The following is a 56,678-nucleotide window of genomic DNA, read 5'->3' on the forward strand; positions in this document are numbered from 1 at the left end:
GTCCCCACAGGACACAGCAGTGCTGTAAGCCTACACCTGACTTTAATGTGATAGGCTCTGCAACACGCCCTTCTCACTCATATTCAGTGTGGCAATAAGGCAGGAGTACGAATAGGATTTTTACATAAGAAAGATAAATGAAGTTCATTATTGAGTGTGGATGTATTGATGCTGGGATTTTACAGTTAACAAAAATGTATATCTAACATTCCTACAGTGAATCTGTTATAACTGGAAACTGAAAGACAGGAAGGACTAAATGGAAGAAAGAGGAAAGCACACAAGAAAAGAGGGTTAACAAAATGAAATAAGGGGATAGAAAAGGACAAAAGGGAGGAAGTGTTAGGACACAAGGAAGGAAAGGAAGAAGGAAGGGCTTGAATGAGTAAAATGAGGAGGAGAAGGGAACAGAAGAACTAAGGCAAAGAGGAAAGGCAGTAAAGGAAGAAAAGAAAGAAGGTAGAGCTCAAGTAAGATGAAATAAAACATATGAAGGGAAGGATGGATACAAAAAAGGTGTAGGACAACAAAAGAAACATAAGATGAAAAGAAGAATATACTGAAGAAAGGAAAAGGAGTTGGGGCACAAGGCAGGTAGGCAAGGCACCAGGAAGGAAGGATATAAGGAAGGGAAAAGGGAAGAATGTTTTTAAGGAAGAAAGGGAGGATGGAGAGATGCAAAGAGTGAAAACAAATTATTTTCTCATGCACCATTTCCCTTTTCCATATAGAGGCTCTTCTCTCTGCCCGCTCTCTGTCTGATTACTGTCAAATAAAAGCCAATAGAACCCAAAAAATTCCTTAAAGACAAAACAACAGAAAAAAAACAGAAATTAAATTCTATCTTTGGAGCCACCTCCTCTACACCATTTGAATTTTCTCATCAGAACATCATTCAGGTTCACAGAAAGTCTTAAGCATATTAATGGACGGAAATGAGGCCATTAATAGTGGAGAAACTACACTTCCCTTGCATTAATGTATTGACTTTTAGAACTAAAACTAATTATGCTTAAGCCAACACTGAATGCACATTCATAGCATCAGGGCGTAGGCTTTGGGGTTGTATTCAGAGTAAAAACTTGTTGTTGCTGCAGTTCAGTGGGTATCGAGCTGACGTTTTCACGGCACAATGATTGAGTAAAAATACCACAGCTTCATGGACTCATCATATTTACAAATTCAACTAGTCCTAATCCAATTCATTTATTTTAAAACAGAGAAATAACACATATAACTTGTTCTGCTAAATTAGCATGATGCTACCACCTGCATGTTTTTGTCTGTTTCAATAGCATCACTACCAGGGTATGGGGGGTCTTTGCAGCCAAAAATATTGAGAGACACTTTTATTTTGTGTATGTATAGACATAGTGACCACTGTGTTGTGAGAAGTTTAGTAAACCAGGAGCCTTAAGTTTTTAAAACCTTGTATTCCTCGATACAGGAAACCAAATGGTTGGGCATTATTTGCAATGACTGAAAACATTTTATTCACAGACACATTAAGACTGTCTGTAAATAAAAGGTTAGGAATACAAGTAACAGCTGTACTTTCACATAAACTTAAGATCATAATGGCAAAAAAAAAAAAAAGAAGTCTTTGATTTATTGCCCTTCATTCGGTTAACTTATCATATTTCTCAATTTATAGTTTTGACGTGTTTATTTTTGTTGTCAAAATACTGCACTAATAGTGGAAAATAGAAATGGACTGGAAGTGATTCATGCTGTGAAATGACACGCTAATCTTCATTTGTAAATCCGTCCAAACAGAAAACGTTATGACACGACACACTACGGAAGACAGAACAATGACAAATCCGAGTCATGGAGTCACAGCAGGTAGTACACTAACAACAGATAATAACAAGCACCTGCTCAATCCCTATTAAGAGGGGTGTGGCTACATCAGGGGCGCCGGATTCATTTTTAAGGTTAGGGGACAAATGGGGTGTTTCCTCACCTCTGTTTTGAATGTAGGGCGTGCACACTTGTTCAATTGATATGATGGCACCTGTCAATCAATTCATTGGGTTTGTCGCAATTTTGTCCCAAAGTAAACAGTAAACATCCCTTGCCTGGAGGGCAATGTTTTTTGGGTCTGCCATGCGCTGCGGTCTGGCTAAATTTGAAAACTGTTTGCTATTTAATGCGCTGCGGTCATAGAAAATTGGTGGGAAATAACAGTAATACAATGGATGTCAAATATCCTCCAGCGATGCCAATTTAGAGCAGCAGGACAACCTAATGGTGCCGGCGCATCTTCACGTTACGGTGCAGCAGCGCAATCTGGATGCTGTGGGCCTAAAACCAAAAGGCAGCGCAAATATTTGCTGCAAGTTCCACAAATTGTGTGGGAAAGAGATGTCTGAGTGGGACAGACAACCAGCCAGACTGCTGACAATATTTTTGCATTGAAAGCAAAATGAAAAACACCATGGATTAACTTTAATGTGATTGTTAATTAGCAGACAAAAATTATTTCAACAGCCAGCAGAGACCTGAAAACCATCAGTAGCCATTCATATGGATGGCTACTGATGGCTGATTGGCTTTTGGAAGAGAAAGGGGGGCCAAAGGGGTCCTCTTTTATTTTCTTTCAGGTAATTAAAACAGAACTTCTTTCCTGTAAACGAAAATTCACTCACACAAGCAATTAATTACACTTTGATTAATCTTTTGCTGCAATATATATTAAAAGAAAATAGTTACACCGGTCTAAGGAACAATTTCATTTCATTTCTCAGACGGTGATAAGTTTATCAATAAGCCAAATTTAAAGGTTGTTATTTTTTGGGGTTTTTTTTAAGTCAAGTCTCCAGAATAACAAACCTGCGTTTATCCATTAATCCACCTGTCACACATCGAGGGAAGAAGCACTGACGGAAACCAGCTGACAAAATGTCAGCAACAGGTGTTTGTCAGGAGCTCACAATGTCGCTCAACAGCAAAGACAAATGAACAACTAAAGAGGCTTGAGAAAAGCAGCTCGAGTTAAAGTCAAGCAAGAATAAAGAATAGCAACCGGTTGGGTGAGTTGGTTGGCAGATAATCCCATTCCCGTGACCGACCGGTGGGGAACCCGAGTTTGTTTATAAATTAGAGTTTAAATCAACGAGGGTTGTGTGGGGAGACCCACCGGGGGGCTCCCGGGAGCGCCGCGTCACAACTCAGACGGAATGTCTGCAAGTTAAAATTGTTTATGGGAGTTAAGAGTCGCCTCGGCATTAGAGCTCACCTTGGGACTCCGGAGGAGAGGTGTCGCTGCCGTCCTGCTCCGCCATTTCTCCTGACGTCAGCTGAGAGGGATCAGCAGCAGCAGGAACCAGAGGGACCTGATCCCTCCACAGGGCTGCGGCGACTGGGGCCCCTCCCACGGACAGGTATGGGCTCATCGTCCCAAATCTACCCACCGAGAAAAAAAATGTGTTTCTTAGAAATAATAAAGACACATAAAAACCATGACAATTTTGCTTTCAGCAGAAAAAATATATATATTTTGAAATGATTTAAGTTATTGCGCTTATACGCTTTCTGACACGTGGATTGGTCAGACACGATTTACTGTAAATGAAGGAAAATCTTTGCAGACATTTTTATAAGAGAAAGGTGAAATAGTTCTGGATTAAACGCACAATGTATAAGGGCGCCATCTGGTGACCAGTAGAAGGGATTTCAGAAAACAATTCGAATTGAACATGGGGGGGGGGGGGAAACCATGTTAAATTTCATTTTGTTTCAGTTGTGGTTCATACAGATGATACCCAACAAACTACATTCACGGATTCAGAGGCCGGAAAAGCAGCCATGTTGGCAACACACCTTACCAGTGCTTCTTGTTACGGGCTGGAGGAAGAGCTTGAGCCCATGTCACATGAGCTCCCAACAAAATATAATACACAACATGCTGTTTGTGGTCGTAACTTTACAGAATTAGGAAACGTTTCCTGCGATGGTAAACCTCAATAATCCATGTTTCAATTGAAGTTCGCGATTGTACCAGCAGAGGGAGCCCTGCTCTCAATTTAGAAACATTTCATTCATTAAAACAGCATTCAGTGTCTTTTGTTGCTTCGGTATCTTTGTCCTTTTGGTTCGTTCATGAATTCATAAATTTGATCCTTAGAGTATAGAAGGGAGATGATACAAATGAAAAAAAAAATTCTTGAGGTCATTACAATCCAAAACATGTCAAAGACATAACAAAGGGACATTGCAGTTAGACACAATGAGGCCCAAATATCACAAGCACGTGTCTGCTAATTAAGTCTGCAACAGTGGCAAAATGTTTTACTGCTCCTGGATGAATGCACGCTAATCTCTCTTAACATCCCTGCTTTTTAACCAGACTGTGCTGGTGAAGCCCTTCTCTTTACTCTCAGCAAAGCAGGATTTGATTGGTGCACAGAAATCTGGAGCCATGGCAACCAGCTGTTTGGCGATTTCTCAGATGGAGGAGGTGGAAGGAGGAGATTGGCCTGTAGGTATATACTCTGGTACTGGCAGACAGATAAACATGTTGTCTGACGGAGTGGGAGAAGCAGAGAGCAAGCGACTGGGAATGAAAAAGGACTGTACTCATTCAGCTCCCCTGTGTTTTTATTTCAAGGGGTTTGATCTGAGACTGTCAACCCCCCCCCCCCCCCCCCCCCCAACCCCCCATTCCCCTCCAAGCTGTTGTTTCACACAAATCCCCTCCAGACGAAGACGGCCCATTTCTTTCAGCTCCTCAGGTTTTGGGTACGGTCTATTTTTTTTCCCTATTTCATATTTGTTTAAATTGCATGCCTCAGAATCCCAGAACAGGATTAACTCGGTAGACTGGTTAAGAAAAAGATGAGACCAAGTTTCCACAAATCTGGCTGTGATCAAATGTTTTGATGGAAGGCTGATTGATCTGTCATTAACTGGAAAAAAAAATAGTAAAAGACCCCAAACAGATAAATCTTGATATTTATTGCCCACAGAATGCTTGCTTTTCTTTTATTCCTTGTACTAAAAGGGAAAATCCTTAAAAAGCATGTATGCATATATTTCTTTGACTTAAATTAGAGCTGGACTGCTTGCCAGACATTTCCCACCCGAGGATTCAGATCTCCGGATTATTTCTAGGGTTCTTCATCGAAGGCCGCACTCGCCTGAGGGTGGGGGGTGGTCTGTCAGGGAATAAGCCGATTGAAGAACTGATTGATTTCTAGAGCGAGTCTCTTCATAGGGTCACTTGGATTAGCTTCTATTTTGTTCACTGGGAAATCAACAAGCTTTTAGGCCTTTGAACATCAGGATAGAGATCAAATATGTTTCAAATACAAGTGAATTGGTTGCAGGTAATCAACCAAGAATCAAGAACAAAAAAATCTATTTTTTACACAACATGGGTAAAAGTATATAAAATTAAGTACAGACTACAACACTAATAAAATAAGTCTTTTTTTTTGGTTATCAAGACTTATATATGTAACAGTATTCTGTGAATTATCTATGCAATTGGTAACATATTTTTCTACATGTGCCCCAAAGATGTCTTCTGTTTTGATATGTGTGGTAAAAATATCCTCTTTATTTAAATAATTTGCTAGAAACAGATGGCATTGAAGAGAATGATCTGAGCAGACAAAGATCCCCCGACAGGATTCTGCCCTTGTTGTCTAAACAGTCTTACCCTTCCTGTGCACAAAGTCACATTCACAAACACACACACATTAAGCAGTCTCTACAAAGTGCATGGGGGTAAAACCAATCTCATTCCTTTGTGTTTCCCAACAAAGCGGCAATTGCAATGAAGCAAACGTCTCAAAAACAAGTAGCTCATGCTCAAAACGGGTCAGAAAGCATATGGCTCTGTGCTTGTAATGGTGTCCTTAATTGTAAAGCCCTGATTTAATCCTTTTCATGGGTGCACAGGTATTCTAGTCAATGTTTATAGTGTGAGATTACCAATGAATTGTTTTGATAAAAACCAAAGATTATGAACCATTACATAAACATCTAAATAGTATACATACTGACTGAGTCACCACGGCCCGTTGCAAGAATACGTCACCAAATGTCTGGGTTGCCAGTCACTCAAAACTGTTACCATTTTCGGACAACTTTCATGATGTGCCATGTGTTGTTGAAACATCCTGTTCAAGGGTTTCTGCAAGTGTGGCTGATTCTCCTGTTCATCAGTTTGTACCCCCAGTTCCTACCCATTCATTTCATCCCAGCCTTTTTTACATTGTGTCTATTTACAAACCATTTCATAGCTGTTTCCTTTGGTTATGTATTACAATATTCACTGTGCTAGCGATACAAAAATCTCATGTAATATTTTACATACACCTTATTTCCATTGACAGATGGTTCATGTCCGTGTTGGGTTTGATCGACTCTCGTGAAAGATTATGATCCCCATTTCAAACAAAGCAAACTCCTGCTTGTTGATACTGTCTTGCAATTCCTTACAATACACTTAAGTGGATTATAAGAAGCTCTTGTGAGTCACTAGGCAGGTAGGAACTGAAGCATGATTTTAAAATGTCTTATAGCCAAAGTTCCTTTTTCAGACCTGGAAAAAAATGAGGTAGTATTCAAATGGAAGGGTGCAAAATAACATGGGGGAAATTTGGACACACTTTGACTTTTAGTTCTTTAAAAGTCTTTATTCTTTCTCTTTTTTTCCTAACTGTACAAATATCTACAAAGTAAGGAGTTTTTCCATTGTAAGTGAATATGTCACATACTGTAACTATTCTTGTCCTTAGGAAGAGAACCAGGGTAAAGTAGAAATTGTTTCACTGTCAGTTTAAACCTAAACAGGTACAGTTTGTAGTTCTTGTATGTAAATGAAAACATTAACTATCAACAAAAAAATTCTCAAAGTTAGGAATCAGAATGAGTCATGCTTCTCTTGCTGTTTGCCACGGAATAAATGGGTTGACATACTCAAGAAAAAAAGACAACCTCTGAAGTAAATATTCTGGAGGAAAGATTTGCAAAGACCTGGACATTTCAGGCTTGGAGTGATTTAAATCTCAGTGGAAACATGCAAAAAGTCTGCATGCAAATCTGAACACATCTTGATTTCAGGGCCTGGAGTCTATTAAAATATTTTGCAGGCCTATTATCACTTGTCCATCTCATTAAAGAAAAACCTTTGGTCAGACAAAAAGCTTAGAATCGAATCAAATTTGATGTGAACATATACAAGGCGGGTTTGGATTCATTGTTTCATTAATTTACCATGAAAATGTGCTGTCCTGTGCATTTTTATGGCTATAACTTTACTGCACAGTGAAACTTCAGTGATTTTTCAGAACGACTTGCAGTACTCCCTTGTTTCTGTGTGGATCGTAAAGTATTCCATCCATTTTCTCCATAAAATCCTGACTCTACTGTAACCTGCTTTTGACTAAAGTGGCTTTAAATCGGTTCTAAACCCAGCAGCTGTACTGGTAAAGGTAGAGCAGAAAATAATTTAGCAGACTGTGTGATGTCGAACGTGCCTACATCTTTTCGTGCTTGGAGTTGGAACATTTATGTGTAGAGTAAAAAATAGAATGGGTTCATTGTAGTGAAATTAAATTGATCTCTCTTGAGATTTCAACCAACCTCCTCAACCCCCACCAACACACACACACACACAGATATACACAGGGTACACAGGGTCTGTAGAAATAGAACACGTGTATGTAGTATTCATAATGTAGAGGAAACATTGTTTTAAGTGGTTTGCTGGAGTAAAAGTCACGGTCGAGTAGAAATAGAGTAGTAGTAAGTATCCAGATCTCGTAATGCAGCTGGAAATATAACTGTAGTCCACTTTGTAAACCACAATTTCCTATTTCCTGCTACTTATTGTTGATCTATCCTTTAAAATGGACTTAAAACAAAGTTTGTGGTTGTGTATGTAACAAAATACATAAAGGTTCAGGGTTATTGGTTAATTTTCAAGGCACTATCACAGTGTATCACAGTGTGTAGCTTAAATGCATAGAATGTCTCAGAGGCAATAAAGTGAATTGCCTGTCATGTGAATGATGAAGCAGGCCCACAGCAGCTTGAAGCATCGCCTCATTTATGTGATGTTGTGTGAGTTTCACAGTGGTGGACATGGGTGGTTTGTCCTTCAACTGGGGACCGTTTGGAGATGTTGTCCGTGCCACTTTCCATCTCTCGCTGTTTGTCAACTCTCTCTGCCCTGCCCCTGTCAAAAAGCATCTTTTCAATCTTCATCCCCCCACTTCTCTGTTTCTGTCTCTGTACAGTGCTGTTGTGATGGATCACCTTACCGACGAGAGAGAAGACGGGCAAAACAGCAAAGTAATTTGTAACAGAAAAAGAGACTGTAAACTGGAAGAGGAGAAAAGAAGATATGCAAAAAATAATATTGAGTTCATTTGGGCTATTTTGCTTGAGGATGTTTCTGTTTCGTTCCCGAGAAATGCTCAGCTCTGACAGTAAAGTCTGCCAGCAGCTATCAATAAGGGCACATTTGTCTTTTCACATTATGTCACGGACTCAGACAGGCTCCAATCTTCTGCCAAACAGCTATCATCTTTTCACATCGGCTTTACCCCACTCGAGCACCATGACCGAGCGTGCTGGTCCAAAGCTCGCTGGTGTGCAGCCAGCTTACTGAAGCGAGCCCTCCGAGTGGTGAGGGAGGCTCCTGTCTTTAGCTATTCTCCTCACATTCACCTTGCAGTCCCAATTATTCAAGGCGGCACGCATGCATGAGCGCAGCCTGCCAGGCCCAGCTGTGAAAAGTGGGTCATGGAATTTAAAGGCACAAGCAGCCCAGTTTCAGCGCTTGATTGTGACGGCACCAGTCTGGCACCGATCTGTGACGGCATCAGTCTCACCACCCCGGTAACATTCAGCAGCGTGTTTGTGTGTAGGTGAAAGACCCTGTCTGTTTCGCAGAAAGTTTTCTTCTTAAAGAATAAAATTGGTAAAGATGCAAAACCACCACTTTCACATTCTCTTGGTGGGAAAATAAGTGGCCAAATTTTAACATTCTATAAACTGTACTTCTGTTTTGGTCTCTCTTGAACATAAGGCTTCAATGAACATTTCTACCCAGCAACAGGGTACAGTAGGCCAGTAGGCTAGCCCATATGGGGGGTAGATGCCTCACTGAGGAAAGCTAATCATGCACACACTGAGCAATAACGTCATACCCTGATGAGCTCTTTGCGGAACCAGACAGCGTATGGGGGTGTCCTACTAATCTACTGCCAACTATAAAGATGTAATATGCTCCTCGACACACTCATGTGGAAGAATATCCCACATGAGCTGCAAAGCTGCAAATGGACACATAATGAATATTTGTGAGTACAGTAGTCTGACATTTATACCTTTTAATATAAATAAATACTAACATGCCAGAATCGCATTCCTCTGTAAGAAAATTGCACACACAGGAATTTGTTTTTCAAACAATACACAAGTATTCTGCTTTTTTTAAATTTATTTTTATTATCAGCAAAAAACAAACCACACACCACATTACATTTTATAAACAGGAATACTCATTGTGGATGTACGAAATAAAAGTTCAGCTTAAAACCTGAATAGGTTATTCCTAGCATCAGTGATAAAAGCAACAGCATTAATCATTGTAAATGTATAAAAAGGAAAGTGTTTTAATTTATCAAATAATAATAATAAAAAAACACAACTTTGGGCAAAAAATATTTCACCTCAACATGCTACTTTAAAAATTCATGCAAATGTAAAGCTTTCTAAAACAGTCACTTTCAAAACACTCTCCACATGAAATCCAATAACTTAGAAAATATCAGCCTCTTGTCCCTGAACTGATCCTTGAGAGAAAATAGTTTAAATAACCTCAACAAAAACCCAAAATGCATCCCAATTTCCATTAATGGCTTCATCTGGCAAACATACGATCTTTGTTACATGTTATAGCCTTAACTGGGCCAGTACCCACTGAGAAAAAAAAAAAAAAAGAAAAGATAAAATCCAGTTTCAAACAGACATGTTTCTTTCAAACACATTTCTCTGGCATCATTCATCAGTGAAAACGCTTTTTTTTTATATATACACAACTAAATTCTGGGAAGAACATCAAAATCAGCACCATTTAAATTTTTCCTGGATTCTTTCCAACGTGACACTCACGTTGACTCCACAGTAATTGATCTACAAAGTCATACATCTTAGGCAAGTCAAAAAAAGATGCTTTTTTTTGCTTAAATATAAGGTTATATTATACTCTCTATGAATCTCTGATTTTAGCATGCATTTGGGTGTCTCTCTTATGCTTTAATCCAACATTGTTCTGCTTTTTTCTTTAGAAGTTGATGGATCCAGTGGCAGGTGTAAGCCTGCCCTGATCTAACTGGTACAACTACTTTGCAAATTACTGAGCCCAAAGCCATAAAGCATGATTGTATCAGAGTCTACAGGTTTGTTGGTGTTGTTGGTGTAATAAAAGGCCACCATCATTAATTGATACCTTCACCCATTCTTTTAAACCCGGTAATATGCAGTTGCAACATTCTCTGCAAAATGCAAAGGTTTAAACGCCTTAAAGTTTGTATTGACTTAGTTATAACCTAAAAAACAGTCTGGTTTAAAATTCAGTGTGAGATTTATGATTCGTGACATATGTTTTGGATGTGATACGTTTGGCACACCCTCAATTACAGAACATGGCTTATTGGAGTGTTGCCTTTCAAATGGATCTAAAAAGTTACAACGCCTTTGTTTGAATGGGAGATTTTTTGGGATGCTTAAACTTTTCCACTTTTAATATGACCTTTAAGCATCTCAATAAAAATTTACAACTTTTGTATTGTGGGAAAATTGTGGTGTTAATCAAAGTGGCTCTGATTAACACTAAATACAATTCCACAACTGTAGTGGGTTTTTCCATGTCAGAGAGAAAGCCATGGTTTGCGTAGAGCTTTTAAATCATCAGAAGGATCTCAATGTCAAAAAGAGTCAATCACAAGAACACAAAATACAATTTCACAATTTTGAATTGCAGTCTGCAAACTTTGCCAGGTCTTGATGCATGAGGGTGGTGTGATAATAAAATCCAAAGGAGTTGCGACAAAGCATTACCTTGTGGATGTGCAACCACATTATTGTTTTTTGGGGAGGCGGGGGGGTTTAAACCCAAAAATTGTAGTCACTTTTAACATTTCGATAGTGTGAACTCTTTACAACCAATCTACTGCTTCAGAGTTTGACCTCACGACATTTACTCTTCAGTTGTCGGTAGCTGAGGCTTGCTGCTGACAAAAATTGGAACTCATCCTGAATGTCCTTAAAGGCAACATTGTCCATTATCAGAAAATTCATGTTAGCAGAGGTAAATGAAGCCAATGAGAATAACCTTCAATGTTGGAGCATAAATGGTCACATCAGCCCGCAGACGGAGCACGAAGAACACGATCGATGAAAGGCTGCCAATCATACAGGTTTTTGTAGTCTCGAACAGAGAACTGCAACACCCATCATGCCTTGCTGAGATGAAAAGTACAACATTAAATAACTAGCAAAAATATTGGTAGTGTTTCGTTAAATATATCGCCACTCCATTAAGAGGTTTTATATAAAACAAAAGAGTGAATAGATTCGTAATGTATAATTATAATGCGCTTAAAAATCAAAAGAACAGCTCTCCTTCACATGTGATAGCACTGACATGATGTGGACAAAAAACTGACGAGAAAAAACAGCTGAAAACAACTTTTGACTCAAGAACAATAAATAACCACTTTTTTTGACGTAACAACAGACACTCCAGTAAAAGAAGAAAAAACTTATTAATGAAGAATTGTGTTTTTATGGAGCTTCAGCTGATTGTGCATCTATAGTAAATATATTTTTTTACCACCTCCCTTGATTAATTTTGTCCTTGTTTTGTTTTGAAGGTTGTTGTTTTTTTTATTCTTTGGAAGGTTGGTCTTAAAAATGTGTGAACTGAACATGTAGATTTAGGTGGTGATATTTTTGTTATAAATATACTCACAGTCCAGGAACATTCCTGGTCTTGACATTTTATCCTTCGCTCAAAACACACACTGTTTTTTTCGTTCTTTTTTTTTTTTGCGTAAGTAACTGTCAACAGTTATGTTATCATGACTTGTAATCCTCTGTGCTTTAAAATGAATGACGGGTGCCAGATTATGGATATTGTGGTGAATGTTGGCAGATTACGGGGTGTTTCCTAGAGGTTTGATAAACAATTCTGTATTACGACACTTTATGTTGGGTGAGTAAAGTAGGTGAAGCTGTAGTGACATAGTTTATGGTTGGTAGATACTGGACAAGTAAGCCATTATAGGCCCTTCTTGGTTGGAGCGCTGAGTTTCCTCATCCCCCTTATCCTGCACAGCAACTCACTGACAAAGTTCTGAAGAAGAAAAGTAAAACAAAGTTAGACTGTTCAGAAATACACATTAAATTCAGTGAAGGAGTCATTTAAATGCCTTCTTGAAAATTTATTTTTTGGAGTCTTCAACCTTTGTTCAGTGCTGGTTGGACTTCGCAAAGCTATTCCTCATTTCAATGAGTAGATAACGGCCAAATTTCCCAAAATAAGTAGCTTAAAGTCATTTTCAGATGCACAAGAATCAACACTTTAATGGACTACAAAGGTAGACAAGCTAAATGAGCTAAAATCATTTCAGATTAAAACACACTAGTACATTTAATTATTTAATTTAATTGATCAAACATTGTAAAGATTATTGTGACACGCACTCTCAGAATCAAGCAAGAGGTTATGTCAAGGTCTGGTTTCAGTGTTAACTACCTTATTATACAGGACAGTGCTCACGATCCAATTCCAGATGTCTCCCCCTTCCTATCTGCATTCATCTTTTACCCAGCAGGTGTTTTTGCATTTAACCGGAACAACCCACTCTGCCTCATCACTCCCCCTCTCACCTCATGTCTTTAATCTCCTGTTATCTTCCCCACTCTGCCTTCAAGAAGCAATCTCACAGTCCTTTCACCTTTCGTTCACATTCATCTTGTATATCAATTACCCCCTGTCTTTCACTTCTTATTTCCACTTGGCTGAGAGGAAGGGTATCTGTGTGCACCATTTTTATTCCTGAGAGTGGGTAGGTACAGCCGAAATGTTACGAAAAACACATTTAAACAAAGTCCAAATGGGTACAGAATTGTTTTGAGCATCAAACATTGGTTTTAGGGTTCCGTAAAGCTAAATATAATTAATAGGTATTTAAAAAAAATTAGTACTGTTATGGAGTTATGTAGTTGAAGGTGTATAGGTTGCATAGCTCAACAACTGTTACTGTAGCTAAACAGCAATGACCTTGTAATAAAACCACACACAGTGACGATGACAGATGGGGGAAAATTTGCCATGTGTGGAATTAATGTGATTGGTTTTTAAAAGCTTTAATCATGCAAATAGCCTCATGCAACCTCATCTAAAACCAGACTCTTATCTCTCTGAACACGTCAGTATGTATACTGCAAGTAATGAATATTATGAATTCCTATATCAGGTAGCTTATTTGTGCTTGTGCACGCATAGTTAATTAGGTATTCATTAGCATACTAGAACATGGTGAGTGCAGGCTTTGGCTCTAATGGTTTTTGTGCTCCAAAGAAGCTCACCTCTGTGGGTTTGAAGCAGTCTGTTAACGATTCCTGTGAAAAGAAGAGGGGGAAACAGTTGTTAGTAGGAAATTATTTACCCTGTTTTTAAAACCTCAGCAGATTCTGCACTTCTAACTCTTATTAACAGAAACTCACATTCTCCATTGGTTGTTGGAGTCTAGCCTTCATTCAGATGAGCATATATGTATTTAATTAAATGTTCAAAAGGTTCTGAGATTTTACGAATAAATTGCTAATTAGCAGACTTGAGGAATGTTCACAAGTCATGTCTCTCAAATTAAGTGTCAAGTCTTTAGGGCCTGAAGGAAGCATGCTCTCATCAAATGCAGGGCAGCTAATCTGCCAATAAATACATTTCAGACTTTGCTTAGACAAGAAAGCAAATTTACACAAAGCCTTACACAGCAACTCTTGAAACAAACTAATAATATCCAAGTTTTACCTATGGGTATTTAATTTATTACAACATGTTTATTTTTACCAATTGCCTTTATATTCACATGATATTAACAGTTATATCTTTACTGAATACCCAGACTGCTTAAGAACCAATCAACCACCACATCTCTATCAAGGATTTCTCATTCGCTCTGTGACCAATCATCTCTGCGAAAGACTTGTAGATACACACAACCACATACACACATATAAACACACATTTACCTGTAGTTTGCTGGCTCTCTCATCATCACTGTTGACCTCCAACAAGTCATCAATGTCAATCTCTACCTCTGGCATCTCGTCCTCCTGAAACACAAAATAACCCTTTGTTAGAGAACAGATGGAAATGCTTTAAATGTGCAAACAAGATAAGAAAGTAGAATATTTAATTTAAAAAAAATGCAACTGGAATATTTGTGTTTGCAAGAGGCTTATAAACACCCAAACCACTCTGTGTGCCTGCCTGCTAGGGACATACATCATTTGGAAATGTCATTGTGCCGGGGTTGGGCCGTTTAGCGGCTCAGTGGTTGGAGGCTGCTTTCAGCTCAACACCACATCAAAGCTCCAATGCTTCATTTTATTTCGCCACAAGGTTTTTGCAGAGGAAGCAAGCAGGGAGGATAAACCTTTCCCTCCCAGACACCGCATGACGTGTTCTACAAATGCTGTCCTTTTGGGAAGCATTGAGCTAAGGCTCTTAAAGGAACTGAGCCTGGGAATCCAGTTGTTTTTTCACCTTTGTTTGCTTGACATTTACAACAAACACTTAAGCATCTGCTGCTGTCAAACAAGTCAGTGGAGATATTTGATCACCTTCTGCTATCTTCCAAGTGGGTGGTCAGGTTTTTGTGAGCAACCCAGGCAAAACTCTCTGGGGTTATTTTTTGCACATTGTTCTTTACTTGTGGTTTACTTGTAGGTTTTGTTTCATTACTTTGAAACAAAACCTCTGCTCAGAATATGCTCAACTTGCTGAAACCGTTTTAATCCGTTTCCTCTTTGAAGATTTACTGACTATTTTTGTTTGTTTTTGTTTGCAACTTTTTCAAATGCTCTTTTTTTTTCTTTAAATTTGATGTGAACATATTCAAGATATGTCTTTTTTTCTATTCTGCCATTTGACATTTAAATCCATTTTGCCAAAAAAAAAAAGTTTTTTTAAGCCAGAAGGCCATATTTCTATCTTTGTTTCACAAAGATTAAAATGAATCTCCTTACTGACGCCAAGGAGGTTCAATCTAACGTACAGCGGCACGGAAATGTTGCTCACAGCTACTTGCGAACCATCGTTTCATAACAATGCCTGTGAGATAATTTCTCATCTCTACTCTAACACAGCAACAGGAATGTTATCCAGGGCTCATGTGTATGTGTGTGTGTGTCTTTCATATAGCCAGGAGCACAGCATGGTATTAAGACAAAGAGCATTAAAGCAGGGATGATATTAGCTCCCAGAAATGTAGTCAGTCGGCTTCGTTCTGTGTGGGCAGGATAATAAGAACACACTGAAATCAGTGCAAATCATAACCATTCAAGTAACAATGCAAAAAAAACATGCATTCTTAAAGTCTAATGCTAAAATCTTCCAAATGCAAATTAATATGACAGAACTGTTGATGGGAAAAGAAGTAAGCCTGTGGAGCAAATCTCCATAAAACTTGGGTTTGATGGTTAATAGATTAAATATCAGTTGAAACCAGATTTTGCGTACACTGTATTATTATTTTTTTTTTTGCCACTGTCTGACATAAAATTCCCTAGTCTTTGTCTAAAATTATTTGCTTGCTCAATGCCAGATGAATAAGAGTAGATTTTGTTTTTGCATTTTTATATGATTTAATCTTTATATTCTGAAGTTTACTTATGTTTTCTTAGTACTTGGTAGATTTAACTTTTAAAACATGTTGGATATCCTTTGGCAAGCTTCTCACAGTAGTTTGCTGGAATGTTGGACCATTCCTCCAGGTGAGCTGCTTTGGATCCCACCTTCCTCACATAAAACTTTTCAGCTTTGAGACAAAAGGAGGCTTTTCACCACTTCAGAATATTTACTTTATTGTCCTTAGATCTATTCTGGCTACTAGGGTTTGACCCTTTGGTAGACTTATTTAGACACACGTTATTGTCTGATGTTTTTCCATGTTTCCATATACTGATTTCAAAGTTGCACAAGTGTACTACTTATACCAAACAGCAGCTATTGGTGTTAAATGACTTAACTATAGTCTCAGTCAAGACAAATGAAGCAAAGTGATGTAATGTAGAAAAATAAAAAACTCTGCCCTTGTAACCGACTTTGGTCTGAACATTTAAGTTAACATTACAAAAACTATTTCCATTCATAGTTCAGGTCTTTGAGAAGCAATCAGGGAAGATCTTAAACTAAATCTTCTCATAGGTTTTTATTTGAATGAAGCTCTGAACTTCTACTGGTTCAATTTCTGACCAGAAGGTGAACGTTTACCCCAGTCAGAAGTGTTCTAACAGGTTTCCTTCCAGGATTGCCCTCCTGCTATCTTTCTGTCAACTCAGTCCATTATCTAAATCCGACAGATGACCTAAAGTGAATTGATGACTCCACAAAGTTTGTCCCTTGGAGTTTGAGGACAGGAAGCAAAGGTCACCCTCAGTCTTTCTCTCTATCTGTCTGTGGGGTCATCACTCACTCACTAACTTCTGTGAGAGTCTGATTGTTTCACTTGTCAGCAGGCAGTCCATCACCCTACATCCCTGTTAATGGTGATGACATCACACATGGCTGGAGTGTGAAGCATGACCGTGAGCAATTGCCAGGCTACATAAAAAATCTTGATATTAAAAGAAGCTGTCACAGGAATACATTGTACATATTTAGTCCTTCACAGTGGAGTGTGAGTAATTATATTAGTCTGAATCCATGCAACTACTCCCAATTAGATTATTTTCAGTGCCTGCAGCAGGGAAAGTTAATAGTAACTGCAGACAACACAAGTAAATCAGCTATGCAAACATTTTAAAATAAAGAAGCAATTGATAAAAGTGGACTTAAATCCTTATTTGCTACACGTAGAAGTAGCAGTTGGTTATTATGATTATTATTATTATTTTATTTATTTATTTTTTTTTGCATTTGCATTTGCATTTGCAAATGAGAGAAATAATGATGAAAGACATGGTGTGTTCAGAGGATATGGGCACAAGGAGCAGTGTTTTTTGTAATCAAGGCAACTTTGTGAAGACTGTGCGCGAGAACCAGCTATGAACTGAAAGCCCGATAGAAAAACACAAAGCTGGACTGTGAGCCTGGCAATGTGTGCAGACAGCTGAGAGCTCATCTGTGTCAGGCTTGTTTTCACCGTCAGCTCAGCAGCCGGCAGCGTTTTCATTCTGGTTCAGCTGCGGTGAGGTGAATCTAAGCTAATGCGAGAAGCCCAACCCTGTGAGTCAACACAAACTCCATTTAGACCTTATTCAAACAGTGTCTCTGAACAAAGGTGTGAGCAATTGCTTTACTTGAATGAATGATTCACTGACATCCCTATTCATAACCCTCTTATGTGAACCAGACAGGCCGGTTTCATATAATTGCAGTTCTAAAATAGATGGTTATCCCAAGCTAATAAAGTCTTGTTGATGGTTTCAGTTCATCAATATCCCCAGGTCAAATGGACTGTCTATTTCATCAGCTTATTAAAAATTATGTTTGGGTTCAGGTGTTTACAGATTCGCCTACGTAGTTGTTATATGAGCAAATGTTGTTTCTCACTGTGGATTCAGTGTAGAAGTAGACTTCTAGAGTGTCCTCTTGTCTTCTCTTTCTGCTTCTTTACATTTTCACTTTCAACCCCACGCCACTCCCTTTCTTCTTCTGAAAATGGTTGCTCTGTCGCACACACTCAGAAAAAAAAACATAGAAGTTTGTGGCTCTGACTTTACAAATATGAAAGTTCAAGAGGCACGAATACCCTTTTCACCTCACTGAAGCTGAAAGGCAAGAAAAAAAGGAAGAGAATGTGGTCCAAAAGAAGCAAACATAAGGAATCTAATATTAAATCCTAAAATTGTGATTGGTACAGAACACACAGAGAAGCAAAACAACAGTTGGTAAAAGCTACAAGATTAACTACAATAAGAAAGACATACAACTCAGATGCAGAGAGATGAAGCGAGCACCGATAAGTGGGTCATTGTGATGATGATGATGAGGCGAAGGAAGAGGAGGATTGTGCAACACTAAAATCTCCCAGCTCAGCTTTCTTCCTCTATATTCTGCCACACTGTGTCACATCAAAGTGCCGGGGAACTCAAGGTGGGCTGAAATCATCCCCTGAAATTAAGTTATTAAGGGTGGAGGAAGTAAAAACACAGAGAATTGACAGTGTGTGATGGGAAAATGACTGTCACTGTAATTTTGAATGGGAAAGATTCAAAATGAGGGAAATAGACAAACAATAGAAGGAGTTCAGAAGAGAAGAGAGACTTTGCCAAGGTTACTGTTAAGGCCCTTGTGGATTACGTGGCTCTTGGCCCTCCCCCACTTTCAAACCTCCCTGTTGTCGTTTGGTGCAGCAGTTTGCTGAAACCATAGAGCACGAAGGATGTGACTTTACTGGGTGATGCTAGCAGCTGCAGTCACAGCTCTTTCTCACGCTGATTCAGCTACTCCAGAGGACACTACATCAAATAGGAGAACTGCTAGAAAACAGAGGATTGGGGCAGAAAAATCCTAAAATTAACATTGAACATACAATTAATTAGCATGACAGTGACCCTCTAAACTTCTGCATGCATAAAATTAAAAACATTTACCCCTGACTGTAAACTATTAGTGTAGTAATACCACTGTTTTCAAGTGGATCTCTGATATTATCTTTAACATAAAGCATTTCTGTTTTGTGTGCTGTGGCTGACATTTATATACACTATTTCATAAAGTTCCTACTGTCTGCCATCAACTTAGACTGCTTAGTCAGTCAGTCACTGGTTGAGATAAAGCTGCCAACAATTAAACCATTTCTCTCTCCAACTTTTTACTTTTTTATCAGAATAGAAAGTACGCCTTTGTCAGTTCTTTTGTTTCAAACTTTCGGTCAGTTGAGATGGCCGAGGCAGGTTCTTCCTGTGTATGGGGAGATTTTACTTTCCACTGTCTCTGTGTGCTTGCTCAGTATGAGGAATTTATGTAAAGTCAATGCAAGTGATTTTTTTTACTGTCATTCTGTGCTGAAAGACAGTACGGCTTGTTACACTAATTTCAATAATGAACTGACCTTAATGAACTTTGTTAAGTAGGATCAGTTGGAATGGACACGTTTTTGAATTGAAATGGCATTTTTTGGTCATGTGCCCTGAGACGGCATGTTGTGAACTGGCATTATATAAATAAACTAAATTAAAATTGAACTAAACATTTTCTTTATTAGGACAGCAAGAAACATCTATACATATTTTGATTGGAGAAGTTCCAGAATGAAGTTTTTTAGAGAACCTTCAATTCATTTCTTCATATCTTCATGCATGTATTTTATAGTGCATGTAAATATCTGGTTTCACTTTTTTGTCTCTTTAGCTGTTGATTGCGCATATTCTAACCAGATTCTACTGTCAAGCTGACCACATTACATTCATAACTTGAGTAAACACAGCATGCACTCCACTAAGCTTTTATTAAAACTTATTCTGTATGAGCTCAGATGATGGATGTTTCACAATCTGCAGTTAATTATTCTTAGTGTCTTCTATGTTGTAACTAATCCCCCTCTTGAAGCTCTTCATAAACAGTTTCCATCAGCAGCCTCATCAACAGCTCACATCTACACACAGTGACATGCTGTTGCTAGACAGAATCACCTCTGGTTAAAATCCTTGTATATATTTAACAGTTAAATAAGCCTATTCATTCTCTATCAGGAATATATCAGACCTGGACATGTAAGGCAGATAGATATAATGTTACTGTACTCGAAATCCAAACAGTTCTTCCCTGAGCCAAATGAATCAACAGCTGAAGCCAATGTAGACCTTTGCCCTCAATACAAAGCGAATGATCGGCATAAAAACATAGATAGGATTGAGGTCAAAAGCAGTCAGCCATCCAGCAAACAGAACAGAGTGCTAAAGAATGTATTTAAATGAAAAGTTTCTCGGTTTTTGAAAACTGTAATGTAGGTGAAAATAAAACAAACTAGCTGGAAATAAGATCCAGATTTGTTTGAAAAATGAAAGCACTTCCTTACTGAACCCATGCAATTTAGTTTTTGCATGAGTCATTTTGCACATGCAAAGGTGGATAAACAGCAAATGCACTCTTGAATAGGAGCTCATCCGTCTGCCTTTTGAGAGTCAAAACAACCATCGGCCTCTTTCTCTTTTTCTGCAAATGCAGATGCTGTTTTGCATCTCCTCCTCCAACTTTGGAGCGCACAGAGTGCGAGTCGATGTTTTTAAACAGCGTGTTTATTGCCGTCCTGACAGAGAAACCAGTAGTTAACCAGGTCTAGTAGGTATGAGGATAAAATGACTGAGAAATGAACTGATTTTAAAAGTAAATTATCGATCAATCAATCATATTTATAATACATTTCACCAACAAAGCAGTTCAAAGTGCTTTACATCATAAAAACACAAAAATCAACAATAAGAATAGGCAATTGTCAGGATTTCATTCATTGATATTAACTTAATCCAGGCATATCTTGGCTGACACAGCTGACACAATAATATCTATTCCTCAGCAGCACACAGAATTACATTTCAATGTGCTACAGGTCACTGTTTGTTTGGTTGATATCTATTTGATTGAAACCCACATGAAGAGGGTGAGCGTGCTGGAAGGAGGATCACAAAGTAGAAGTGCAGAAGCATGAAGTCAGTTGAGGTGGACGAGTGCAGACAGTGAAAGGAGGATAGAAAAATTTAGCACAAGCAAAACTGAACAGCCAATAAACACGCCATAACCTTTGTGCTCAGTGTTGATTATTGAAATTGACACTCGGTGCTGCCAGTGTGTCTCAGCAGCTGGTGGATTTCTGCTGGCCGAGAGGGCTCCTTGTCAACACCTCTGATTTGTTTAGCAGCAGATGCACGTGTGTGTGTGTGTGGGGGTGGGGGGTGTGTGTGTGTGTGCGTGCAAGTGAAATGTGTGGACGTGTGCTCAGAGACAGACACTCGGCGAGTTTCTATTTTGATCCATCATATCTAACTTTCCAAGCATGGATATTGTAAACAGAAGACTGACCTTTCTTCATTTCTCAGTCCGTGATCAGTCAGTGCAGCAGTAATCATTTGATTAATAGCTCCAATTCTGATAACCGGAGGTGTATGTGGAGTTTACAGTGACTTGCAGAAGCCCTTACCCATGGAACCTTTTCCACATTTTGTCCAGATACTTCTGGATTTTATTTTTAGTGAAAAACCAACACAAAGTAGCACATAATTGTGAAGTGGAAGGTTGCATTTTCTTCCATCAAGACACATCTGCAGTACAGACTAAGGCCTTCTTATGTTTTTCTTTGCCAAGCTAAGCAAGCTAAGGCAGATACAAACATAAGCAAACAGCAATTTTCAAGTTTTCCCAAAACTCTCAATTAATATGATTGATTTAGCTTCCCACCACATACGACTTGTAGACCAAGTAACTCAGCTTTGGTCTCTCTTAGTCACAGCATATCTTTCAACGTGTATTGTCTCCCCTACATTGCTCCTTAAACTGGCCTGAAGAGGCTCATAGGACCTCTTCAGGCCTTTTTTCAGCAATGGCTTTCTTCTTGCCACTCTCTAACAAAGGCCAGATTTGTTGAGTGTCAAGAGATAATCCACCTGAATCATGGTTCTCTGTGGGCCCTCCAGAGTTATCAGGGGTCTGTGGGCTGCTTTTCTGATTGAATAGAACATCGCAGCCATGATTGATTTAGGATGAATTAAGGTTCAAAGCTTGAGATGCTGTTTTATAATTACATCTTTTCTTCTTTGAGGTTGCAATGTCACAAAGTGAGAAAACTCTTTATTAGTAAGAATGCTTGCAAGGCACTAAACTTGCTTGTTTGTTGTGTGTGCTCATAGCATGATGCATTAGGTAACTCAGTATGTAAAGTAATACTCCTGTCAATGAGTGCCGATGTATATTTTCCCAGGCATGCTATTGAACCGGTGTAATGACTTGGGCTTGAATTCTACTCCTCTGGTTCTATGTGAGGCTCACGTGGTTGCTCTTGTTCCTCGGCAAAAAACACACGACATGCACAGGGGAGGAAAAATCTTCCCGTCTCGACTCGTCAGATGGTAAGCAGTGAGAGACAGAAAGATGAAAGACATTTCATCTTGAAAGTGATACTTGGAGGTTAGAAATCAGCAACAAAATGCACATTTCTCTTTTCCGTACACATATTCATAAACACAAAAATCACCTGAAGGCATTTTTTTACACAAAATTTAGTTTCAAACTTGCATACCTTATATAATCCATGGACAACAGGAACAGCAGTCAGAAGCAACGGTATCAACCACAAGAAGGTGCTTCAAATCAGGAGATTGTTTTTGCTCCATTTGGTCTGAACATGTACACTGACCAGTCAGATCACTGTCATGCTCATCAGTGTATGAAAAGTCACCACTGAGCAACTGTTAAAGAGTAGCCCAGTCTCTTCAACCTAAAAAAAAGGCCACATGGCCTCATACAAACCCACAGACAGTAAAAGCCTCAGGGCAGAAGCCTTGTATACCAACAGACCCTGAGCTGGCAGAGCCACTGAAAAGTAGGGCATTTCTTCCACTCATTTGTATCTGAAAGGCATAAACATGACAAAGCATGCAGAATGCAAGTGTATAATGATTTACTGCTGTCCAGTAAGAGTTTATGTCTCGCATTATCTTCATTGATTGCTCTCAGACAGACAGATCCATCAGTCCGTTGACACATTTTGCCTTTTAATCACCTAAACTGGATCTCAGCATTAGCAGGCACTCAATTAGAGTCCACTTAATCTATTAAAGAAGAGAAGGAGTGTGGTGGTGGGTCAGTAGTTACAAACTAACAAGGACTTTTGTCTTCTTTTGTTCAGTTAGCATAACACACAGGGGCTGACAGAAATATATATGTGAGAAAAAGAACTGCAATGCAAAGACAAACCAGATTTAATAGTAACAAAGGGACTCTCAGTGTTTTGTCTTGCTTTTATGTTATTCTATGAGCAGCTTTGAACAGTGACCTTAAGCGTGCACTGGACTGGTCCACAGCTGAGTGACAATCAGACAGACCGGGGCATTGCTGTTAAAAAGAAAGAGCTGGGCCCAAAAGCAAAACTCTCGCTTTTTAGGTTCTTCTCTGATCAAACCCTCACCTTTCACACATGTGGTCATGTGTGAAAAAATCCCATTCTGGACACAGGAACAAGTCAAAATGAACTGTAGACTAGGGGTGCCCGAGTCCAGTCCCTGAAACTGTAAGATACCTTCCTTCTCCTATACACCTGAATCAAACAACTCATCAGCAGCTTTTAGCAATGGAGAACACAGCTAAAAGGGCCGGAATCATTTGATTGAGGCGTGTAGAAGCAGGAGTGCATCTAAAAGCTTTAGATAAAAGATCTTGAGGCCTGGATTTGAGCACCACCGCTTTGTGATCCTCTACTACTTGAATATTGATTAAACAAGTAAGATGATTTCAATATTTGCAAAGGTCTTAAAAGTGTGATACACCCTGAACAGCAAATTGCATTACTAATGGAATCTTTTTAGTTTATTTTATCACATTTCTGCCTCAACAAACAACCGGACTTCACTGACAAACTCAAGCCTCTATATCACAGTCCCCAATGTACTATCAGGTTTTCTTATGAAACTAATACAGTGGATGACCTTTCAGCAAGAACAGCATAGTCACCTCTACATGTATCTAACACACACATGCTTAAAGAACTACCGAAACCAATTTGGGTTTCAGCATGAAGGTATTTACAACAGTGGTTGGAATGTGACGTCCTGCTTACAGTCATGTCCATAAAGATCACTAGTATATAGTAACAACCTCCTGCTCAAACACTCGAGGAGATGATAGACATCTTTAACAATGTGCTGAAAGTACAACTTGTCGACATCATCAGGGACTGCTTTCACTATCGGCTTTTATTGAAATCCTTCCAAATCCCAGTTCAGCTCAGGCTAATAACGCTCTGGTTATTGGAGAGCCGTAGGGGGATCATCATGGGATATTATATTGGCTAAGTGAATAGATATGAAAAGATGCCCTGCTGGTGTATGGATGTACACAATATATGGAAAGAGGTCAAATGGACAGGATATCATGCAAGAGAAAAATATGAAAATATATTAGCTCATAATTAATCTAACATTCAATTTGCATTGACTAAATCCTGCTGGTGGAAGTCTGACATGCAGCCAAGAACTCAGTCAGCTTTGAAATGTTCAGCCATTACAGTTGGAAACAAGGCTTCAGCTTATTTTAGCTCAAATAAGAACCACAACAGAGAAATAAGCAGGGCTATAAAGAGAGGGAGAAGCTCACAAACCCACAGACAGACATGAAAAGGCATCGGTCTGTGTTAGAGGTCCTGTAAATGCAACACTCATGGCATTTTCAGCATGAGGGAGGAGAAGTTTGGAGCGTCACACACGTGTAGAGTTTATTAACCTCATGTGTGGAAAATATTTGCATTGCAACGCTCTCTCTTATTGCAGAAGGGAAGGTATAAAAACCTGTTCTGGCAGTTAGTGTCGGACTGTGATTTTTATTTTTTTTTGCCTGAGCTTAGTTTCGGTACACAATGCACAAATCACTTGATATTTTGGCACGCTTTGTTTTGATAAAGCCGCAATCTTTAAAGGATTGTATTGGGAGTATACGTGATAGACCAAAATAAAACCCAGCACAATGGCCAAGTGAAAGAAAAATATATTTGATTTTCTTTGTTTTTGTTGTTGTTGTCTTTTTCAAACAAAAATGTAAAAAGTATTGCGTGCGTTGCTATTCAGTCCTTTGGGGCATGCCTCTACCTGTAAACCATTCTGACATGAATATGCTTTGATTTGACTCATTCCAGTAGCTTTGGATTGTGTTGAGTCATTGTTCTGCTGGGAGGTGAACTGGAGTCTCATCTGTTTTGTAGCCTTTAACAGCTTCTCTTTCAGGATCTCCATGTTTTCAGCAACATCCATCTTCCAATCAAACATTGCCAGCTTCACGTGCCTGAAGAAGAAAAGCATCCTCACACCATCCGTCAGTGTGGGAATGTTGTTTTCAGACTTCAGCGTTCTTCTCTACATTATCATGGCTAACGATTAATCCCTTAAATGGCTTTGGTGCTCTTCGGCTTCAGTGATGCTTTTTATTGGTTCGAGTTTTTTTAAAACCTGTGAAGCTTTGGAAGAAAACCTTCACTGAGTAAACAGGTGATTCTGAAGGCAATGGGTGGCATTTCACAGTATCAGCCACATTTTCTTTTCGATACACAGTTAAGCTCTTATTAATGTTCTCCTGTCTCATAAAATCCCAATAATTCAAGGTGTGTGTACCCCACTCCACCCTGGTCATTTTAGAATCTCTCAGTGGCGTAATCTCTGTGTGGATTATACCATTGATAGATGGAGTGAGCCACGCACATACATAAATATATGCCTGACTGGAAGTGACAGATGTATTGTGTGTGAACATGTGTTTGTGCAGACCCTTGGCATTAGGGAGAGGGTTGCGAGCCAGAAGAGGTGATTGGCTGGGGAGGAGAGTCACAGCATCAGCACATCTTTTAACCCAGTGCCCTTCTTTCCATCTTCTCAACACCCCCACATGGCTCTGCATGGCAGCATAGTATATGTGGGAAACAGAGAGTTTATTGGGAGGGGGATTTGCTGCTATCAGGACCTCTGACACACTCTCTCTCTTTCTTTCTCCACATGCGCACACAAGGCCTCCCTTCCCCCTTTTTAAAGTGTTAAAGAATGCGACGTGCAGACGTGCGCACGCACAGTAATTGGGGTGGCTAATATAAGGCGCAGGGACAGATGCACCGCAGAAGAGTGAGTATAAGTTAAAAGGGCGAAAACCGTCGCCACATAAACGTCAAACGACTGAACTGAGACGCACGCGCCATCTCATAAACCTACAATAAACCGAGCAGCTGGGGGTTTGCTTAAAGGATATTGATGAAAGGACCGCCATTAGTGTCATTTACGAGAAATTATACGGTCTATGTAAATGGATGCACACAGAATTCCCTTTTCGCAACTGCAAGCTTCCTTGGAGGTGGGGAAGCGACCGGTGCGTAAAAGGACAACCATGCGGTTTCTCTGCTGCTGCTGCTTTTCCTCCCCGGCCCAGGCATCCCTTGCTCAACGACAGAGACAGAGATAACAAATAAAGCTCTCGGAGCCACAAAAGGCACACATAGATGTCTGAAAGCCTCAGCATCTTGGCGCAAAGGAAAATGAGAAAGTCAAGCTCCTGGATGTGAAAAGTTGATGTGTGATATTGTTATGATTTTGAGTTTTTATGTGTAAAACATCTGTTTTACACATGGAAAACAGACGTGCAGCTCTGATTGACTGACACTACAATTAAAAAAAAAACGACACAGAAACACGCATAAAGTAATCTGCATTATTTTTTCCCGGTCGTCTATCTCCTTGTGCATTTGAAGGGCCCCCCGCTGACAGAGGGTAACCCGTCCTTTACTCACCTCACAGTCATACAACTTGCTGAGCTCCTCGATGATCCATTCTTCCAGCACGAGTCTCTTCCGCAGCTCCTTCCTGTCGTACTTGACCGTCACTTTCCCTGCTTCTTCTGGACAGGGTCCTCGCCGTTGATGGGCCGGAGCTCACGCAGCCCACACCGGGCGCACCTTGGAAGAAGACGCGGCTGCCTGCGGTGGGCAGAGGGGCACTGGGTTCGGTGCTGGCGGCCGACATAGCGGGATGAGAGGGTTTGTTGCTTGGTTAAATGTGTTAATGGAGTGGACAGGAGGGGAGGGGGGAGAGAAAGACTGCGGAGCTGCACGGCAGACAGGGGAATGTGCAGCAGCTTTAAACAGTTGCTATTTAAAGCGCAGCACCGTAGAAAGCCGAGAGGGCGGAGCGAGCGCTGCAAGAAATGCTGGATGGCAGACGTCGAGGTTTGAGGTGAAATAAAAAAAATAAAAATAAAGACTCCAAATAATAATAATAATAAAAGAAATTGTGGAATATGGAGATGACAATGGAACAGAAACACAAAGGAGTTTACTACAGGAACGCCGCATTAGCAGGTGAAGGTGTTTAAAAATGTACATATTCAAAAATAAGTCCGGTTAACAGCCGTAAATCATTTTTTGCAGTGAATCTTTCGATTCCCTCAATGGTTTTCATTAGCGCATCATGTGTTAAAGACAGTTGCGCCATCAAGAGGCGGGAAGGAGAAAAATCCGCTTCCCAATTCAGACAATCATTTTACTTACAGGCGCAGATATTAATGAACACCGAGACGTCTATTCCAACAATTTAGTTCAAAATCTGAAACTCAGATCGGTCACGCAGAGTGATCTATATTACAAGTTTTAACTTGCAGCTCATAAAAACTGGACAGCATAATGAAATTCAGGACATTCTGTTTCAGATCTCGCCGCCCCAGAGATTATTAGTGCCAAAAATAATTGTTCAAGTATTCTTGTTTGTAGCTACAAACAAACAAAATCTCAGTATCCCTATTTACATTCTTTTCATTTAGAGAGAGAGAGAGAAAAAAAGAACTTGGCCAAATAATTTTTGCGCCACCTATTGTCCGAATTCATCCATAACACCATCAGGTTTTGTTACTTTTCGTCACTGAGAAAACTCTCAATAAGTTTTCCGTAATTAAATCAAATCTCATGTTGTTGGCTCAAATAGGTACACTCCTTGTTTTGGAACTGAACATAAAAAAAATGTAGTTAACATTCGGGAATGGTATAAATTTGGTCAACAAGTAAAGGTGATTGACCCTCATTGGAATTTTCACAGATGGACTTAAATTAAAAATGTCCTTAAAATACATAATGTAGGTATTTCTACCATCAACCACATTTCTAAATCTTTTGTTTTTAATTTGGCTCTAAATATCACAAAAAAGAAAAACAAAACAAAGATTCAATTCAATTCAATCACACAGACAGATTCAAAGGCAGTTGCATTTGAATTTGAACACACCTCTTTATACAAGCTTCTGAGATTTCCAAATCTGTTTGTTTCAGAACTGATAAACCATAACAAAAAAATTGCTTATATCCCAAACACTTTCATTTCATTTGCTCCATGAAAATCAATATTTTATTAAAGGTTTTTGTTAAGTGTTTCAATTTGGATTTACTATTCAGTTTGTAGCACAGGGAGAAGAAAGTGGAATATTAACCTCGGTACAGGACTTTGAAACTTAAACTTGCAGACTTTTAGGGTTTTTTTTTTGTGTGTGTGTGTGTTTTTTGTGTGACCTGGTGATCCTTGGAATTGTTTTTTATCAACAGGGTGCCAAGCTCATACGCCTTTCCCCATGTTCTGACTCAGCATAAAGGCCCACTTCAGATAACAGAGCAGTGTTTATAACACAAGGTTTGCACTCAGCAACGGTACAGTAGTTCCGCTCCCACTAGCAGGAGCTCAGTCAGTCATGGCTCTCCTGTCTGAACTCACACCCGTCCTCGCTCTGATCCTGTGCATGGTGGCCGGCTTTTTGTTTCTGAAATCTCGGGCACCAGAGACCAGTCCGAGAGTAGCAGAGCAAACCAAAGGGCCTACGAAAAAGGAGGTCAGACCCTGGGTGGACCAGGACTTGCAGGATGACACAGAAATAACAAGAGGAGGTAAATTCCAGTTTCTTTTTTACTAGTCAGAGAAAAATAGGATTTTTATGTTTCGCACTTGCATCGGATGCAAAAGGCTTTACATAAATTAAAATAAGAAAAATAACAACGAGCAATGATTAAAAATGGACATACAACACTAACAGTCATATTAAACCAAAAAATAAATAATGAGCAAAACAAGCATGGGGAAGTTTCTTGTGTTTAAAACCTTCATACGTTATGCATAAATGTAATCCACATTACATCACCCAGGTTGAAAAGTACCCATGCATCAATGGAATCTATTGGATTTTCTCAGACATAAACTTTTCAAACTACTTTGAATATCGTATTGAGTATAAGATAACTGGCATCAATTGGAACTATTAATACCAGATAATTAAAGTTTATACATCTCAAGGACGTCAGAACTCTGTGCCTTGTTACGGCAGACTATATGTTGGCTCTGTCTCCTTGTTTATTTACATTCCCCGATTAACAAAAATGTCATAGGCACGTTTCATTTCTTTGAGATCATTTTAGATGACGATGAATGGGTGGAGAACAACGAAGAGGAAGCCCTTGCACATGTTCCCTATTCACCACAGCGCTACCCAGAGGAGACCATGCTGCAGAGGTCCAAAGACTTTTACTCCTTGATGAACCAGAGGAGATCTGTCAGATTCATCAGCCCCGAGCCAGTCCCACGAGAAGTCATCGATAAGGTCATCCTCACTGCAGGCACGGAACTTATCAGTTTGGCTTTTTCCTGCATTTGAAGATCAACAAAGGCCATCATAACTGGGATTTTTAAATCCCATCAGTTTATTTTTAAATGTGCTCATCAGCTTGTTCTATCTCTGTTTAGGGACAGCACCAAGTGGTGCTCACACAGAGCCCTGGACGTTTGTTGTAGTGTCAGAGATGGACACAAAGCACAAGATCAGACTTATTGTGGAAGAAGAAGAGGAGGTGAACTACCGCCAGAGGATGGGAGATAAGTGGGTCCATGATTTGGCCAGGCTAAGGTGAACATATTTACTTCACATCTTTTTTACCATTATGATTATGATTAAAAGGGCAGAATATGCCTAATAAATCACTCTTGTTATACAGGACAAACTGGATTAAAGAATATTTGGATGTTGCTCCATACCTGATTCTCATTTTTAAACAGACTTATGGGATTTACCAAATGGCAAGAAAAGGACCCACTATTACAATGAAATCAGTGTCTCTATTCTTGTGGAATCCTCCTGGCTGCTTTGCAGGTTAGAAATACAAAATATTCTCTGAAATACAAATGACACAAAATGAAATGAAAATTATTGTTTTAAATAATTGTCCCAATGCACAATTATGTTCTCTGAACATTTTTCCAAAAACACAGTATAATCTCAAACAAAGAATCTGATTTTTTGTTTGTCAGAATGTGGGCCTGGTAACCGTCACATCAACGCCCCTAAACTGTGGCCCTCAGCTCAGGCTCCTCCTCAAGCGGCCGGTCAACGAGAAGCTGCTGATGCTGCTTCCTGTGGGTTATCCTGCAGCTGACGCCACTGTGCCAGATTTGAAACGGAAGAATCTGGAGGAGATCATGGTGGCCATCTGAACAAATCAAAAATAAAATGTGGAAAAGTGTTCAAATGTCTTTTGAAGAACAAATAATTTTAAAATTCTAAAAACTACTTATTGCTGCAAAGAAAAAAAAGGTTTTAGTTGGTATTTTTTTGTATCAGCAGTACTTTAAATAGCAAAAAAAAAAAGTGTACTAATGTTGATGTATGTTCTCCACTCAAGAATGCTCTCAGTCATCTATGTAGGAAACTATGTTATGCTCTTCTATTTTCTTTTTTTAATAAAGCAATTAGTAAAAAAGTGTGAATGTTGATATTTTTGTTGTATTCCCAATTTTTGCTCATTAAATTTGTCCTTGATCAGTAGGTGTAACACTTAACCTTGTGATTCTTAAAACATCGGCCAGTGGTTCTGTTTTCTAAACCATTATTGCTTGCTCATTTGAAAATACATGTGAAGGCAATACTGTGGTAAAGTTAAATAGATGTTTAATACTGCTGCCAAAGGCTACTAAAGAATGGGTTGAAAAGATAAATTGATATTGGCTCACTAAAACGTGCAATATTTGGGTTGAAAAAAAAAAATATTTTCCATCCATTTTCTGTACCTACTCTGCAGGGAGTGCCTATCTGCATCAATTAAAAGGTGAGAAGTGGGGAACACACTCAACATGTTAATACTCAATTCTGATTCGTTGCTGAGCTCTACCTTGTTGTGATATAACTGACATAATTTAGATGTGACCACTATCAGACTTTATGTGCCTTCTACACTCCTGACGTGAAATGCCTGCACAAAAGATAATACGATGTTACATGCAACACATTGTTTTCAGAAGGTGTACGCTTCTTTTGCACCTTGTTTAACATTTTCTCTTGTCACATTTCAGTGTTGCTAAGTTGGATGAAATGTAACATGACAGTCCAGATTTAGGTTGCACTGAAAAACATTGGATATGAATTATATATGAAAAAGATTTGTGCCTATTATGCATGTCCATACTATATAAAAATATATTGCCAGGAATATATTTGGTCTACTCTTTTCTGTGATATAAAAGTAGCAATACAAATACACACACTCAACGAACATTTAATGAGGCTCATGAAACTTACAAACATGCTTTTGGATTAGGAGATGAGAACCCAAGAAAGAACCTAAAAATGCACTTGACGAACATCAAAACTAAGTCCAAATAGGCCCCAGCTGGTCGAAAAAAATTAAAACCAAGAAATTAAAACTGTATGTCTATTAGCAATTGAATAGAGTTGAATTTGGATAACAAAATTCAAAATTTTGCTATTCATTCAATATTTCATTGAATGAAATATTGCCTTTTACAGTGTGAATGTGAAGCAACAATTCACCAATTCTAACTCTAAAGAATATTTTTAGATTTGAAAAGTGAAGGAAACCTTTTTCTGTAGTGTAAATTTAAGACATGATCACAATCCATAAACAGTAACTTTTTTACTTGTCATGATTTACTAACTGTTATTGCCTATTTAAAATATATTTCAAACATAAAATTTTACTTTACTATTTGTACTTAAACCAGACTTAAGTAACACAATTATATATATTTTTACACATATTTAACTAAAATATGGGACAGGGAAAAAATGTGTATTTTTCTTTTTTACACGTATTTAACTAAAATATAGAACAGCGCCCAACATTTAAACAGGGAACTGTTGGGGGAACCAATGCGCTGTCGTTGTGTGAGTCCTGCCCTTAATGAAGAGAAGAAGAAGAGACGCCTCATTGCGCAGGCGTACACCACGTACACCGAGGCATCGAGCTCAGTCGGCTGGATGCTAGCAAGCTAGTCAATCGAAACTCTGTTACATTTTGGGGCTCTGAGAGGGAGAAACACGCAACGGTGGGGAACAAGGGCGAGCCCAGCGCCGCTTTGAAATGGCCGGACAACAGTTCCAGTACGATGACAGCGGCAATACGTTTTTCTATTTTCTCACGTCCTTCGTCGGACTTATTGTGATCCCGGCCACATATTACCTGTGGCCCCGGGATCAGAACGCTGGTAAGGCCCGGTAGTTGGCTCTCTGTTGTCTTATATCGCTCATTAACCCTTCCTGGACGAATACTAGATGCTATGGAAACTTAGCAAGTTGTAAAAAAAAAAAAAAAGAGAGAGAGATTTTCTTATTTTCACAGCCTGGAAATATACCATTGTGCAAACTGAAGCTAACAAACGTCAGAAATATGATGCACATGTCTTTTTGTCTGTCTGTTTTGGCATCCAAACAACCTGACTTTATAGCCCGTGTTTGGATGTAATCATGAAGCCAATTCCTTATTTAATGTAAAGTTGCAATTTAGTAGTAGTGTTGATTTCTCAGCATCTCAAGTTTGTCTTTTTAAAAGTCTTATTATAGAGTATTCTTATCTTTCTCCTGCTATCTGTTTGTAAACAACAGATATGTTCTGATGTATCCGAATCAGACAAAGTTCACCAGTTTGTTGTTGTTGTTGTTGCAGTCCTTGTATATTGATGCCTAAAATGATTCATTCTGTTAAACTAAATCTACTCTAAAAGGAACCTACTCCTCTGTTTAACATTTCACCTCTTTTTGTTATCTAACTGATGTAAGTCAGAGAGTGTTATCATTCAGATAGTGCTGATGTGTCCCTAACTGGTCCCTCTCCATCTTCCTTTCAGAACAACTGCGTTTGAAGAGCCTGAGGAGGGTACATGGCCGGTGCCTGTGGTATCGGCTCAGGCTGATGAAGTCTCAGCAGAGCATCGTCCCGACACTAAAGTGAGTGCAGACAGCTGGGTTTGACCGTTTTCAAGATGAGCTGAAAGCCTGACACATTGCAAGACGCCAATTCTGATTGGTTTTTAGAAGTATTTTGTAGCGCTATGGCCACATTTTGGAGCATTTGGCTCTTCAGATCAATTTACTTGCTTTTGCTGTGAACTTCAGTTACATGGGACTGTTGCTATGTGGGGAGGAAAGTTCTCATACATGAAAATCCAAGCAACACTTGCAGGAGGGGAATCTCTGTCTTGCATTTGGATCAGACATTCTGTTCTGGAGTAGAGGTCGAGACTTTAACATCTTACTTTTGAAATTCTGAATATTTAGAATCTCCACCTTGGAAACCTCATCACTTAAGCCCTCAATAAAAATCTTCCAAAATTGTAAGAGTGTCCTTTTTCTCATGTGTGTATAACATCAGATGTTTTTCAGTCAGTTTTATTTTATTTTTTTCGATTTACTTTAGTTCTAAGCGATGATTTGTTGATATAAAGTCCCCACTGTAAAATATCCTTTGTTGGACCTTGGTGTTGCCTTTTTCTTTTCCTAAAGACCGGCATATGATTGGATGAAGTGTGTGTTTTTCTATTACTGTGCAGAACAGCCACAGAAAGATGAAAAGCTAGGTTCTGAAAATGCCTTTTTGTTCTTTTAAGAAATCATTCCCTCTTATCACAGCCGACCACCCACTGGAGATTTTTATTTTTTGCCAAATGCATTTTCTCCACAGCTGGTGACATTTTACCAAGTACCCATTCTATGACTTTTACACTCCACAATTACACAAAGATTCTCCCTAATAACAGTGTATGTGAATGTTCTTTGGTGCTGTTCGCTCAGCGTGTCAATATTTTGTGATGCGTGTTAAAAGGTCAAGCGTTACATGGTTTAGGCAGCTTGCCGAGGGGGAATTATATGAATGACCTTTTATTTTGTTTAAATCTCTTGGTGATGTTTGCTGTCTCTCTAAACATGTTTTGTTTCCTGACATGTCCACTAATACTCTTCTCCCCATGTTTTCTCAGAGCTGTTTATGTTTAATCTATGAACTTTTATAGCAGCTTCTCAACAATTTGCCTTCTGCCGCCCACATTAAACGTTTCCTCTGTCATTACATTCACATCCTGTTTACCCTCTAAAATCTAATATTTGGTTTGTAGGATTTTTGTGGGATACTGACTCGGCCCGCATGTTTCCAAATAGCTTCTCATGACAGTATCACTAGATATAAAATTAATTGAACTGTTGTAGCCGACTGTTGGAATCAGAGTGCGAAAGTTGAACTTTGCATGCCAATAAGCTATGCGGCCTGATGGATGAAGTCAAATTCTCCCAGATGACAGCTTCCAATATGGTCACAGAGAGAGTTGGAGACGTCAAAAGACATGGGACAACATGACTAATAACATCATCACTACGTTCAGCGGCGATATTGCTGTTGTGCAGATGAAGATTTATGGCATGCTTGTCTGAAAAGTCGCGTCACTTCTCTGCTCATCACCGTTTCACTGTTTTTATAGGAAAACGTTTTGCGTATTTGTGCCATCAGACATCTGAGCTGGTGTAAACTAGTGATCCGTTGTCATGGTAAAGATTCTGGGCACATATTTTCTTACTTTTGCCATTGTCATGGTAACAAGTTCAACATCTATCTGTGAATGATAAAACAATAAGGATGCCAGAACTTTTGTGACCTTCTGCTCTGTGGAGATGCATCGATTGTAATTCGTTTTCTATTTCCTGATGACAAGTTTCCTCTCTGAAGGAAAAAATGCTGCTAGGGATGTTAGGGAGTGACTTTGAGGTTGAAAAACAAATTTTTGTAGCAGATGTTGATTTCAGAAGTGGTGCTTTTACACATACATGTGCTCATTTTGTTTTCTTTGTCAATAAAATGCGTCTTTATGAGCTAAGAGCAGCTGCTCAGTGTGGTCTCAAGACTGTTTGTTAGCTTTGATCCAAAATGGATCAGTTTACTCTATGAATATTTGGACCAATGAGTGAAAAGGAAAGCGATTGTGAAATCCTTATTTTCTCAGAAGACGAGAACACATCTCTAGTGGTCAGATTACGTTTGATTCATCCAGAGAGACTAGAGACCAGTTGGGGATTTGTGGTGATCTACAGGATTCTTTCACCCACCAATGGAAAATCAATTATTTATTCCAGTATTGAAAGGGTGAACAATTGAGTAACAAATAAAATGTCGTACAGCTTGACTAAAACTTAAGATTGAAAAATTCTCACCTAATCCCGTTAAAATTGTTACTACCTTTTCTTCACCACTCTAGTTTCCATCCCTCTATGAAAAAAGAGAACCATGCTTATTCTTTCTTGGAATAAACAAAGCTTTCATGAGTGATTTGTGTTTAATTCTTTCTTCTTTTTTTTTTTCCAGAAAAGTGGCCTTGCTTTTTGGGTGGGCTGTATTCCTACTTCTAGCCTACAAGGTGTCCAAGCTGGACAGGGATTACCAGGAGTACAACCCATATGAAGTCCTCAACTTGGAACCGTAAATTAGTTTCTTTTTCCAGATCACTTTAATGATTAGAGAGTTATGCAGCATCCAGAAAATCAAACCTAGGTTTGTCTTGAGAAGTGAACATCTCGATGTGAACTCGTTCGTGTGATTGTGTTCTTGACTCCAGGGCGCGAAGGTGCAAGCAATTAAAAAACAGTATCATCTACTGTCGCTCAAGTACCACCCTGACAAAGGTGGTGATGACGTCATGTTTATGAGAATTGCCAAAGCCTATGCTGCGTAAGTGGGTTTTTAAAAATTTATTCAATTACTTAGTGATTTAGTCAAATCAACATTGTCAGTGTTTTGTATTTGGTGAACATATTCTGTCTTTTGTTTGTTTCTGCAGTTTAACCAATGAACAGTCGCGACAGAACTGGGAACTGTACGGTAACCCAGATGGTCCAGGAGGTAAGTTAAAGCTACCTGTGTCGTTGCTCTGCCGATACCCACTACTTTAGAAAACTCCTGGTTGGTGCATTTCCTCCAGAAGTTGTTTTATTTATTTCTAACAAACCCTTTTTATTTTATGCCATACCACAAAATGTACAGTGAAAATACCAAGCTTTTTAAAACTGAAAATATATGGATTAACTGCCTCCTCCAGCATGAAAATAAGGGGCAGCTCTTGGCATTAGGCATTGTACTAGAATAGCTTTTAATAATAATTGCATAATATTACATATGAGGTTGAACTGTAAATAAATGAACATTGGCCATAATTTGGTCATTAGTGAAATCCTCAAATGATAGACTAACATTTCAATGCAACTTAACAAGTATTTATTTAACTATATGCATTATGGTTTCAATGCATTATTAATTCACTTGGATAGTAGCATAATTTTCACAATTTGATGAAATTAAGCTAGAATAAAGTTAAATGGGAATGGCTGACTGCCCAAAATTTGCACATTAACAAATGGATTATGTTTTTCCATTAACAATGATTGCATGAAAAATGTACCAGACAGACTTCAGCTTTAACTTCATAGAGTGTTTTTGAAAATAACAGGAGGTGTAAAAAACAAACAAAAACTTTTTTTCTGCTTTGGTCCATTTTCTTTCTCCTCTTCCAGTCACCAGCTTTGGTATCGCCTTGCCTGCCTGGATTGTGGACCAGAAGAATTCCATGCTGGTATAAATTTTATAGCTAGAAATAATGTTTTTGTTTTCATTCCATTCATCTGAATGTCAAACAATGACCTACACTAACAGAGAGACTTCTTTTTATCTAGGTGTTGTTGGTCTATGGCCTTGCCTTCATGGTCATCCTTCCTGTAGTTGTGGTAAGCTTTAGGCACAATTTCTTCTTAAGTCAGGTTTTGTACCAACTATAATGTTCTTCTAATGTATGGTGGTTCATTTTTGCCTGCTTGCTTTAGGGCACCTGGTGGTACCGCTCAATCCGATACAGCGGAGACCAGATCCTCATCAGCACCACACAACTTTTTATGCATTTTATTTACAAAACACCAAACATGAACATGAAACGTGAGTTTAATCAAGACTGAAAGTATTTTCACATGCATAGTTTATTTATTTAATTTTTTAGATTTTTATTTTTTTTATTTGGAGGCTCTGGTACTTTGTTGGTAGATCTTTTAACGTTTAACTTCAGGTGTCACGCATTTTTGTGTCATACAGGATTAACCATGGTCCTCACTGCAGCCTGTGAATTTGACCCTCGCAGCAATAAAGAGGCGACCATCAGACCCACAGACAATGTCGAAGTGCCGCAGGTAGAAACGCATCTTGTCTGGAGTTTCAAAGACTCAGGAAAAGTTTTTGGTGTCTGGGCAGAACTTTAATGTTATTTTTGTTTTAGCTGTGTGGAGAAGAAATAAACTTTTACTTGTTTTGGCAGTTCCTCATGCCTATTAAAATACATGGAGCAACCTGTGTCCCTTCATCTTTTTATGTGCTGCTGGTTCCTATTTAAATATACCCCTTCCTCCCCATGTTCTTGCAATGAACTGCCAAATTACTAATTTGCATATGGAAGGAAGAAAAAAAAAGCATCTTATTATAAATACAACATAATTTTAGTGTTGGATAATCTAAAAGAATACTGCCAAAAAAAACTTCACACTGGCAATTTAAGGGTTAGAAACTAGAAAAATTTGTGGATTTTTGTTTATGATGAGGTTTGAAGTTTTTGATGTGATTCTTTAAAAAGTAATATTGGAAAACGTGTATTGATCCAGTAGTTCTACTACGGGAATCCATAAAGAATACATTTTAAAATTCTGAATTTTTGTTCTTCCTGAATCCAGGCAATAAACATCATGTTTGCTTGTTGTGAAAAAGAGACAGACTTTAATCACTAAAATCATCAATTAAGGGGTTAAGAATTGAGAAAATACCTAAATATTTATGTATAGTGGGAAGCAAACGCCCCTCAGAATCTTTTACCACATGTTGGCTAAGCAAATCTCTACAATTTATCATTTATCTCAAAGAATTTACCAAGGATTCAGTATTTTTTGCCTGTGCATTTGTTGCAGTTGATCCGTGAATTGGGAAATATCAACGTGAAGAAGAAAGAGCCTCCATTCTGTTATCCGTACAGCTTCAAGGCCAGGGTGTTGGTGCTCTCACATCTGGCCCGCATGGAGGTGTCAGAGGACTTAGAAGAAGGTAGGACTGATCAGTTGAATTACATTTTAAATCTTCTGTTCGTCCATTGTTCCTTTAGATTCAAACACTTGTGAAGCTTCTTATTTGCAGCCCTTTTTGTGGTGGTGTAGTTTTGAAAATAAATTTTGGTAATAGCAAGCATACATTTATAAAAGTCTCTGGAGTAGCAGAGGTCTTTGAGACATCTTGAGGGTTCCAGGAACTAAAACAGCCCCACAAGCTGCTGAGCATTTGATAAACTAGAGGAAATTCTACGAAAGGAAAAGTCATTAAAAATCCAAATAACCTGTTCACATGTGATTTATTGTAAAAGTAGTAAACACTTAGACAGATTAAATGTGTTCTCTGTATTTCTTCACCAGATCAAAGATTTGTGGTGAGGAAGAGTCCTGCTCTTCTTCAGGAGATGATCAACGTTGGCTGTCAGCTCACCATGATGGCTAACAGCAGAGGAGGTACACATAGCGATGGTCGCAACTCCTACTAAGCATCACAATGCCTCCATTTCCTTGATGCTAGAAATAATCTGCGCACACTTGCTTATTCGTCTCTAGGTTTCCCCGCTCCCAGACTGGTGACCATTGAGAATTGTATGAAGCTGACCCAAATGATCGTGCAGGGCCTGCAGGAGACCAAGTCACCGTTGCTGCAGCTGCCTCATTTCGAAGAGGAGCACCTACGCTACTGCATTTCTAAGAAGGTAGGCCCTAACACAGGAAAGGAAAAGTTGCTAAAATCTGAGTGATGGGTTGTTTTATTATTTTTCTTTTTTTAGATTATTTATGATGACGGTAGACCAAAAGTTATTTTTAATCTTGAAGCACAAAACCAAAATGATTACCAGTAAATATGATACTTCAACAAGAACAAAAAAGTTAGCATCAAAGTAACATCTGTTTATGGATTATTTTGTAGTTTACTAATTTAGTGCATTTGAGTTGTTTATTTAGTATGAAACCCTGAGGAATTGTTGTCTTCCTGTCCTCTGTGCAGTATAAGGTGAGAACGCTGCAGGGGGTGAGTGTTTGTTCTCGGGCGAGCGTTTCCTTGGGGAGGAGAAGTACGACGAGGTCATGGCTGTTTTGGGCAGCTTCCCTCATATCACCATGGGCATCAAGCTACAGGGTTTGTCCAGACAACTTTTCATCTACATTTACTTCTTGGGAACTTGTCTTCAAAGTGCTTCTGGGTGGAAAATGTGACATTTTAAGTGTGGATCGGTTAAGTTTAGCTGCTATTCTCCTTTTTCTTTATGTTTGCTAGTCCTTGATGATGAGGACAGCAGTAACATCACCGCAGGCTCAATCGTCACAGTAACAGTCACCCTAACCAGGAAACGTATGGCAGTAAGTATTTCATTTGGTGGAATGCTAAGACTTTATAGAAAAACGTGTTTTTTGTGGTTTGTCACCAGAAGAGGGCGCACTTTGCTAACTTCAAGGCTTTAAAAGTGTCACGCTGTCCTACTGTTCATTGTTTGCAGGACATGTTTGAGAAGGAGCAGGAAGCATCAATATGTCAGGGAGAGGAGACAACCAATACAGAGGAAGTAGTAAGGGTAACCCGCCATCTTTGATCTGCAGACGGAAAACGTCAGCGTTTGTTAAAATCCCAGCATAAATAAATGACAACTTTTAATCTCGTCTTAAATTCAGAATCAGGGAGACGCGAATAAAGCCAAAGCTAAAGTTTGGCAAAGCAAGAACAAAGGGGCCAAGAAGACAGCCAAGTCCAAGAAGAAGAAATTACCCAAGAAGAAAGTGTTGCCTGCTCCTGTTAAAGGCAAGCAGGCTAATGGCAACGTGGCTGGAAATGTAAGCATCCTAAAATCTTTGCTGAATGCGACTCTTTGTAACAATGACGATCACCTTGTTTCAGTTTATTGGAATGTTTACAATGTCTCAGGAAATGGCAGTTACAACCTCAGCTGCAGCATCCGCAGCGAAGGAAGACGACGACGAAGCGTCAGATAAAGGCAGCGAGTCGGACGACGGCGAAACCAACAAGGATTCTCCCAGCGAAAGAGATGAAGAGAGCGACAAACAAAGCGACACCGAAGTCGACGAGGGCGGTGGAGACGACGAGGAGGTCACTGTGAAGCTTTTATAGACACTAAGTAAAGGAACGTGAGCTTGCCTTCAACTAAATGTTGTTTCATCCAACCTTTCAGGAGTGGGAGGCGCTGCAGCAGAGCATCCAGCGGCGAGAGCGGGCGCTACTGGAAACGAAGTCGAAGGTGACGCACCCCGTCTACAGCCTGTACTTCCCAGAGGAGAAGCAGGAGTGGTGGTGGCTGTACATCGCCGACCGCAGAGATCAGACGCTCGTCTCCATGCCCTACCACGTCTGCACTCTAAAAGACTCAGAGGAGGTGAGACTGTGCTTCTGAAAAGGTGTTGAGGAAAGTCAGCGCATTTTCCTCTCACTACTATTTTCAGTATTAGTGCTGTGTTTTCAAAATAAAGTTGGAGGAAAAGCTCAGATTTTTCTGCTTGAGTTAACATCAATACAGTGTTGGCTAACCTGTTTGTTGTTTTTTAATTAACCAATTAATAATTGGGTAGCAAAAGGAGCCTAATAAGACTTTATTTCTTTTTGACAAAATTTGAACCAAATGAAGATCTACCTCAAAAGGAGTTTGGGGTAGAACATATTTACAAAGTTTTATTTATTTTTTTATCTTAAATTCAAATTGTATGTTCTTTTTGTACACCTCTCTTTGCAAATGGCCTCTTTTGATTCCAAAATTGCTGCAAATTATTTCAATAATTGCTTTGTCGCAATAATTTTTTCTCTTCTTAATTTGCTCAAACTTTTGATTGATGCGTCTGTAGTTTCTGTTACAACGCACCCAATCAACATTTCCTCACATCGTGTTACAAGGCCGGCCTTTGCATTCAGCATTGCTCCCTCCGAGGAGTTTGTGCATGTTTATCCAGAACAGTTTTCTCCAACAACAGCCCAGATTGACAGGAAAGTAAAAGCTTAATGAGGGCTTCGTGTAACGTTGCGCAGCCAGCTGTCGCTACGGGAGCTGCCCCCTTTCGTGCATGATGGGTCGCTGGGTACCAATCAATTAGTCTGTCTCCTCGATAGTTTCTCCTATGCTTGCATTGTGGGATTTAAGGCTCTGCATATGTGGCAGATGTGTTTCCGGCAGCCCAGACTGGTTGCTTCCCCCCCAAGCAGACGGGGCTGTTTACAGCAGCCATGTTCAACTCACTTACGATGAATAATAAAAAGCTTCATCGTGCTGATAATTAGATGTTTACTGTATGTATTTGCACAAGTTGCTAATCACAGCCTGATGTAGAATAGGTAATATTTATAGTCAAGCCCTGTCATCATCATGAGTTGGTTAATTTCTGGTAATACACGCCGCTGCCCGCTCCTCTGAGAAGACCATTTGTAAGGGCGAGCTTTTACAACGGAGCCATCTTTCTCTCTAAATGGTTTTATGAAAGCTTAATTGAAAAACTGTTCAGATTCGGTTTGCTGCAGCCTTGTGCAAACTCACATTTAATGGTAAATTACAATCCTAAAGCAATATTTTTCTTTCCGAGTTGACAAGAGGAGCGTGTCCAGTTGTAAACAAACACTTTAGGTGGATTGTTTTGAAAAGACGACAAGATAGGAACTCGGCTGGAAATAGACTGACTCTTAAGTACAGATGTCAACAAGATGTGGGTTACAAGTCCTCTGTCTTTTTTATTAATGGAAAGGTTTAGAAGAAGTAGCTGGATAATATGAAACTTTAAATAGAAAACTGTCAAACACTGACGTTGTTGCTGACCTGATCTTACACCTAAGTAGTGCAGATTAGCCTAGCCTAGTTAATCTGGTACTGGTGACAGATCACTGGATTAACTACAAGTTTATCAACAAAGAATGGAGAGGAAGAACCCAGTAAAGAGGTGAGGGGAGTGTCCTGGACCAAATTTGACACGGTTCTTCTCTAAAGTGTCTTTAGACTCGTATCTCCACTTTGGACGAGCAATAGTTATTTGAAAATTGACCAGTATTCAGTTCAATTAAATGTGGCTCAACCTTTGTTTCTTCTTTTATTTTTGTTTTTCAGGTGGAACTAAAATTTCCAGCCCCATCCAAAGCAGGCAACTACCAGTACTCAGTCATCCTCCGTTCTGATTCCTACCTGGGTCTGGATCAGTTCAAACCACTTAAGGTGATGAGATGTTTATTCATATGTTCATAGTGTGTTTTTAATATTCTCGCTGTATTTTACAGCAAATCTACATTATATTTTCAGTTTCTTTGTCATTTTAAAATGGGCAAGAATTACAGCATTTTTCTGGTATTGAATATTGTCAAAAATTTGAAAATATATTAAAAACTGATTCAATTCTTTGCAATTATAAAAAAAAAAAGATGGTGGTATTTGCTACTGGATTTTTGTTTAAATTAAGTATAATATTTTTATTAAATTTTAGTTTAAAAGTTGTCTTTTTTCTGTGTGTGTTTTCTTTAGCTGGAGGTCCACGAGGCCAAGGCCATGCTGGACAACCACCCACAGTGGGACATCCCCGACACGGAGGAGGAGGACGAGGAGCAGGAGGACAGCGACGGCATCGAGGAGAGCGACGACGAAGACGAGGACAACGACTGACGGAGCGGACGTGAGCGAGTCGGGGGCGGACGTGAGCGAGTCGGGGGCGGACGTGAACGCCCCCCGGAGCGACCGCTCATCCACTAGCGACGAGGAGAAGCCGTGCCTGCCATAAACAAAAACACATGAATGAATAAATCACTGAGGAGAATTTCTACACTCAGAACCCGCCACCATTTTACTTTTACAATGTCATAAACTGTGACCCCTGGGGGCCTGCTCCCATCTCCCCCCTTTCTATAGAGACTTTGTGTTTCATCGTCTGCTGCAGGCGGACATTTCTGTGAATACTAACAGGCCTGAGTGCGTGAGTAAGTGAGTGTGTGTGCTGTGTAAAGTGTATGTATTTGTATAGGTATGAGAGACAAGAAAAAAAATAGCTTGGACTAAAGGACCTATTATTATTAAATGGGTTCTTTTCCTCGAGGCGGATAAATAACAGCTGCTTCCATTTGCAAAACTAACAGAAACAAACAAACTCTGTAGGGACATTGTCCCCTCTCTCTCGCGCTCTCTCTTGGTTTTAAAATTCTCCTGCGCCGATATTTTCCACACTTATGAAACTTTCTGTTGTACTCTTCATCTGCAGAGGCGTATATTAAAGAAGCATCTTCTCTTTTGAGTGCAGGGGTTCCACAAGTTTATATTTTTGCTGTTTTCCTTTCTTTCCAGCATCACAACTGTATTTCATTTGTACTTTTTATTTTTATTAATTTGTATGTTGGTTCTAAATGAGTCAAATGAAATAACTTGCAGTGTTAAAGAGCGCTATATTCTTCTCCATTTGTTACGTGAGGAAGTAGAAATGCCTCAGTCAAGCAGTCAAGGTTCAGCAGGTCATATGCTGAAAATCTGACTCTCCCTTTTATTAAGTGCATCAAAACAAAGATTTCACACTCATGCTGCACTTTTTGTTTGACTGCAATAAAATCTGAAAGTTTAGAGTGAAATGGTTTGCAAAAATGGAGATAATCTTGGAATTCTTTTGTCTGTATGCTTCGAAACTACTACCTCTATCAATATACCTTTTTTTTTCTTATTCGTATGAACCATAAAAACCGTGATCGGTGCATTAAAAAAAAAAAATTACCGTTTCAGCCATTTGAATTGACTAAGATAGTGATCTTTACTCCTGGCCTTTTGGAGTCATGCATTACTTCGATTTCCTCTTGTTTTCTTTCCAGTTGTAGCACATTCCAGTGTAAGTCATTGTCCTATATGGGCCTTATGAATACATCTGCTGAATCACAGCGTCTGCATCCTCTGGTGGTTCCCACGAGCAGATCGGATTTATTTTCCCTGTAAAAAACCAAACATCTGAATTGTTTATTTGGAGTAAAATACAGCTCCACGTTGTTGGGGCTACACATCACTCACCTTGTCATGAGGAGTTGGTTATTTTCCTTTTTTTGTGTGAAATATTTAGAGGTTTGAATGTGATGTTTCTACCACACACACAACTGAACAAATGGTTGTTGGAATTTTACTTTCATACTTAATAGTGTTTTTCTTACCATAAAGCAGAACCCACTTACTTTTGACTCTTGTTTTTAGACCTGAGGATTGCAAAGCAAATGGAGCTGTCTTTCATTTAGTTTTCTTTTTTATTCTTTTGTCGCAGTTGAGCTACAGCATGTATTCAGACTTGTTGTTTTCATCTTTATTTGTAGATGTTTTAAGAAAAATTGAAGCTTCTTAATGCAGTTCTCTGTAACTCTGCAGTTTTAGTTCTTGCAGTATTTCACTAAGAAAATCTGAACATTTGTTTGTTTATTTGATCTTTTCCAGAGTGCATTTTGGTTTTGTCATGTTAAGCGTGAGAGATCTGAATTTCTGAAATATTCAAGGCCATGCTCCGTCACTAGAGCACAGGCGCTTAGACAATTCCCCCATTTTGTTACAGGTCAGAGCAGGTGTAAACCAAAAGTTACTCTTCCCTCTGCAACAGAATGTAGCATCGGTGAATTGTGCTGCGTGGGAGGAAATTTAAAGGAAACGCTGCAATGAGGCTCCACCGTCCCTCCCACAACCAACCGCATCCAGGTGACTGACCCACAGGCCGCCTCAGTTTGGACAAGCGACTACCCAAATGACTATTGATCTGCCACTTTTGTTTACAAAGAAACTCATTGTAAATGGGAAAAATATATATATATTATTTGTATTTAAAATCATTTCAAATAAAAACTTTTAAATGAGTTTGTGGTCTGTTGAACTACCGGACTTGTCATGGTGTTCAGTTGGCGATTAGGTTGAAATACCATGGCAGGATTATCAAATGTTCATTACCCGTTTAAATCATTTTTTTTCCTTCCACTCAACATTCCAACAACAATCTGTCAGCTACTTTAGGAATAGAAGAGTGTCGATGTAATGCTGCCCAGGTATTATTTTAATCACACATAACTCTAGAAAAACATAAATTTAATTAACTATATTTCATAATCAACACAAAAAGTTGATTGTGGATCAATTCATTGAAGGAGTGAATCAAAATTCACTCCTTGAATGAATTTGTGAAATGAATTATGGTTGATATTTCACTCATTATGTCTCATGTGGGGAAATAAGGTGTGGGAATCCCCTCTCTTAGGTTTTGCAAATTTACACGTGAGTTTTTCGAGATAAACTAATTTGGTTGACATATCCTTTTTAGATATGTCAACCAAGTGCAACGTTAAAATGTAAATTATAGGCCTACTGCTGTTGAGCCATATCGACCTTACAATTCAGCCACTTAAAACTCGGAGGCGCTTCGGTTCCATAGTTGTTTTCTGGTCAGGCGGAAACGAGCGATGCTGCTTTTGAGCAAGATAGGAAAATCAGCCACGCCAAAAAAAAAAAAAAAAAAAAAATCCCCCCACAAACCATCGTTTTACTCTCATCGTCCTGCGTCCAGGTGAGACCAACTCTGGTCAACGCTTTCGCACCGTCTTTATTTGTGGGAAGGTGACGCTGCGATTCGTTTCCCGACCTCAGAGTCCGGTTCCGCTCTCAGCCGCTTTCCTGCCGCATCCGAAGGGTCCGGCAAAGCGGACCGGGAGCCCTGCGCTCTTTTTTTTTTTCCTTTTTTTTTTTTTGCGGCTCCTTCTGCTCCGTGCTCCGCTAACAGCCCCTCATCCAACCCGCCTGCGGTGCGCCGCCTCGGAAGCCTCGACCGGAATCAACCACACGGAGAAAGGTGAATAAAAACGGCATAGTAGAACCAAAGCCATGATGCATTATTTATGTTTTTGTTTACATCGAAGGACACGCTGCTTGGAATGTAAATAAATTACATTATTAAGAAACACGTAAGGGGAAAATAACTTACTTTGTGATCTTTTTTTTTTTTTTATTCCCGTGTGTATTTGTTAGTCATCGTTTACGATCATGCGAGCTTCTGATTGATGTTTGCACTGCACAATATAAAGACATTATATTCAACGCAATACTATGCTATTTTTCTTTTCAGGCAATTGATTTTGCATATCTAAGCATGTGAACAATAATCATTTTATGAAGTCATATTCAAATAGCCTACTTGCAGGTGGATATAACTGATTTTCTCTGCTTTAAGTCCATTCAGTAGAAATGTAAAGTATTCAAAGTCTTTTCTGAAAAGACTTTGAATTGACTAGAAATCTTATGATTTCTAATAAGCAATAAATAATTAGATTTCTTGGTGTGAGCTGATTGTGAGCTTCTGACCGCCAAAAAACACTCCAAAACCTCATGATTGGACTATATACCCACTTATTTTCAACTGATATTGGTTGTTAGGCTTGTTTGTCAGATTAACAACCTTTAAGCTGCACAAACAATTTCCAACAAGTCCACATTTCTTGGAAAATATTATTACATTGTAATAATATTACAATATTATTTTTATAATATTCTGGTCTTAAATGTTAAGTTTTTATTAGCAGACAGTGATGCATGTATGTAAGGATTGGGTGATTGAACAGCCAGGAGCTGCCTTCCTTAACAAGAAGTAGGAAATTGCACTGCAAAAAGTGAACTCTTAGTAACATTAAATATCTGAAATTAAGGAGATTTATCCTTGTTTTATTCTTTCTCACCAAGAGGTTTTTATGTTAGAATATTTTTCTTATTTTAAGTGTTTTTGGACTTAATTATCTCAGTAAGATATAAAAGCTTGATACTAAGAAAATGTTACTTTCTTATATATTATGAGTAAATATATACTAGAAACTAGAATATCAATATTTACAAAGCAAACTTCAAATCTAGAACTTATTTTGCCCAAGTAAACCTTTCTTATTTCAAGCACAAAAAAAAGAAATCACTTACTTAACAAAATCTCTTCTCATAATTAAAACAGACTTTATCAAAATGGAAGTCCTTCTGTAATTGTCAGTGAGAAGATAAAAAAAAGCACAAAAAAAAAAAAAACAACAACATGAACTTATACACTTGCACAGTTGGCAGAGTGTACTGGGAATTCTAAGTTGATATTTAAATAGTTGACAAGCACTTGTAACAATTGCAGAGACAATACTAGTTTGTGTCCAGATAATTCCTGGCATGTTTTCATCTGCTATGGACCTTCCTTAATTTAATCTTCCATGCCATTGCCATGGCCAGACATGTCTTCATCACGTATTGCACCATCTACAAGAAACTTTGGGGGTTGTGAGTGACGCTGTCCTTCACATTCTTGAGGTAAGACATTTATGATACCTATTCATCATTACACTGATGACAGTTCCTAAAACGTGGTTTGTTTTGTGATTGTTTTTTCTGTTTGTGTTCCAATTAGCAGATGATCCAATAACTTAAGTCAAACAAGACCACTTTTCAGTTCTGTGGTGATTGTGAAACCAACTCCCTACCAGCCATTGGAACCATGCCTGTCCTGATCTTCTGAAAGGAGGACTGACCCCGCTACACCTTTCAGCATGTGTGTGTGTGGCCACTCCTTTCTGTGCTGATGACAGATGTCCATAACTGAGACAAAACTTCCACATATAAAAGCCTCTGGCTTACTGGAAGAAGTTCTTTGCAGAGTAAGCTCCTATATTAATACTGTTGACGTCTAATCCAAGATTTCTTTTGCATTGGACAATTTGGTTTGCTTGACTCTTACGGCATCTTATGAGTGCGGCAGATCTGTTAAGGTCTTCGCGTTCTGTCATTTCGTGGGATGACAGAAACGACGTAAATTTTTAAGTAAATTTTTCTTATTTTAAGAAAATGATACCCTATATTTGTACATTTTTTCTTGTTTTTGAAAGGGGTCTTTTTTGCAGTGTGTGCCTGTGAAGCCCTTTGATGCAAAGCAACACACTGCGCTTTTTCTCTGCTGAGAGCAGAAGAAGAGTGACTTCAAGCAGCACTTTCAAAAGCACTCCGCTCAAAAGTCACCGGTGTGTTTTCTTAATTTAGTCAAAATGATTCAATTCCCTTCAGTTTATTTATGAAGCGGCAATTCTCAACAAATGTCATCTTGAGGCACTTTACAAAAAAAAAAAAAGACATTTAAATTCAACCACACATACATTCCATTTGGTCTTAGTTGTCAGACAGTGCATTAAGTTCAGTTCACTATCCAAATTAGTTCGAAATGTTTCTATCCAAGGAATCCCAGCAGAGTGGATTGAGTCACTGACATTCACAAGCATGTCGTGACATCGGACAATCACTTCCACTGAAATGATACAGAAGAACTGAGCATTTTCTGTGTTAATACAATTTACAACCATAAAAACTGAAGAGTACTTTCAGTGTCAAAATGTTAAGCTAACATTGTGGGGGTATGCTAACATTAGCATTCCAACTTCAGTAGCAAAATCTAGCAGCGCAGAGCAGAGTGGAGCACAATTAAATTAGAACTCAGTGTTACATTGTTAGAGAACTGTGGTTTAATGGAAATGTGTTTATTCAAAAAACATAATTACACTATTATTTCTGACTGCCATTTAAATTAGCTAATCCCACAAGATATTTTTTTCATGACATTATAGCTTTCCATTCTCTTATCACACTTTATTTGGTGATAATGTCTGACTCTTGTGCCAATGCTTATACAGAAGTTCTATGTAATTATGTCCTGTGATTAAACAAGTTGGAGCTCTTTGAACGTTTGAACAACAATAATGACAGAAATCCAATTTAACCCTGAAGAAAGACAGAAAAAGCTAAAATTACAAAGGATTATTCTTAAAGTGCTCCAAGGATGATAAAGCCCAGGCCTCGGTAAAATAAATAATAATTAGCAGAAAATAAGATTTGCTTAGAGCATGGGATTTTTGGCTTCATATTTTCCCGATTTCCTCATTCCCATCCCTGCTTGCTTTTGTTCTGTCATATAAAAAGGAGAATAAAGCTTTGCTTGTTAATTTTAACCAGCGCCCTGGACGCCAAATTCCACTATTTTTGTCCTAAAGACACATTGTTTCGACTCTTTCTTCTACCATTAGCCTCCCGTTTGTATGTGACCTCTGAACACATGCTGTTCTAATAACTTATTTCCCATCTTTCATTCTCATTGTTTATATTTGTTCACTTTCTGTCCTTCATCTTTTTATTTGATGTTAAACTAATTAAAACACAAAGGAGTGAAAGGTTTCCAAATTAATTTGCAGAAGCCGTAATGAATTGTTATTGTTTCCTCTGACATTTATTCAGTGATGAGCATCGTCCTTCCCCGGTGGACTGTGAGGGTATGAGACTGCGCGGTGGCCGTGATTTCACTACCGCCGACCCCAACCAGGAGGCGGCTGCTCTGCCTCCTTCACCTCCCATGACCTGGCTGCCTCCCGGTGTCCTCGGAAAAGGTGTTCGTTTGCGACTGCGTCTAGATCGCCATGACCACCGGGGGCGGGGCTGCTGGCACCTCGTCGACCTGGAGGCAGAGTCAGAGCCGGTCGGGGAGAGACTGAGAAGCCCAGACCCTGAGGCCTGCATTCAAAGTAAGGGCATTGCGTCAATACAGCACCAACTAATATACCTGAAAAACATCTTTATTTCCTATTACTTCACTTTGACTTAAAGCATGTTCCTGTTTGTGAGTGTATTTATTCACACCTTCTTGAGTGACTTTTGGAGCAGGGCCTGATTTAATCGACTGCTGTCTTAGCAACGCTCTCACTTTGCTGTAAATAAAATTCATAGGGGGGCAATGGCAGCCTGTTCCAACATTCCGCTGATTAGAAAGCACAAAAAAAACCCTAAAAAAACACCCAAAAAACAGTTTTGTATTCATCTAAGAGTGTGAATTTCAGAGTTGAAATTCAGCTACATAAACTATATGCTTTTATTTTGAAGTGTTAATGAGTCGGGGCATAATTAAACTGTAGTTACATATGTGTGAGAGTGTGTGAAATTCAGTGAACCATTTGCATGTGCTGTTTCCTTTTTCTGCATAGGTGCAGAAAGATGCTAATCTCTTTTCCCTGAAGCCAGTGATTAAGTTATGCTAATAACTGCTGATGCATTGCTGTGACTGACACCAACGGCTTCCTGACATCTCTTCTAACTCCCCGCTTTGCTAAAACAAACCGACGTCTCTTAATTGTGAAAATAAAAGATTAGCGTAAAGGTTCACCGATCTCCTTAATTGCCTAATTAACCACAAACAAATTAGTCTTTGGTCCTGTGATGCATTGTGCAAGGTCGCAGCTCAGAAATGCACATTTCATTTGCTTTTGCAAAAGCACCGCTGTTGTTGCTTATCGTTAATGAGGCCTCTCCTCTCATATTAGCCCATTTTTAACTAGGAGATGATTATCTGTTCTCGCTGGTCTGCCTCCATCTGTAATGTGACGTGCTGGAATGGGGCAGGACTGATTGAGGATTGATGTTAGAATCTCAGTGTGTAATTACTATCCTGATTAATGGATGCCACGCTGAGCACACACACACTCACAGGCCTCTGACGGTATCAGTCAGCGGAAAATTGGCATGCAGGCCATTTTCCTGTAAAGACAGTCAGTAGTTTAAGTCTCTAAACCATGTATTTTATTGTCATCAAATTTGGTGGTAGAGCAGCTTGAGAGCTGGAGTGTTTCTAGTATTGAATGATGCAGTGGGTAATATCTGTCTTTAGGGCCCCACAGAGCTACACTCATCCCCCCGCCACTACACTACTCATCACTAAATATACTTAATATCAGATCATTAAATATTAATCAGTTTTGATAGATATTTAGACATTTTCAGAAACTGATTGTTAAAATGACACTTTCTTAAGTCTCATGCAGTGCTTGAGTCTGCATGAGACTACTCTATGAGACAGTCTATGTCTCATAGAGTAGACATAGACTGTTATGTCCACTCTATAGAGTAGACATAGAAAAGTTTGCCTGAATTATTCAGAATTTAAACTCAGTTTTATTGGTAATTTACATTTAAATGCAAACAGCAAAGAGCAGGACATTTGTAACCTCTAAGACAAAAAAAAAAACAAACAATTGTGGAGTCTGTCTTCTTCTCTGCAGGGGATCTATAGAGGTGTTAATTTTTTCTCCTTTGTGATTCTTAACATGTATTTTTTTTTTGTTATAGATACAACAATATCAGCATGCAGTAGTTAAAACAAAAGCAGAAGAAGCCTGCAAACAAAAGGAAGAATGTGAGCTGTGAAAGCTGTGAATTTAAAAAAGAAAATTATGCAAAGCAGTGCAATCTTGAGAGGTTTCTGTTGTAATCAGTCGATGTCCTTTAACCTGACTTCTCCAAAAATAGTTTTAAATGTCAGCGAAGACTCCTAAAAACTCTTTATAAAAAAGGATTTCATTCTTTGTGAATGAAGCTGAGATTTCAGTTTGCGACCCAAGCACCTTGCAGCACAAAACACTGCGCGGTTTCAATCTCTTGTAAAGGCAAGAAACACCCCTGCAGCAACTGTAATTACATTATAGCTACACACACACACGCACACCCACGCCTGCATGCAAACACACACTCGTCACTTTGAGCTTAGCACGTCTGCCGGCTGCCACGGGATGTTAGAGGCGTGTTGCTATGACTACTGAAAGGGGACACACAGGAGAGGAGAGGTGAAGAAAAAGAAGGGGTGGGGGCATTCGGGGTGGAGAGGGCGGAGATAGTGGGGGGGGAGTAGTCCGAGACTGAGAAAAAAAAAAAAAAAGAGAGAGAAGGGCTTGTGGAGTTGCCGGTGTCTTGACAGCAGTGAGCGAGCGAGCAGCTGGGAACAAGTCGAGCTGTCAGGGGAGTATCCGGAAACCTGCAGCTGCTGGGAAGCGTCACTCGGAGTCCGGAATTACTAGACAGCTGTGCGCGTGGTAGGTAAGGCTCAGGATGATTCAGGGTCAGCTTAAAGCATTTGTTTTTGTCTGTTTCAGTCAGTGAAAAAGAAAAGGGAAAACAAATTGGCACCACCTAATGTGGTTCAGACAGGGAATGTTTCTGTCATTCCCTGTCTGTTTATGCAATGAAATGATGTGTTTCACATTTTGTTTGCGGTGGAATTTATTAGATAGCTTTGGCATTTATGCACACACAAACACACATAAAAAATGCTTTTTATTTGCCTCATTGGATCCAGAGTTTAAATTGAGAGAATATTTCAGATTATTCATCAGGTTTCATGAACACAGCAGAGGTGTTGCAATCTAACACCACTGAAATGCCACTGAAATGAATGGCACTGAGACAAACACTCAAATCTACTGATAGTACACTTCATTGATTGGTAAATTGTGTGGGTGCTTCACTTTTATTTCCTGTGTTTGTGTAAGACTGTTTTGTGTGTGTGTGGGTGTGTGTGTGTGTGTGTGTGTTTATGCATGCATGGCTTTGTCTGTCTCTTGCAGAGCAGTAATGATATTTATTGCAATCTTTGCAGCTGGAGAGGGGGAGGGGTGCGGTTGAGTACAAAGCTTTATGTGGCTTTGTTTCTACTATTTCCTATCATTTCTCTTTGCGTGTTTATGAAAGCGTGTTAGTGTGTGTGTGTGCGCGCGTGTGTGTGTGTGTGCGTGGAGGCTGAAGTTGCATGTCTAGGTGCGATTAACAGTCTCTCACTCGCTACTTTCAGTTTATGCAAAGGAGCATCTCGCTCTTTCCCAGGTCGGATGAGCACCCTTTCTACCGGCTTGGAGATGCAAACTTCAACCCTGGAAGCCCAGTTCATAGTGGCACCCCAGGCTAAAGTAACTGGCCGGAAGAGAGGACGGCTCCTATCCGGAAGCTGGACTTCCAGAGCCACTATGTGGATTCTCTATCGCCCTTGAAGGTTCCAAAGAAGAGAGGAAGGAAGCCCGGCTTTAAGGTAAATTAACAACATGTTTGCTTCAAATAACAGCTGCTGGAATTATCATTTTTCTTTCTTTGAGAGTTAAACATTTGTTTCTCAAGCTGTGGGGAAATACCACTGCGGTTATCTGTGTATCTACACAGGATGTAACTATGTAAAGAATCTGTGTTTTTCATTGTGCAAAGGCTGTCCCTCTCAGAGGCTGCACAAGAAATGACTGCACATTAAAAAACTGTAAAGCAATGTGTTTTTTTTGTAATAAAGTAGGTTCACTGTGAAAAGTATACATTAGTTTTCAGAAAATATGTTGAAGCAAGCTGTTTCACAATTGACAATCCCTGAAAGATTGATCTAGAAATTGAAATACACTGAAATAATTTTTTTCTGAATGCAGTTAGTAAAAGTCCCAGATCCAGACTCAGTGCAAAAGAATATGGCATAAACAAATTAAAACATTGTGCATTTCTGTCTAAAAGACAGAAATGTTATATTTGACCATTTTATGGCCTGCATAATCGTTGCCAGCTGTCCGGCAGTCAGTGAAATGCTCCACAATGAAGGTAAGTCACGAAAGATCAATGCTGGGTGTTAATGGAGTGCTGTATTCAAGCATGTTAATGGAAAGCTTAGTGGAAGGAAGCATTCAGTTGAAATATCTGTCACTTTTGTTTGTGTTAAAGTCTCCATAAAATAAAAAGTAATTACAAGATTCTTATATATGAAACTTTTAGGTCAGGCATTCACATTTTGCACAATTCGCCTGTAATTATAAAGCATGTTGAACTGCAATGTTGGTATAGTGGAGAAGAACTGAGGAGGAAGCCCTTTTGCACAGAGGACTTCCTCTTTATTTAGCAACAGTGTTAAATAAGATCATGATCAAATTAATTTGTAATCACAGCACAGCCATAATATCAGTACATTATATCAGACTTTCACACGGAGAATAATTTCTGGTACATGTAAACCAGATTAGTCAAAAATTTCAATATATATTTATTCATTTTCTACCCTGTGCCCACTTTTCCACATGGTGTTTTTGATCTAAAATAAAAATAATAATAATAGAAAAAATGTATATTTGTATTTCTGAGTCTTAAATAGAAAATTTCAAAACATTTTGGCATCAAATCCATAAACAAATAACAAAATAACTTTTCTGTGATTGATTTCCATTTGTTAGCTTTTCTGAAAAATAAGGAACTGACTTGGAGACTTGACTTAAATATTGAGATAATTTTAGAACATTGTTCTCAACCACTGGTAGCATTATCTTTATGCAACATTTTCACTAGAAAACGTAAATTACATAATAATTGTTACATACTAGTCCCACCACCTTTGAACTTTGGGTCGGTCCATCTCTATTTATCCTGTGAGCCACAATGTGATGTGGCTCACAGGATATGACGATTTTTTGTCGTCATAAAATCTCTTCTGTCAGCTTATTTTATGAAGAGTTTATTAGAACACAGTAGAAAGAAACCTGGCACAAAATCATGTCATTTAGATGAAAAGCAGAATTTTTTTTTTTTTTACATATTTGAGTTCCTGCAGGCTGTTCTTCCTGTCATCAATCTGCAGCAGTGACATAAAAACACATGCAGACACTGATTAGTCTGTCTGTAAAACTGATGCTTCCTTAGACATAATCTTAGGGAGCATTTTTGTGGCTAAATCTACTGATAAACTCGGAATAGGTTAAGTAGCGCAGCCAAGATTAGCATGAAAATACAAGAAAAAAATATTTTTCTGGAGATTGGATTTGTAGTTTTATACAACAAAAGTAGTAGATATGCCTTAGCAGGAGCAAGTATTTGTGAGAATGGAAAGCATTCGATTCCTTGGATTGCATACTTCTTATGACCTGGACTGATTAAAGACCTGATCAGTGGGACAGTGAAACCATCCCAGTGGGAAACTAAAATAAACATTTTCCTAACACACAATCTCATAGTAATTTACAGAGCTGTGGGTGAGAATGTTTCGCTGCACTGCATTCAGTGCAGAAATCCTGCTGGAGACAAGATAGACAAGAGGGCCCAGAAGAAAACAGTGATGAGAACCGAAACGATCATTGGGGGATCCTCTGTTCTGGATTTGTTTCCGAGCCGCTGAAAGAACAAGACAGACCTTCTTCAAGAACATTTTGAACTGCTGCCATAAAGCAATGTGTATGGCAACATCAAAAGCAACATTGTCTTAGAGGATTGTGAAGCCAACAGACAAAGTGCAAAAACTAGATTACATTTTAAAACAGCAACTACTGCATCGTTAGAGACTAGTTTTGAGGTGTTGCTACATTAAACCATAGGTGTTTGTACATTACTTTGTGTTCTGTGTAGAAGTAGATAGTCATTTTCATTCATCCAGTCTGCTCTATTTTGTTCTTCAGAGAACCAGAGAATCTATAGAAAAGCAGAATTAATATCCAAACGTGTATGTGTGTCTACTTGTGCAGCTGAAGCCCAGGATGGTGATGTCCCTCTCGCCAACTCTCCTCCCAAACAGTACGCCAGAACCTGAGATGGGGTCTATCCCGCAAGACGCTGCTATCGTCCCCCACTCTGCCACACCGCAGATCCTAACAGGTACACACACTCTATACAAATATAAGCTTCTGTACAAACAGGTCAGACCTATTGTTTTTTTACATTTATTACACACGTGGAGCTCTCAATAATTTTTCTTTCCTTCATCATTTCCCTGTACTGATAGGAACTCTAATTGGGATAAATGCATTCATCTTTTATGCAAACGTCATCTGTCTGTTTTGATCTGTAAAGGCATGAGTGCCGTCTGTCTGATTATAAATAAATTCAAATGCACCCATGTTCTTGTTTGCATAATTGAATTTAAGCACAACCTTCAAACACAAGCATGATTTCTGCTTTTCCATTAAGTCATTTAAAGTAGATTTGAGTTGGTTTGTTTTTTTCAATTATAACAGGAAATTCTAATTTCATAAATCCATCTGTATTTTTGTGTCCCTTTTTATTAAAAATATTTGAATATTGCCTTAGGCATATTTGACATTGGAGGGGGAACCGCATGTTTTGAGGACTGGCCTTCGTGTTTGATGTCAGAGTGTAGACTTCCCGAGAAAAAGCACATATGTGCAAAAAGGGTCATGCATGAATCAGTAAGATCCCTGTGGCGTCACCCAGATACATATGTAAATCATGTGTGTGGTTAAATAGAGAAGCTCTTTAAAACATGCCATGTGCTTTTAATTGCAGTTTGTAGAAAACAGGCAATTGTGAATTGTTCATCCCGTAATAAAAAGGATTTTGATATTTTTCTGTTTCATTAAAGTATTTAGTAATTGCCAGTAAATAAAGACAGCAGTTCTGTTCTTTGTGTGTGCAGTACAAATATGAGAAGTGTGCGTGTGTTCGTACATAATCTTCCATATTCATTCTCACAGATCTTGTCTCATAATTGATTTTTCTGAATACAATAA

General features: G+C 39.0%; 2 protein-coding genes and 1 pseudogene across 2 annotated transcripts; 2 read left to right on the top strand and 1 right to left on the bottom strand.

The window, feature by feature from the left end:
- Nucleotides 1–9,908: 9,908 nt before the first annotated feature.
- LOC129351237 (protein phosphatase 1 regulatory subunit 14C-like) lies at nucleotides 9,909–27,008 on the bottom strand (annotated as a pseudogene).
- Nucleotides 27,009–28,614: 1,606 nt separating this feature from the next.
- LOC129351200 (iodotyrosine deiodinase-like) lies at nucleotides 28,615–30,461 on the top strand. Its single transcript, XM_055020064.1, is given in 7 exon segments — nucleotides 28,615–28,865; nucleotides 29,391–29,588; nucleotides 29,716–29,875; nucleotides 29,964–30,031; nucleotides 30,034–30,084; nucleotides 30,087–30,118; nucleotides 30,277–30,461. Coding segments are annotated over 7 exon segments (885 nt in total). The 5' UTR covers nucleotides 28,615–28,672; the 3' UTR covers nucleotides 30,460–30,461.
- A 1,743-nt stretch (nucleotides 30,462–32,204) lies between these two features.
- On the top strand, nucleotides 32,205–44,365 carry LOC129351236 (translocation protein SEC63 homolog). Its single transcript, XM_055020131.1, is given in 22 exon segments — nucleotides 32,205–32,466; nucleotides 33,106–33,205; nucleotides 35,607–35,720; nucleotide 35,762; nucleotides 35,857–35,969; nucleotides 36,079–36,140; nucleotides 36,809–36,867; nucleotides 36,968–37,018; nucleotides 37,115–37,223; nucleotides 37,377–37,471; nucleotides 38,237–38,369; nucleotides 38,732–38,824; nucleotides 38,924–39,069; nucleotides 39,363–39,405; nucleotides 39,408–39,494; nucleotides 39,633–39,715; nucleotides 39,853–39,927; nucleotides 40,025–40,183; nucleotides 40,275–40,457; nucleotides 40,540–40,740; nucleotides 42,448–42,552; nucleotides 42,856–44,365. Coding segments are annotated over 22 exon segments (2,274 nt in total). The 5' UTR covers nucleotides 32,205–32,342; the 3' UTR covers nucleotides 42,994–44,365.
- Nucleotides 44,366–56,678: the final 12,313 nt, after the last annotated feature.

The sequence above is a fragment of the Poeciliopsis prolifica genome, unplaced genomic scaffold, assembly GCF_027474105.1.
Source record: "Poeciliopsis prolifica strain line A6 unplaced genomic scaffold, Auburn_PproV2 SCAFFOLD065, whole genome shotgun sequence".
Lineage (NCBI taxonomy): Eukaryota > Metazoa > Chordata > Actinopteri > Cyprinodontiformes > Poeciliidae > Poeciliopsis > Poeciliopsis prolifica.